Consider the following 72,089-nt stretch of genomic DNA (forward strand, 5'->3'; position numbering starts at 1 on the left):
ATAACATTTAACTCACATTAACTTATACCATGATTTTTCTTTGAAAATAATTAATTTTTTTAATGTTGGATGATTCCAGAAATCATGGAATCATCCAACAGCGTTACTTTGTAACACATTGACCCAAAGAATGTTTTCCTCAAGTTCCCCCCAGTAGTTGGTGACAGAATTGGAGTTCGGCTCTCTCAACTGTTATGGACTCCTTTACTCATTATTTTTCAGTTAAGATGGTTTTTTAGTATTAAGTCTGCTTCTATGTATTATCTACTTACTATGTTAGTTAACCAATTTGAATACCTACTGGAACTTTTGGTGTGTACCTTGTGTGCATTAACTAATTTACTGTTTTGATAAATATCTACAGTGTATCATGTCGAGAATCCAAAGATGAAACAGTCTCCAGCCCTCAGGGAGTTTCCGATGTGATGCAAGGAAATAGCCTTGTCAGAAAGTAAATACATAAATAAAGTGTCATAGATATGTGATTTGAAGGGAAGTTTGAGTACTGTATTCATTTTCTATTGTTGCTGTAACAACTTGCTATAAACTTAGTGGATTAATGCAGTACAAACTGATTATCTTACAGTTTTGTAGGCCAGACTCTGAAGTGGATCTTATGGGCTAAAATCAGAGTGTCAGCAAAGCTCTGTTCCTTTGGGTTCGGAGGGTTGGGGAGAATCAATCCCTTGCCTTTTCCAGATTCTACAGACCATTCCAGACCACTCCATGACTTGTGACCCCTCCTGTATCTTCAAAGCCCAACATGCCAACTGCTAGTCCATTGTCTCCCATCTCTCCCCTCTTATAAGGACTGTGGGGACCACAATGGGCTCACCCAAGTAACCCTGGATAATCACCCCATTTCAAGATCCTTAATTTAATCACATCTGCAAAATCCCTCTTGCCAGGTAAGGTGACATGTCCACAGGTTCCAGGGATTGAGATGTGTGGGGGCGTTAGTCTGCCCATGGCAGGCGCAGTGAGCCACGAGGGTGGTGGAGGGAAGGATGTCCAGGGAAAGAGGGGTGGAGGCGAGGCATGGAGGCATGGAAGAAGCTGGACCTCGAGATTGGAAGTGAGGCCGCAGTGTGGTGGCGGGCACGGTGTGGGCCCTGGCCGGCCTGGGGGTGACACTGGGTGTGTGCACAGTGTTCTCCGGGCCATTTGGAGCCAGGGCAGCAGCTGTGTGAGGCTGGGGAGTGGCGTGATCCGGGTTGATGTGGGAATGATGACTTTGTCAGCTTGGGGAGATTTCTTGAGTGTGGGTGGGGTTGAGATGATAACAGCAGATTCTAGGAGGAAAGTGACAAGAGCCTGTGTTGTGGCAGCAGCAGAGGAGATGGAGCGATGGTTAGGAACCGGCCACCCATCTGCTGGGGTGGTGGGGGGAGTGTGAGCAGAAGGGAGCTGGTGTGATGCCAGAGCTAGGACGGGGACATCGGGAAAAGTGATATGCATTTCATGGGACAGAGGTACTGGAGGAGGTGGGGGGTGTGGGCAAAATGAGGCCAGTCTTGGAAACACTGAGCTCGTGGTTTCTGAGAGACATTTGGGGAGAGCTCTGCAGGAAGTCATTTCCCAGATTCTCCCGCCCTTCCTTCCTCCACTCCTCCCTCCCTCCGTCTTCCTCTCTCTTTCCTCCCTTCCTTCTTTTTCTTCCATCTTTCCTCCCTTCCTTCTTCCAACAAAGATTTATAAGTACTTAACATACTAAACACACGCTAATCTTCAAGGGTATCATGATACAAAAGCGAGATGTGGTCTCTACTTAGTATTCAATGCTGGATCTCAAGAGAAAAGCACAGGTCAGAAATACAAACTTGGAGGCCCTCAGTGTGTGTGTGCGTGTGTGCATGTACAGGCATGGATACACCCACATGCACACTCGCCACACATGCATATATGTAACACACCCCCACGTATAGAATGGAAACCGTGGAGCTCTGCACGATTCTCCAGGCTATCACACCATGAGACGACAGGAAAAGGGTGGCAGGGATACATTCCTGAGGACCAGCTACTTTGAGAGGAAGAGGAGCTCATGCAGAAGGGGGAAGGAGAGGTCAGACGACCAGAACCCCATGAGGGAGGAACCCAGCGAGCCGCAGGCTGAGTCCTCTGTGCCGTGCTTGGTGGCTCGCTGGTGAGCTTTGCTGTGTCACCCGCGGCGAGCACTGATGGGCAGTGAGGAGGTGCAGGCAGGGAACACGGCTGCTTCTTTCAAGGAACTCAGCAGTGGGGAGGACAAGGCAGTGGCAGAGGAAGATGCGAAGATGACCGACTTGTCCTGGTGTCAACAGCAAAGCTGGTGTTACAAGAAATGTGGTGACACAGGCCAGGCTGGGGGCACCTCATCTGGCACAGAAGTTCCACCCTTAAGGCACAGGCTGGCTCTCCAGGAAGGCACATCTTGCCCGTGCCCCAAGGCCATGGATTTAGTTACTTACCTGTCACAGTGTCACACTCACACTCTGCTCTCCTTCCTGGCCTCTCCATACCTCTGTTCACAGAAGCTGCGTCTCAGTCTGCTCTCCTGAACAGCCACCCTTCACCTGGACATGTGTCCCCCAACCTGCACCTCTCCTCTGTCCCCTCCTTCCCACACTGTCATCTTTTCCCCATGCTCGGGCGTATCTACCTCACCGTCCACGGCACCTGCTCCTGGCTCAGCCGGCTTTCACCTGACTGTTCCCGTGAGTCTCACTATTGCCAGCTCATGAGAGATGTCAGGGGCAAAAGAGGACAATTCCATCCAGTGGCAGAGAATCAGCAGCGTACTTTTATTTATTCATAATGAATTAAATTTTGTCTCGGTAAAGATTGTTTTATGTTTTGCAGAGTGCTTCTGATGTTTCCTGTATATCAGCAAGACAGGTTTAACAGCAGCAATTATTTCTATTTTAAAGCTTGTAAAACCAAGACTTGCAAAATTAGTGGGCTAGCAGCCAGTAGGATCTGGGGTTTCTAGTTCCCAGGCCAGGGCTCTTTCCTTTGTGGGGACAGGCGCGTGTTCAGCAGAGAGAAGGCAGGGAGGGGAAGCCATGGTCCCGGTGGGAAAGGCCAGGTGCAGGTGAGGCTGCTCAGGTTGGATACCTTTCATTTTTCCAAAGAAGATCCAACCTCCCGTGGTAGCTTTGGACATGTGACGAGAGTGGAAGGATTTATCTCGGAGAGATAAAGAAAGAGATGCCAAGGGTGATTTTGACATTTTAGAATATGTGCTAGGAAGGCTTTGACATCTGTGACCTCAATAATTGGAAGGTTTCGCCGTGCTGTGAAGGGGTGGCGGCCAGCAGGCAGCGCCTGTCAGATGCCACGTCAGGATTGATGAATGCGTTACTTGGTGCTCTGTCAAGATGCTCATGTTAGCTGGGCGTGATCTCTCTCGCGCACGGAACATGGTCGCACCATCTGCTCATTTTGGAAGCATAATCTTGAGCCCATATCCCCTGCCCAAGCCAGGCCTGAGACTTGCCCTAACGGGGAGGGGACTCGCGTGTGCACAGAGATGCCAGGCTCTGATCCTTGTGGGCACAAAGCCTTGAGCTCGTCGGGACTCTGGAGAATTGCTCGTGTGCAGCTCTGGTCCTGGGTTCTGATAAATCACCTCTGCCATCCCCGCCACCCATTCCGGGGTTGCCTCAGCCTTAGCTGAGTGCTAATGTTTTTATAATGTGCCTTCTTTGAGACAGATTGGGATCAGAAAGCAGGCTGTTAAATGCCCTTTGTTTCTTTTCAAACAAGGTTCTTTTAAAAATCATCACTCTCATCAAACCAGGGCGGGTGTCTCTGCTTGGCAGAGCCGACTGTGACCGCCACCAGCGTGGGTATTCTATCAACTCTCGCACACTGGCCGTCAGCCGCAGGGGTCCCACGCTCCGTGTCAGGAGGAGGCTGGGACGAGGCTCTTGATTAATGGTTAAGTCCTTCAAGTACTCTGTCTTTGTGTCGAAGAAGCACCCGGGCATTTCAGGGATGATGAGGTGGAATCCTTGGCTGTGATGAGTTGGGGAGCGGGTTTTGACCCACGGCAGAGGGCCACCGGCCTGGAATGGCCCCAGGGCTCCTCTGGAAGCTCACAGACCAGGCTCCCAGGGCCGGCTGTGCCATGTACTTCTGGGCAACTCTGGGAACACTACCAAACTCCAAGCCTCAATTTTTCCCTCAAGAAAAAGGATTGTTTTCGATTTGTGCAACAATGAAAACATTATGAAATTACCTTTCCTGATGGTTGGCTCCTAAATAAATGCTGGTTTCCCCTAAGTTTAGATTTCTTAATATCAGAACATTTCTAGAGTAATAGCAATTATAAATTAAGTTAGGAGGATAAAGTATTCTACTGTGTGACGTAAATTTATCACATGCATATAATTGATGGGGTGACCATTTTCTTTTGAGCCACAAATCTTAAACAGTTGGAAGGAAGGTCGTTGTAGGGATCATGGCAAAAAGTGCTCGGGAAACAGCACGGCTGGCAGGACTGAGGGCCTGGCATCCTCTGCTTAGCTGGGGGCCGGTGTGCTGATACGGGGACCCTGCTTTTACTGTCCTTGATTGATGGCCCCCAGACTTGAAGACTTTGATGCCAGGCAGCTGACTGTCTCATGATATGGCTGAAAACATCTGTGAGTCAACACTCTGATGGCTTATGGCAGGTGCTGGCAAACTTTTTCTATAAAGGCCAAATAGCAAATATGTTCGGCTTTTCGTTCTATCTAGAATCTGTCACAACGGCTCAGCTCTGCTGCTACCCTGTGGAAGCACCACAGAGGATGCATAGACCCGTGGGCGTGGCTGTGCTCCAGGAAAACTTTATCAGTTGGATGGGAGGCTGGTTTGCACAAGGCTGTGTTGGTCCCAGCTGATTGTGTTCCATATATAAGGTAGGTACAGCGTATTCATCCTAGCTACAATTCTGAGTGTAAGAAAAAATGAGGCCATCATTGTCTTCTCAAGCTCCCCAACAACTTTGCTGTTCCCTTCAGGTGCAGTGAGAATCTAAGGTACGCTGTCTTGCTGTCTTCTTTCAGGTCCAGGATCTGCAGCATATACATGTTTTTCAGGTGATGAGATTCAGAATTTTCTTTAAACCAAAGATGATTATTATGATTATCCATTTTTAAACCAAACATAGAAATTCACTTAAAATATTTCAAAAGACATGTTGTCCGTGGCTTGGGCATGAGAAGTGCTGTGTTCTTATGCCAGTGGGCGGAGGATGTCCAGTGGGGTGTTTGTCTTTTCAAGACTAACAAAAGATATTTAGATTTGTTGAATGTTTAAGAGATTTTGTAGAACACCCTTGAGGTCAGTAACTCGTAGGCTGTCTTCTGAGTGAAAGAGGGAGATTGTATCTGCTCCATAACATGGGCTGGTGTCAGGTCAGATCTCTGGTCCCACTCACAGCTGATGTTGTCCTTGATGTGGTTTGATTCAAGAAAAGTTGACTGCGGTGGCCATGCTGAATAGGAAGTGGGTGGGCTCCGGGCCAGGGCTCTGGCTTGATCCTGGGTCTCTGCACATTATTGCACTGCAGAGATTGCCCCAAACACCCAGTGGCGATGGGAAGGGCCTAACAGGAGTCACGGGATAGTCCTCCTTTCATCCCGAGGAAGGCCTGGCACTCTGCTGTCTGTCCCCATAGGCTGCTTATGTCATTGGTCCTCTCTTTTCCTCTGTAGCCTCCCGAAGACGGGCAAGGAGTCAGGGATGGGCAAGCAGTGTCCTCCTCTTCTCCCTCTAGCCCGGGCTGACGTCTTAGCCTGTCTTTGTTGGGACTCGGAGCAGCAGCTTTGAGCTGCATTTTGCTCCCTTTGGGCACCTGACCAGCTGCTGCCCCCCTAGAAGATGTGCTCCCCCGGGAGAGCTGAGCAAAGGGCTCTCTACAGTGTTAATTCTCTTACAAGGGGTCCCGCGGTGCAATTTTCTGACATCCGAAGGGTAGTGGCTCAGATTTTTTGGCTTCACACAATCAGTCTTTCTCCCCTCTCAGTACACAGTATTTTTGGACCAAGCCTGGCTGGTCAGTCTTGGTGCTTGCTCAGGAGAGAACCTTTCCCAAGCAGGTCCCGGCCCCTCGTTGCAAGTCAGTTTGCTCAGCCCCGTCCCTGCTGTCCGCTCTCAACCCTCCCGACGGCGTGTGCACCCCACGCGCACACTCTGCTTTGTCTTTCCCGTCCCAGCACGCGGTGCCTCGTAAGCGCAAGGACGCAGACAGACGTGGGAAGAGGTGGCAGCCGCCTCACAGGCCCAGGCTTGAAACCATCAGCCTTTAACGGTTGGAAGGACACAGACCCCAACGTGCTCAGAAGCTAATTCATGCCAGCATTTAATAAAGAAGCTATTTTTTTTTCCATAATGCAATCTTACATCACTGCTAAGATTCTCTGGAAAGAGAAAGGGTGAAAGGGCACTTATGTGTCTCAGGGAAATGGAGAATGAGATTGCGTGACCTCGTCTGCAGTCGGTGTTTCTACGGCAGAGCCAGAGGAGGGAAGCACGCAGCTCGTCGGGCAGGTAGTGCTGAGAGCCGCACAGCCTGACGCGGGAAGCGCAGAGCCCACCGCTGTGCATTGCGGCTCCGAACCCCTTGTGCTTCTGGTGAAACCACACACGGAGCCGCTCAGGAGGCAGCTTGCTCGAGGGGCAGTGACACTGGACCAGGAGTGGGGTCCGGTGCGTTGGCCTTTCCTCTGTCTTTCCCTGGCGTTGTTTGCTTGAACAGGTCAACCACTCTGACTCAGTTTCTCCATCTGTGCAAGGCAAATGTGTGGACTGTGAGTACTATTCATTCTCTCCCTCGCAGTACCCCCCTTAGGAGCAAGCGTGAGGCTACTTCACAGTGTGGGAGGAGCCTTAGTGCAAGACGTTCTTGTTACGGTGACAGAGAAGGTTGGTTCTCAGGGGTGACAAGCATTTCTCAATATTTAGCCCCACGGGACACAGGGTAGTGATGCAGAAGCACAGATCCTGTTCCCAGTCAGTGCAGGGCCTGGCGTGGGTGTGGACACGGGACACTCATGAACAGCCAAGTATAACACCTGCAATCCGTTGTCATAGAGGCTTCCACTCAGCACCGTTGGAGTGAAGAAAGGCAAAGGGTATCCTGAAAGAGAACTGGTGTCGGAAGCCGGATGTGTAAGTCCAAATGCAGGTTTTTCCACTCAGAAGTGAGGCGGCTTTGAACAATTCCTCCAGCCTTTATAAGGCCCATTTTTCTCCAATGTAGGATGAGTGGCAAGGGCAATTTAAATGTGTTGCAGCACCTTTGTTATGGAGAAAAGTGAAGAGCCCAGTAGCTTCTGAGAGTACAGGGAGGAGGATTTCTCCTGCCCACCGTGGGGCGGGGAGGGGTGAAGAGAAAAGCCCTACACAGAGGGAGCACACGTGAGCTGGGCTTTGAAGTATGCTTATGAGTTCACTGAGTGCAACAGAAAACACGAGCCCTCCAAGTGGTAGCTAAGAATGTGCCTGGCAGAGGTCGGACTCACAGCAGGTGAGCAGGCGTGTGCAGCACTGTGAGGAGAAGGGGGCAGAGAAGCTGCCAGAGGCCGAGCCATGAGCCCCTGAAGATCAAGTTAAAGACTTTGACTTGACTCTCAGGAAGCCATACCTCTTGTTGGAGACATCTCATAGTCTGGGGATGTTTTCCCAACACTGCTATATCACGTGCATATTTTAATACCCCCTTTCTGCTCTCCTAGCTTCTTGCCTGGAAGAATGTTGTCTGGGGCACAGACATGAGGAGCACACATTTTCTAGCTGTGACAGGTCCTTAATACACCTGAGGAAAAACTGGCCTGCATGGAAACTGCAACTGGAGACGAGCCCAGGAGTGTGTGCTTCAGAGTGTGTATGTGGTGTGAGTGTGGGCGCATGTGCGAGTGTGCATTGAGTGTGCATGTATGTGCATGGGTATGAATGCACCCATGTGTGTGTGAGGGAGGGTGTTTGCATGTGTGTGCACCATGCATGCGTCAGTGTGTACATGCATGTGTGAGGAGGGCAGAGGTGGCAGGTCCCAGCCTGACCTGCCTGGAGATTGATGCCTGGGGTTCTCAGCTTGGGGTCACCAAGCAGCCATGCAGGAGCAGCTGTTGGCACTCGGCTCCTTGGGAAGCATCTTGTGTCGCCCTTGCAGGGGCGAGCCAGGTGGCTGCTGGGCTACAGGGTGGCTGTGCAGGATCTCATCTGCTTCTGCTTTGCAAGGGCACTCCCACTGTGACGCTTGAGGGACAGAGCCATTAGTGCCGATGAACTCTCCAGAACAATGTGGGAAAAATGAGACCTTCAGTATTTGGAGCAGGGTGGTTAAAAATAACAAACACGCACAGCCCTGTTCCCCCAGATCGAGCTCTGGAGCGGCAGTGCTGAGGGCTGGGGAGTCATCAGCAACCACGCAGGTGCGGGCTTGGGGAAGTGCCAGGCCAGCCCAAGCGCCACAGGCTTTGTGCGAGTGTTTGGGAGGCTGGAGAAAGTTCTTCACAGAGCAGCCGCACAAAGACTTGAGTGTTTGTCGCTTCATAATTAAATCCAAAGGGGTGAGTAAAAATTGCCAGCATTTTTCTTCACCTGGGAAGAAATCAGCATTATTCAGATGAAATGTGAAATAGCTTCAATAAGGCTACTTGCACTGGGTGGCAACATGTGCCACAAGCTTTGCTTCCTAGCGCCAGTGTGAACATGAGTCAGCGGCTACTTATCCAGTACTTGGGAGAGTTCTGTAGAGAACAGCAAGGGAAGTGCTGAGGATTGAGCCTGGACACTGGTGCTGAGAATACCTTTGCTGTCAGCTTCCGTGTTCTAGACTCTGGCCGGGGCTATTTATTTATGGCCAGATTCTTACCAGGCCAAACCCTATAACGTAGGTATTTTCTCTATTTCTCAGAGAAGAAAATAAAAGCTCAAAGAGGTGTGGAAACCTGTTTAAGGTGGACGATTCTGGCTGACTTCAAGTCTTACACTTTTCTCAATGTGCAATATTGTCTCATTGAAAAGTCATATTCAGAGGAAACACAATTTTGGAGGGCAGATGTTGCATACACCACTGCTACTCATATGTCCTCCCATGGATGCACCCGGAAAATGGAAGAGTAAGACCTCATTCGTTTGTTGAGATGCTGAGATGTCCTCCGTGAGCAATTTTCCAGATAGCTAACGCTTTACTTTTTAAAGATCTAAACTTAAAATAAAAAGACTATTCTAATATCTCTGTTTTGGAAATAGATTATATCCATCCACTCACTTGTCCATCTGTTTATTTATTACATGCACATTACAAATGCTCTGTTCATCTCAGAGTATGAGTTTGTTGATTACTTTGTCACTCAGTTGAACTGAGTGTGGGACTTTTTGTTGCTATGGTAACCATACCATCATAATGCACTGTAGGATTCAAATTCTTTGAGCATTAACTTGTGTTTAAGGTGATAATTGGCTTGTCAGAAATTTTGAATGTCTGGTCCGTCTTGATTTGGTTTCTCTTCTTGCTGTGCTCCAGAGATCTTCTTTCTCTAATCTCCTATAACCCTCCCGGAGGTATTCTACTGTCACTTGTTACACCTTGGTTGACAGCTGGTGATTGCCAGCACCTGTCTCAGGTAAGCAAGTGCTGGTGTTCCACTGTTTCTTAAACGTGCCAGTCTTCTCTTATATTTCAGGTTGTCTCCTCTAAGACCTTAGCTCTCTTATGGGTTCATTAAAAGTTGTGACTTTGCAGATTATCTTTTTCTTGTTGATATAAAGATAGGAATAATAGTCTTTTAAGATTCCTACATCTTGGAAAGAACTAACATAATTATAAAGAAAACTTTGTGTTTCCAAAGTTTTGTTGAAGCTGCTAAATTTAGAGAACATTTTTGTTTTCCCCAAACAGGCCCGGAGGAAAAGTTGGAAGGGGTCAGAGGAAGGATATGTGGCCTACATTAGTGGAAAGTTGACGTGGAGAGTGCTGGGTGTGTCTCAGGAACCCACAGCTGTGCTCCGTGGGAAGGGCCAGTATTTGAGAGTCACCTATACAGAAGGTGCCCACGATGAAAGGCAATGGTAGAAGTCAAGACTGCAATGTATTTCATTTATAATTCCACATAATTATATATATATATATATATATATATATATATATATATATATATATCTCATGTAAGATCGTGCTTTAGAATTAAAGAAGTACATTGTGTGGACGTATTCATTTTATTGAAATTCTGTTGCATTTTATAATTCATTAATTTATAATTCGTTTCAACAAAAATGGTAACATCATGTTTAACCACTTCTTTCTCTTTTGGAACGTGCGGAGATCAGTAACTAAAAGCTGACTGGGAGAGGAGCTGGAGGGAGCAGCCTTGCGTCTCTCCCACTGCTCATCCTCAGAAACACAAGTCTGGCCTGCACTGGGAGCAGAGAGAAAAAAGAAAACTTTATATTGGATTAAAGACTGAAATTTTGATATTAGGATTGACTAATTTCCCTAAAAATGTGAAATGAGGGTGTTTGTTAATATCTAAGTGATCAGATAAATGATGGGACAGTGTTTGATTGGTGAGTGTGATGGTTAATTTTACATGTCAAACTGATTGGCCTAAGGGATGCCCAGATAGCTGGTGAAATATTACTTATGGTTGTGCCTGTGGGGAAGTTTCTGGAAGAGACTCGCATTTGAGTCAGTAGACCGAGTAAGGAAGATCTGGCCTCACTAGGGTGAGTGGCATCATCCAGTTTGTTGAGGCCCAAATAGAGTGAAAAGGCAGAGGAAGGGCACATTCATCCTCTGTTTGACCAGGATCAATCCTCTCCTGCCCGTGCATATTGGTGCTCCTGGTTCTCAGGCCTTTGAACTTGGACTGAATTACACCACTGGATTTCCTGGTGCTCCAGCTTGCTGACTGCAGGTTGTGTGACTTCTCAGCCTCCACAATCATATGAGCCAGTTATGATTATCTATCTGTCTATCTATCATCATCTATCTATCATCTCTCTGTTTCTCCTATTGGTTCTGTTTCTCTGGAGAACCCTAACCAGTACAGTGAGAAAGAGAGAAAATATAGAGCAGGTCTGAAAGGCAGTAGCAGAAAAGAATTCAGTTATAAATTGCTTTTAACCTAATATGGTCTTTGTGGTATGTTTAATAAATAAGTTACAAAATGAATGATTCAATGATCTGGAGTTTGGGGGGTGGCCAACAAAGACATTTCCTATATCAAATTCCTCCGTAAAATAAACAACACTGAAATCCATTTATTTTAAAACATGGCGTGTGCTTCATGAGGAGGAAATGCCACTGGATTTTATCTCCTGACCCACAGCTGGTTTACACACGAGATTCCCAGCAAACACCTGTTGTTAGAGAGTGATGATGAAGGAGGCAATGGAAACCCACTGCAAGGACGGAGGTCAGGGGCACGGCTGCTGAGGGAACTCTGCTCATGCCAAGCTCTGTGCCAGGGAAGCCCTGCATCCTCCCTGTCTGGAGGAACCTTCCCCAGATTCCATGTGTATTTCAAAGCTTACATCTTCTAAGACTGTTTTTTCAAGAGCCTGGCCCATGGAGAACTGTCCCTTGAAACCTCACAGCATCTGCAACGAGATTCACCCGGAGCTCAGCAGCACACGACAGAGCACGTGTTGGCTTCTTTAGCAACTTTGCATTGGCTGAAGAAGAAAGATATCTGACCTTTGCAATTCTGATACTTATGTCTTTTACAATAACAGTTAATCTGGCCCTAATTTATGAATTAGTAAAGAGAAAAAAAAAAGCTTTACTCAGTACCTGCTATGTTTCCAACAAGTACAGGGTGTTTTTATTTGTTTGTTTGTTTGTTTTTTATCTTTCTCTCTTGTTAATGCTTTAGGTATGTATCATCTCTCCTACTTTCCCTGTGATAAAGCTAAGGCACCCAGAAAGGTAACTTACATATGATTACAAAGATAAAGAATAAAGCTATTACTTAAAAAATATCATGCTTTGCATTACATGTTGCAAATTACAAGTCTAAATGGGCCCCCAGCACAAAGCCTAGCACATGGTAAGCAATTAGAAGATGACTTAGAAGATGTTTATCAAATGAATGAATAAATAAAACAGACTAAACTTTTGTGAATTGAGTTATACTCTCCAATGGCTTATTGGAATAAATTGTGAGATATCATCATTCACTTTTTTCTGTATTAGTCAAAAGCAAAAGAAACCTCAAATACTTTAGCTGGAATCGGGGGAGATTTGAGAATCCAGTGAGAAAGCAAGTATGAAACCGCTATAGAAATAGAAACTATTTTTATAATTCGTCTTCTGATTCTTGCTTGGTGTGTCAGATAATTAATGGTCTCTAAGCTGCCATCCAGCAGGCCCCGTAAGCACACTATTTAAGGGGACCACGCGGTGAATTCTTTTGTGAAAGGAAGAAGGAAATACCACTCCCTCCTTCCCTCCTTGTGTTTCTCTCTCTCCTTCTCTGTCTCTCTCTGAGCCTCTCCTCCTCTCTCCTTTATTCCGCGTGTTTTGTGTACCCACGGGCAATGTGCAGGCTCAGGATGCTGAGCTGAGAAAGTCAAGTTCTCCACCCCCCAGAAGCTTATACAGCTAGAGCAAAGAAATCAGAAACACATATTTCAGATTTTTGCATTCTGGCATTTCTGAAGTCAGAGCAGGGAAACGTGCTGCTTTGTGCTGGTGACACTCTCCCTTTCTGGCTCGCTCGTTCTTTGTTTTTGGCTCCCAGTGAACGCGCATCTCTGTGTGTTTTAAAGCGCAGTCAACTGCACAGTGAAGTTCTTTTTCTCTGCAGATTTTGTAGGTGTGACATCTCAGCCCACACAGCCCACCTGCTCCAATCACCGTTGGTTGCATCCTTAACAACTGGTGTTTTTAACAATGGTGCTGACTCTGGATTCCTTGCGGAAGCGTGAAGCAACCAGGTAGGTCTCAGTTATCTGGCCTGTTGAGGGGTACTTAGATCCAGCTGTCCCAGTGACGGTGGCCAGACCCCTGCCCGTCAGAAGAAAGAAAGGCCTGGACCCTATCCTCCTGGGGAGAGAAGTAAACACAGGAAACGATGGAAATGTAGGTGTGCTTTGAAAAAAAAGGTACAGAGGTGAAAACCTTCTCAGTATGCAGGTGTGTGCTTAACATTTCAGTTCTACTTTTCCATGTTTTCATAGGAAATTTCAACTTTTTTTCCTAAGAGAAGTGATATGGGGCAATGACATGTTCCCTGGTATCTGTGTGACCCCCTGGGGGACACTCTGGGTGGCTCAGAGGCCCTAGAAGGGCTGTCCCAAGGGTGAGAGGTGATAACACTATTCAATAACTTAGAGCCAGGTGTGGTGGGCACATGCCTGCACTTCCAGCTACTTGGAAAGCTGAGGTGGGGGCATCACTTGAGCCCAGGAGTTCGAGATCAGCCTGGACAACATAGCAAGACCCCATCTCTAAACAAACAAGGACTCACCAATTTAGGATTTTACCCAGATGGAAATCTGTGAGAATCCCAATTAATGGCTGCTGTGCTATAGACTTTGGAAGCCTGAATGGATGGCTTCCAGTTGTGGCTGCTGCCCTCCCGCTTCTCAGCCCCTTCTCAGTCCCCGTCCTTCCTCCTGCTTCTCCACTCATATAGCTAAGCCCTCACCTTGTCTTTCCTGGACTCCTGTACCAGCCTCTTAGGACAGCTGCCCGGTGTCTGTGGTAGCACTGGTGTTGTTTAGAAGGACTCTGTTTCTTGTTCTCTCTATGGGCTTATGATACATTTGCATTCCCCATGCCATCAAAACTTAGTATTAAAAAGTTAGATTTTCACAATTATTGAGTCTAAAGTGAGAGCCAAGTTTATTTTGGAATACTGATGTTTAATGTCATTCCTGTTCTAATATTCTCAGTCCTCCCTGAAACTTTGTATTAATATATACCTGATTTAAAAAGATGAGGGCTGGGACATGGCCATCTAAAAGCAGACAGACTGGTGGCACTAACAGATCCATACACAGATGGCTCTAGTGTCAAAAGGGATCCCTGATGATATAGGTGTGCCCATGGCATCCTGCAACTGAGGAAGAGAAGTCTCTGCCCCTGCCCTGTCCTGACTTCATTTATGACTTTATTACACCCCATTTGCACACCTGTATTTCCTTGGACTCCCCCCAGTTGCAGTGATTTTCCCAAATTACTATTGCGTTGAAAGAAAAAGAGTTATGAAGCGCTGCTCGTTTGCAAAGTGCTGTGCTTGGTGCGGAGATGGAGGATGAATCAGACCTCAGCATGGGACACAGAGACACACAGGGAAAGACAGGATGTAACGGAAAGGCTTTACCAGTTCAGGATTCACTTCCCAGTGAGTGGGACAGACCACTCGTTTTGGGAGAACAGCCAGCTGAGAGCGGAGCTTTCTGGACATCCCTGTGGAGGGAAACCTGCTATCTCAAAATCCTCCCCTGATTCTGCTGAGGGCGTGGAAGCACTCACGGCGGGAAGCCTGGCTCCTGCAGTGCACGAGCCTGCCCTGCCTCTCCATCTGCTCGCCAGCCTGCCTTCCTGCCACCGGGGAGCCATCCCGTCTGGGCTTCAGGGCCCAGAGGAGTCACGGTTTGCTTTCGGAGTTGTCCCCACTCGCACAAGTCCTCTTTCCCCTACCTGAACATTGCTCATGCTGACTTCCCTGCACGGGCTCTTCCTCGCTCAGCATCAGCAGCCTCAGCCAGGGATTCTCCTCTGCCCACCGGCCGTAGCCGCGGCCCAGCGTTCCCAGGGGGGAGCGTGCTGAAGCCAGGTTGGGGCATTGGCCTGGCGGGAAGGACACCGACTGACGAATCAGCAAGTCACTGTGCTGACTTTGCTTTCCTTGTCCTGTCAGATCGGAAACCTCAGCACCAGGCTGAGCTCTCTGCTTCCGCAGATGCCCAGGAGATCAGGCACTCTCTAGGGCGATGTTCCTTGTCTGTTAGGAGCCCCTCGAGTCATCAGACGTGGACTGTGCTTACCGAGGGGGCTCCCAGAAATCCCTTTCTCTCAACACCTCCATTTTCTTTTTCTCTGATGCAGCCTGGGCCCGCGTTGGAAGAGACTGGAACATCTAAAACATCCCATTTTACAGGTAGAAAAGCCCTAGGTAAGGACAGTGGAAATGACTTGTCCCGGACAGAAAGCCAATACCGGCGTAAACTCAGCTGCATGTTGTACTCACTTGAGGAACATTAAAAATACTGCTGGAGGGTCCCAAGCCCATAGATTCTGTTCCAATTGGTTTGGGGTGCCACGCGGCGCTGAGAGTTTTTAAAGCTTCCCAGGGGCTTCCCGTGTGCAGACAGCGCTGAGAGCCCTGAGCCAGCTGGTGTTCAGCCAGGACGTTAAACACAGGTGAGCTGTCCCAAGGCCTAGCGTGGACATTTATTTTTTAAGAGGAGGGACCTGGAGTTTTTACATGTCCCAGTGTCATGAAAATGGACAGGGGACTCACGAGGTCATAGGCCCACCCCTCAGCGACTCAGTACTTTGGCTGCGGTTTTACCATCGTCTTCAACCTCTTTCCACTGCTCACAGCAGCTTTTCAGCTGTCAAAGCGGGGGAGTCATCCTCTTTCAACAGCCGATAGGGACATCGCAGAAGGTTTGTTTGTTTGTTTGTTTTTCATAGGCAGGAAACTTAAGTCTTCATTAACAAAATAAAAAGAAAAGATATACTTTCTGTTGCTAAACAGAAAATGTTCACAGACTTTTAGGGTCATTTGGGTAAAACTTTTATTTTAAAATTCATCACCTTGTAGTCGGCATGGGGGAAGAAGCTGCAATAACACGAGGGGACCAGACTAGTTAGCGTCACCCAGGGACACACACCTGTCCGCCGGCGCCATAAGCTGTTAGACTTCAACAGGACACAAAAATAAGCCCTTGGGAGTGCGGCCGGAGCCAGGAGTATGCTCAGGCTTCAGAAGAGGCTTGCCTCTAGTGTCCTCCGCTGTGGCAAAAAGAAGGTCTGGTTGGACCCCAATGAGACTGATGAAAGCCCCAACGCCAACTCTTGTCAGCAGATCCGGAAGCTGATCAAAGATGGGCTGATCATTCGCAAGCCCGTGACTCTCCGTTCTCGAGCTAGATGCCGAAAAAACACCTTGGCCCGCCGGAAGGGCAGGCATATGGGCATAGGTAAGCGAAAGGGTACAGCCAATGCCCGAATGCCCGAGAAGGCAACCTGGATGAGGAGGATGAGGATTCTGCGGTGGCTACTGAGAAGATACCGTGAGTCTAAGAAGATTGACCGCCACATGTATCACAGCCTGTACCTGAAGGTGAAGGGGATTCTCATGGAACACATCCACAAGCTGAAGGCAGACAAGGCAGGAAGAAGCTCCTGGCTCACCAGGCTGAGGCCCGCAGATCTAAGACCAAGGAAGCACGCAAGCGCCGTGAAGAGCGCCTGCAGGCCAAGAAGGAGGAGATCATCAAGACTCTGTCCAAAGAGGAAGAGACCAACAAGTAAAACTCCTCCCTCTTGTCTGTACATAGTGGCCTGGGTCATAACATGTGAATCATTTGAATAAAACGAGCTTTGTCTGCTAAAAAAAAAAATAATAAGCCCTTGGAAACCTGCAGCCTTGTATAATTTAAGCTGCTGCTAAATTTTCCTAGCAGAAACTCAGTATGTTAGACAACAAGGTAGAGATATGGTCAAAATAAAAACAAGTAATTGGTGAAGATGGAGGTACAGCTCATAAAGTCTGATTGAAGGTTCCAGAAGGACTTGATCCTTCCCATTTAGGCCAGGAAGGAGAACTACAGTCAGGATTCCTGGTATTCATCAGATGAACACCATTGCAATCTGGCTACTTTCCGGGATTTCCTGCAGTATTCTCATCCTCCTCATTGGTTTTAAAAATACATGTTTGTCTACTGGGCAACATTAAGGTGTTTCTAAAACATCAACAGTAGCAATAACTTCATTTTATCCCATTATTTTCTTTTGAAAGAAGTACATATACAGTAGGCTTTTTCCATTGAAATTTTTCATTGAGATGTACACATTTAGTCATGCCACAATTGCTACCACACTTCTCTAGACAAGCATGTAAATTATTACAATAATGTTTTGAATGATAGACTATTTCCTCACCAAAAGATTACTGTGTCTTTTCCTTATCATATGTCCCAAACTCTCCTAAAGGTATCAAAGTTAATCTCTTTATTTTCTGCATTGTGGTAGCTCTTGGTATTCATCCAGATTTGAGCATCTACTACTGTGCACTGTTGTCATTTACATCTGACGCTTAATGTTGGCCTGTTAGCTTGGAAGTCCCGTGAAGGCAGATTTCATGGCTTTCAAAACACTTAACCCAGGTTATCTAGATGCAGATAATCAGGAAAGGCTTGCTGAATTGCACCAGGTCACTGAACTCATACCACCCCTCCCAAATAACAAATTGTCACCTGTCACACTCTGCTTGGGACCATCTGAGGGTGCTTCCTCCTCAACAGGTTAAATGTCCCACTCTGTGATGCGGTGCCCAGAGCTGCCTGTTACCTGGTGTACTGGCGTCTTGCAATTGCCATGACAACATGCCCCAGACTGAGTGGCTCAAACAGTGGAAATTTGTTGTTTTACAGTTCTGGAGGCTGGAAGTTCAAGATCAAGGTGTCAAAAGGCTTGGTGCCTTTGAGCCCGTGAGCAGAATCTGTTCCAGGTTTTCTCGTTGGTTTGTATAATAGATGACTGTCTTCATGTTCACGTAGTGTCCTCTCAGTGCGCCTGTCTGTCTCCAAATTTCCCCTTTTCAAAGGACTCCAGTTATATTGGACATACTGGATTAAGCCCAGCCGATGACCTCATTGAACTTGATTGCCTCTGTAAAGATCCTGTCTCCAAGGAGGGTCACATTTTGAGGTCTGAAGGTTAGGACTTCAACACATGAATTGCGGGGACATTGTGCAACCCATAACACCTGGCTTCTGTCCTCCTGGTGAGAACGTTCCCGGTTCATAACTACAAGACACAAGCTGGTTTCCGTGCCTTCTTGCCTCTTCTCATGTGCTGTTTGTGTGACCTGGGACACCTGGTTTCTGTCAGGGTGTGGCCAAGACCCCATTCTCCATCTCCTCCGTGAGGCCCTCCAGGCCCTCTCTTGCCCTGCAGGCAGAGACGGTCAACTCTGTCCTGTAGACACCTGACTTCCAAGCTGTGGACAGGCATTGGCATTTCTTTAGCCCAGTGGCCTGTGAACTTCCTGAGGGTGGAAACCTGTCTAACTCCCACAACTCCAAACCAAGCCCAGTTCCAGCTAATGTTTATTAGATGAATACGTGAGTGCATGAAACCATTCTTTCTAGACATTGTGTGCTGCTAGGACAGTCAAGGAAAACCTCCTCATGGGACACTCATTAGCTCTTTCAGACTGTGTGACAAGGAAAGGAAACTGGACGAGGGGTGTAAATCCCAACTGAAGCCATGGCCCTGGCGTCCCTAACGCCCGTGCTTGCAGGGTGGGTGGCTCCTCTGCTTGGCAGACCCAGTTCCCTCTGTTTGTCATTGCTGTGTGACACCAAAGCAGCAAGAAGCAAAACATTCAGCATTCAAACATTGTGAGCTGAGGTGTTCTAAATTCAGAAATATTTAAAGGTACTGAATGTGAGTGAATTTATTTGTATAGTCTCTCAAAATAATGTAAGGAATTATTCTGAGAAATAAGTGATACAAGTTAATTTTAAATAATGAGCAAATATAGGATTAGGAGGAAGAAGCATTCACATCTGATCCCATGTATCAGTCAGAAATTTAGGGATGTTTCCTAAGAACTTGGAATTTTTCTTCAAACATGGTATGATTTGCTTTATGTATTTATAGTCATATTATGTATTTATTCTTCCACATCTCACTTTTTGCAGCTACTCCTATAATTAATATTTACTTAATATTCTGGCATACACATGGTTTAACTATTTTCAAATACTTTGTAAATAAACATTTATTTATAAAAGTTTGTAAATGTATATACATTTTATTATAAAACTGGACTCTTGGCATCTACCCGAGGATGCAGAGAGCCGGAAGGAGCCTCCCTCCCGCCTTCCAACAAACGAGAGCCAGAGTGATGCCCCCTTCTGGGAAGGGATCAGTAAAAACTTGAAGATAGGTCAGTAGAAATTACCCTAGAGGGAGCACACAGAGAAAAAGAGTAAAAAGGCAAAACAGAGCATCCAAAAAGCTGTGGAAAAATATCCAAGGTTCTACCATCTGCAAAATTAGAAGAAGATATTTGAAAAAATAATGACCAAAGATTTTTCAAAGTAATGACAGACACCAAACCACAGATGTAAGAAACACATTGAACACCGGTCAGGATAAATATAAAAAATAAACAAATAAAACAAATAAGAAGACCCCCAGTTGCACACCCCAGACAGTTCATATTTAAACTAATGAAAATGTAGCCACTGCATGATATTCCATTTATACCACAATTTATTTAAGGTTCTCCAACTATAGGACAGTTGGTTGCCCACAATTTTTCATTAGTGTAGATAATAATTTTATAAACACCTCTGTTGTATAAATGTTGCTTTGCATATAAATATTTAAATATTACATTTAAATGTATACATACTGTTTTCTTATGATGGACCAAGATTAGAGTAGTAGATTCTGAAATACTCTTTGGAGTGATTCTTACACCTTCGTGTTTTATCAGAGCTCTAGCAAGGGATTGAACCTCCTTAGTGGAATAAATTATGTAAAATTTGCTATGAGGAAAAGTAAATATACATTTTTTTAAAAAAATCAAGAAAACATAAATACATAACAGATAGAAGGCAGCCTGGCTGTGACTTCATTGTGCCTCAGTTTCCTTATTGAAAAAATGGGGGTAATTATAGTATCTGCTTGACAAGGTTGTTATGAGGATTAAATGAGTTAATATTCTAAAGCTCTTAAGAGATTGGCTGGTGACATAGTTACATGATGTGTGAAATAAAATTTATGATCATAGGGTGGGTCTCGTTAGTTACCAATGGTCCTCCTTAGGGCGTTGGGAGTGCTGGGCTATAGGACAGTGACTTCACATCCTTTTCCGTCATCCTGCTTCTGTGTCTCATGCCTGTATCACGTGCTTCTCTGTAGCAGGCTGACCAGGTTGCTTACAGCTGATACATGTTAATAAAGTGTTGTCAGTCTCTATCTGCAGTTGATCAACGTTCAGTCTTTAAGATATAGAAATATTCTACTTTAACTGACAGAGGACTGAAATGGTATGTGTCTTGTCTAGGCTTTTTGCTAATTTTGTTTTCTTTGCAAAATCCATGGAATGAAGGAACTTAGATGGCACTACATCTGTGAATGACTTCTGCAAAAGCACTCCCTTGGTGGAACTTTCCACAGGAAAGATTTTTACAGACTTCATTTTTTTTAGGTATGGAAAAGTCGATCTCTGGGGAACACACTATATTACCCAGACACGGTTTTCTTCTGTGGTTGCTTCCAGTCTTTTCACTCCAAATGTCCCTGCTACAGCATCTAACGGTAGCTGCCTACGAACCTGTCTCCAAGGGGAGCAGAGTGGGATGTTACAGAGATTCATCGCGTTTTGCACAAAGGCTTGGTGGAAGAGAGAGAGAAAAAATAGAGACAGGAATTGTAAATAGATTTCATCTCCCTTGTTGATTCCAGAGGGCTGACGGTAGAAGGGGGTGTTGAGAAGACTTGAGCATCTCTGGGCCCACGTGGAAACAACGCCGTGGTCGATTAGCCACGTCTCCCACCTGCAGGTAGAGCCGGGCAGGCAGGGCCTTCCTGTCATGTGTTTGCCACCCCATTCCTAAGGGGTATAGGGAGTATAATTTTATCCTGAAATATTAGAAAGAAGAAAATAAATTCCTGGGTTTTCAACCAGAAAGTAAAGAAATCCTAAAAATGCAGTTATAAGTTAATAAAAGGCTTTGAATAAATAAGAGGAAAGCTTACAAAGTTCCCTAGTGAGAAGGGCCCCGGATGGGGATTGGGCAGTCTGTGTGAGCCAGGAATGGGTGTGAGGACATGGTCAGCTTGTTGGGAAAAAACGTGGAGACAAGGTACCATGAGGACTCAAGGAAGTCCCAGCTACCTCATTCAGTGATACAGAAGCTAACTCCAAGTTTTAATTGGTAGACTACCAACCAGCCAGTGTATGTTTCTACTAAGCAGGAAAAATATCAGATATTACTATCCTCAAATACTTCAGTAGTTTATTAAATCTTCTCAGTATATAAGCTTCTGTAAGATGAGCAGCAAAATGATATCCCAAAGAGGAAATTACAAGTAATAAAATATAGCCAATAATTCAGCGTCCATCTATAAATATGTATGATCAGTGTGTTCATCTGTATGTAATGAATATTAGTTTTTAAAAGATGAAGAACTACATTGGTGTACATATTGTGTGCTTTGGAGTGGAGATGTATGAGTTTTAGATGAGATTCCAAGAATCAGATAAGCTTGTGTTAGTCAGTATTTTAAATAAGTTGCCACGTAAACACCTTTGCACATAAAGTTGTACCATATTTGTTTTATACCTGAAAAAAATAACTGGGGCAATGCAATACCACATCTCACTGTGAATCAACAAAGACCAATTGAAGAGCTAATGCTTCATATACATACAAAAGTCCTGGTTTAGGTGAAATCACACCTAATGGGTACAACGTGCACTATCTGGGTGATGGGCACACTTATATTAACTTTGACTCGAACAGTACAAAAGCAATCCACGTAACCAAAACATTTGCACCCCCATAATATTCTGAAATTAAAAAAACATAGAAATGACTCTACTCCCTATATTTAAAAAAATTAATAAAAATAATTTAAAACATTTTTATTGGGTAGGAGTTTCCAGTGGGTACCCACAGTTTTCAGTGGGGTGAATATCAAGGAGTTTTTCTTGCTGAAATTTCATAATAGAGTTTTACTGTCTAGTATCTCTTTGAAGGGAAACAATCTAAAGTGCAGGGCACACCATGCAGGAGAGTAGCTTTGTGCGGGTGGACCCTCCAAGAGGACACGGACACAGGGCCTGTATTTTGATCAGGTGGCCTCACCCTTCCAGACACAGCTGATTGTCGATGTGTACACCCTGCTCAGAGTTTTCTCTGTCAAGCTAAGTGACAAACAAGAATGGATCAGATGAGGATGAGCCCTGGAGTTTTAAGATACAGCAGAGTCACTGCCATGGGAACTCCAAGACACGTAGGACCAGTTACTAAGGACAGCAAGAACAAAGAGCCCTGAGGAGACACCAGGAGCCAGAGAGAGAAAATAAAGATGATGTGGAACATCTGTGAAGTATTTTGTCATCCCAGAGAAAGACAGTTACACAGAGGACTGAGTTCCATGGGATTCTTCCGATTCTACACACTGGCTCCCTTTCCTTCACTCTTCATTCACACTAACCTGAGTTTGTACCTATTTCTTTTGATAAATATCCCTGCCTGAGATAAATATAAATAATAGCCAAAATTAAAAGAATGAAAATCTTGCTTGCTAGAATCTCTACAAGAAAGAAAATAAGTGTGGAATTCTATCAGAGGAAGCAGCTGTGAAGATTGGAAAACATTCCATTAATTTCAGCTGTGGCATCAGACACTTACCTATATAACGTGGGAATGTTAGAGATGGGGTTAGAGCTTAACATGCTGAGTTAAGTGCTTCATCCTCCAGATGAACGTAAAGCAAGACAACATAGACAAATGCAGGAGATCTGTTTGGTATGAAAGTCAAAGCCTTCTTACTACATTCCAGATTCGTACTGTCTTTCTGAAGGGAAAACTAGGAAGGGATACATCTAAACACAGAAAAACACTGCATCTGGCAAAAAAAAAAAAAAAATTCAAAACAAAATCTCGAGTATTCCTTTGGTGAAAGTAGAAGAACCGACTGTCCCCAAAAAGAACAAATTCTGTAGAGAAGGATACTGAAGGACCATTTTGTCTCTCAGCTAGGTCAGAGGGTTGGAGAAGCTAAGACCTGGTCTTGCTTCCATTCCTCCCAACCACTGCGTGTTTCTACAAGTCCTACTCATGGAGAGAGGTGTTATGCTGCATAGTAAGTTAGTTGTCCAACACGATAGTCGCTGCTTTACCTAACACCTGTAATAGCTATTCAGTCATGTGCTCATTTAACGCACTGTCTGGGGAACGGACATGCTTGAAGTTCTGACTCGGGGGGATGGTCAGGACATGGGCAATATATATAACCTGAACTTTTGTGCCCCTATAATAAGCTGAAAAAAATTATTATTATTCATATACTATGTACCAACTAATTGTCCAGGTGCTGGAAAAACTGTGGGGAATAGAGCCAGGTTCTTGCCCTTAGGAAGCTGAGAGGAGGGAGTGAAATGCAAAGGAGAATACATGATTTGCCGACAGCAAGTCCAACCTGCGGTCAGGACTGGAGGAGGAAACTCACCCGGCTCAGGCTCAGGACTCGGGAAGGGTTCCGGGAGAAAATAACTCTTAAGCAAAATCCTAAAGGAAATACAGTTTCCATGCATGGAAGTTGAGTAGAAGGAAAATAAAAATAATAAAAAGAAACTTTTATTGATGCCTTATTATATCCCAGACTCTTGGAAGCATCATCTTACTTTATCGTCACTGTGGTCCTAGGAGGTACAGACTACACCAGTGGATGGAAAATGAGAAGAGAAAAATAGGAAGAGAGTCCTAAGTAGACTTATTCAACAACAAAATGCTCTTGAATAGTGAGTTCCCACATTTTGGAAATATTCAAGCAGTGGCTCAATATACTCAGAACCAAAACAGATTGGCACACTGGGTGGGGGATTGTTCTTTATTAGATATTTCTAAGGGTCCTTGCAACTCTGAAATGCTCTGACACTGAAAATGCAGCCTAGAAGACTACATTTATTATGATAATGTACTTGGATAATGACTAATATTGTTACAATGTGCCAAAATTTGATTAATCTGAGTAATAATGACATATTTCAGCAACAATATAAGAATGTAGAATTTCTAAACATTTGTTATATCACCGAGAAATTTCTGTCTCCTGAGGACAGAAGATTGCAGTGACTTTGACCCATGGAGCCCATATGGTTATAATGAGTTCATATTCATTATGTATGAATTCAGAAAGATATGTTTATTGATTGATGGCACAATCATTTGGATTTCAATAGTAGCTGTAATAACAGCAGTGATGTCCTACATTCAATTTTCCAAACTTGTCACAATAGTAAGATTCATGTTCTTCTTTCTTTTTATCATACACTAAAAAGTAAACTGAATTTAAGAGTCAAGTCTAAATTTTTTCATATTAAAAAGCAAAGAAATTAACATACATATAAAATTATTAAGGAATTTGAATTTATTTATCATAAGAATTTTAAATCTATTCCATGGTGGGTTGTTATGGAAAACCAAATAAAATATTTAAATATAAAGTACTAAATTATGGACTGTATTTAAAAGAACAGGCCTAGATCTGCTATGTAAAACTGTATATTTCTTGCTTTTACCAGAGGAGGAGCGTATGACCAGGTGAGCATAAAATCCCTACATTCAGGGATTAAGGGAGATTTCTAGAAAGCTTTGGGAATTGAAGTGCATGAATAGAGAATATAAGAACATTGAATATGTAGTCATAACCCAAACCAAGCCAGCAAACCAAATTGAATAAATAAAAATTAAAAACTTCAAAAGAAATCATAGATCCACAATAAAATTGATTATCAATATTCCATAATGAAAAATATGTAATTGAAATAAAAATCTCAGTAGACAGGATAAACTTCAGATTATCCTGAGACATAACTTTCTAATACCAGAATGAAAAATATGATCATTAAAACAATAATAAGTATACTGTAGTGAACAGGATAAAGTTGACATTAGATGCCATTGAAGAGAGAAAGAGAGAATACATCTGAGAAATTGTCTAGAGATGAAAAGAAGGAAATTATAAAAGAAAGAATAATTGGTATATAGAATAAAATATAAAAGTCCAACATATGTCTATTTAGAGTATCTGAAGGAGAAACTACAGAGGAGAAAGAGGAAATATTTTAAGAGACAATGGCTGAGTTTGTTCCAGAAATAATAAAACTCATGAATCCTCAGATGCAATGAATTCTTAGCAGAAAACATAAGAAATCTACATCTAGACAAAACAGAATGAAGCTGTAAAACATTAAAGACAAAGAGATCTCAGATCAGTGAGAAAGAATAGACAGATTATCCATAAAGAAATTACACTAGAAGCCAAATTCTTAAACAATGAAATACAGAAGAAAGTGGAGTAATAGCTTATAAGCTAAGAGGAAATATCTATTAATCTAGAATTTCATACCCAGCCAAATTATCATTCAGAATTGAGTGCCAAATAAAGATGTTTTTCTCATTAAAGACCAAGTTCTACACAAAGACTGAGAGAATTCACCACTAATAAGTCATCATTAAAACAATAAATAAAGGAAGAGAAGAATCAATTTGATCCCAGGGGAAGGAAATACAAAAAGCATGTCATGAGAGCAGGGGACCATGAGCTAAGGGTGGTAAGCAGGGAGCTTCACACCAGAGTGTGAGGAAAACTTGTCACAGGGTGTGTGCACACTGCTGGCACTCTTCTTGTTGTAAAAATAAGAAAACAAAGAATGAAAACACAATGGAATCAGAAAGAAAAGCCCCTCACCCCCTGCAGTGGACCTCTGGTGCCCTCCCCTCACATTGTCTACCATTATGCTGTGTCAGCTGGTAAAGGAGAAATATATATTTATAGGACCCAGCTCCAGGATCACAAATGAGGCAATAAAGCTGAGATACGGAGGTGAGAAGCAAGTGGATTTAAACCACTGCAAATTTCTCCATGTAACCTCAAACTGTACTAATCCAAAAAAGATGTATGAATCATCAATAAACAAATAAATAACTGTTAGGACATTAAAATTAAAACAACAAAGAGATACAGCTATGCACCCACTCAAATGGCTGAAATGTCAATAAGACTGACAGTGCCAAGTGTTATCAAAGGTGCAGACCAATGGAAGTCTCACGCACTCTTGATGAAAATATAAAATTATTACAATCACTTTGGAAACAAACTTAGCAATTTCTTGTAAAGTCAATCAGAAACTTACCACATGACCCAACAATTCCATTTCTAGTTATTCATGCAAGAGGAATGAAAAAATACATATCCACATAAAGACATGCACACAAATGTTCACAATGTCTTTATTCACTATAGCCTATAATTGGAAACAAATGTCCATCAACATGTCAATGGATAATAAGATGCAATATATGCATACAACAGAATGTTATTCAGCCATAAAAAGAAATGAAATACTGTTAAGTGAACATGAATGAATCTCAGAAATATGATGCCGAACAAAAGAAGCCAGACAAAAAAGCACATACCATATGATTCCATTTATACAGAATCTAGGAAAAACTAATCCTATTGCAGTTCTAGAAAACAGGTTAGAGGTCTCCTGGGGCAAGGGGGAGGGATCTGGGGAGAGAATTGACTGGGAAGGATACAAGGGAAGCTGTTGGGGTGACGGGAGGGAGTCTTGTCTATCGTGATTGTGCTTGTAATTTCATGGGTGCACACAAATTTGTCAAAACTTACTGAATTGAATACTTAAAATGTTTTGTTCATTATAAATGAAGCCTCATATAGATGATTAAACTCATTAAAAAAAAACTTCTTGGTCCACACTTCTCACATCCTCACTAATAAGAATAATTTATTCTACCTTTAAGGCTGCCCTGGGAGGGGTGTGTGTATTCTATTTAGCAGTTACGCAATTTTACACTTCCTGAATTGGCTGGCTTTATTTATGTGTCTTCATGTAGATGATAAACCTCTGGACACTTAGAGCTGCTTTATTTGTTGTTCACTCTTCCTTGCCCGTCACTGGCACATGGTAGGTCCTCCATGAATACATGTTGGATTGGATGGAGGAAAATCAGCATTTGTGGAGTTGTTAAAATGGGATAGCTCTATCTCTGCTAGGCAGCCTAGGAGAAAAGGTGGCTAGCCACACAGTCTAGAGTGCATCCATCAGCTCCTTCCATTTGGCTGGTAGAACCTCTCCGACCAGCAGCAGGAAGATGGCAGGGAGCACCCCATGGGAAGCTAGAGGACCAGTCTGGTGGGATCTACAGTGCATCAGTGTGGTGACCGGGTAAGGCTGTGGCGTGAAAGTTTGAAGTGGAAAAGACCAGAGAGCTGACCTCAAGCCAGAGGTTAGAACAGGGGATGAAATGACTGGCTCCTTGCTATAAGCCAAGTATGTCCTCAGTGCTTTATGGCCACATCTCATGGACTTGCACACCATCTCTGCAAACGTGCATGCAAGCAGGAGCTCTGACAAGTCCCGTAAAGAGGGATACGGGTTGAGGAGCAGTTGAGAGCTGCAAGCAGATTGTCTGTGGCCTGAGCTGAGTCCAAGTGAACAACAATGTCAAAACCAGAGCCATTTGGCTGTCTAGGAGCAGTGCAGAAGGTTGCACTCAGGGGCCTACTTATACTACTAATGTTTCCCTGGCCAACCCGTGGGTCCTTACCAGAGCTAATGAGCAAGAAGAACACTAGGCATCAGTGATTGTCAAGATCGCTGTAAATCTGTTCCACCTTCTTAACCTCGGTGGCACAGAGAGCTGTTGTTTATGACACTGATCCTGCTTTCTGTTCCCCTCTCAGGAGAGCCATGGTATGATAATGATACACATGTCAACTGGCATGTGTGAAACTGGCAATCAGAGGATTAAACTTGGGAGTGTCTTCGGGAAATTCTCAAAATACTACCATGGGTTGTCTGAGCTCTGCCAATTCTACCTCCTAAAGCCTCATCTTCCATCTGTCCCTTCTCTCCCAACCTCTGGGCCAGTGCCCTGAAACAAGTCTTCAATCCTGTCTGCAGGTGTCTCATGACCAACCTCCTTGGATCTCCCCAGTGGCCATTTCATCCATTTTCATTTCATTCAAAATAATTTGTTGGAAACACAAAATTGACTGAGAGAATATCCTAGTTAATAATCTCAGATGGTTTTCTAGTGCCTATGGGAAAAAATTCTAACTCTTAGGTTGTGGGAACATTTTGAAACAGGGCTCCAATCCATTCCCCCAAGCACCTGATACTGTCACCGCATGGACACTACCCACGGTATCCCTCCAAGTTGGAGTTAATCTCTCTCTCTCTCTGTCGTTTTAGTCATTTTTAAGTGTACAGTTCAGTGGCATTGATTATATTCACATTGTTGTGCAACCATTACCACCATCCATCTCTGGAACCTTTAGCATCTTCCCCAAAAGAAACTGTATACACATTAAAAAATGACACCCTCTCCCCCCACCCCCGGCTGCTGGTGACCATGATTCTACTTCCTGTCTCAATGAACGTGACTCCTCTATGTACATCATATAAGTGGGATCACACACACTTTGTCCGTTTGTGTCTGCTTATTTCATTTAGCACAATATTTTAAGGTGGATCTGTGCTATAGTGTATGTCGAAATATCACTGAAGGTCAATTAAAAAGACAACAGGAAATTAGTAGAACCATTTATAATGGTTCTGAAACTGGGCTAGTGTTTCGAAGCACATCGATTACTTGCCTGCTGTGCCGTTGCCTATGCTGTTCCCTTTGCCCCTGGGTCCGACCTTCCCACCGTCTGGGTTCCAGCCCTCCTTCACGCCCTGTTGTCCCTCCAGATGGTCATACCCACCCTTCCTCTGTAATGACCCCTCACAATTTGCACCAGTCAGGATTCTGGTGCAAATGATAGGTATCTGAGTAGGCACCTGAAGCAGAAATAGACACCTGTAGCAGAAAAGGAACTTAGTGGAAGGAGTCAGTGTCACTCAAAGAATCAACAGACCATGTAGGAAGAGAACCAGGCTAGGAATGGGTGTGGAGACGGGTCAGAATTGGCAACCCAAACGCAGCCAAAAATGCAGTCGGGTTCACACCACTCTGCCACTTCCCACAGAGCAGAGATGCTCTAAGACACCCTGATCACTAACTATTATGTCCACGGATGGGGATATGTGCTCTTTCTAAATCTCGTTTTCCTCATTCACAAAATGGACTGATCCCCACCTTGCCAGGGGTTTTGTGAGAATAAGACAACACTGAACAATATGGCATCTGCGATAAGGCCCAGCTCCACACCTGGTGTGTTACAGATGCTTAAATCTTGGCCCCTTCCCTCCAAAGGTCCTCCGTGCAAGAATGTCTCTCACAGCGGGTAACAGGTATTTGTCACACGAGGGTGGCTCAGTACGGGAAAGGCAGCACAGATATCGATTCTCCTGCACCTGTTGTCTACTGCACTGGGGAGTGATCCTACCTTTGAGGGTTCCCACTGGAAATGGACGTGGAAAGAAAAGAAACAATGTCCCTGGGCAGAGCACTCCCTTCTCGGCAATTCACTGACCGTCGGTGGTGACACTAGTGCAATGGAGCCACCATGGGTTAGTGATGGAAATAGAGGGTTGTTTCTTTACTCGAGGGACACCTCCCTCGCGTGCCTGCCCTATTTTCAGGAAGCAAGAGATCCTTTCCACGGAAGCTTTTCTGCTGAGGATTTCTAGCTCAGAAACCTATAGAGACTGTGCTGTATCAGCCATGAACCTTTGGGCAAGGACTCTGTAATAACTCAGTGGCATTTTGCTGACCTTGCCTTGATTTTGACCAGTAGAGTGGCTTTTAAACTAGTTCTGTCCTAGCACTTTGGGTAGGCACTTTTTTTTCTTTTTCTTTTTCCTTTGCCTTTTCTTTTTTTCTTTCCTTCTCTCTTCCTTCCTTTCTCTCTCTCCCCCTCCCTTCCCCTCTTCCCTCTTTCTTTCTTTTCTTTCTTTCCTTCCTTCCTTCCTTTTTCTTTCTTTCTTCTCCGTTTTGAAACACATGCATTATCAGTATTGCTGTTGATTAGCAGTCACTAAACATACCATTGTTCTTGTCAGAGCCTGGCATTTCACTATAGAAATTTTCAAAAATAAATTCCCGAAAATTTAACAATGATGAAGAAATAAGCCTCAGCTTCTGCCAGTGATACTCACCAATTTTGTTTCCATTTTTTGCTCGTTGTTTTTAATCTGATGCCAGCACAATTTTCATCTCCTTCTGAGTACTCCCTATTGAAAAGCAAGTGTCTCAAATAGACTGGGCAAGATTCAGTGTGCTGCTCTGTGTCCCAGCCAGCTAAGGACATACCATCTGACCGCTAGCAACCCACTGGGCCCCAGAAGGACTGTTTTGCCACCTCTGAATGTCATTTCAGCCAGTAACAATTATTTACTTCTGGAAAAAAACTTGCTAAGGGACTTGCAGCCAACTGATGCTTTTGGTTTCAAGGCCTGCTTGGTTATTCCTAAATTTCAGCTTGGGAAAGACGTTTGCAATTACCTCTCGAGAACATGCTATTTCACAGGCATCACAACGGCGTTTCACTGTGAGCAGAGACTGTGTTTTATTGTAAGATATGCCACCAGGTTCCTCATCAAGGAAATGGATTTTCTCAGACTCAATTTACCATGCACGGTGCAAAATTCACTAAGTTTTTGAATCTCTGTCTTTATATCATGTATAAGTTATGCTAAATCTATGGCTCCTTTATCTGCACATAAGAAATTTTTAAAAAGAATACAAATTCCCAGCCCTCCATAATGTCCAGAATTCTTCCTGGTAAAACAAGGTTCCTTTTCCTCTGAAGCCTCAATCACTCTCTCTGTACCTCTGTTGAAGTGATTTTCTTGTCTGCACGGCGTCATAGGCATCATATTTATTTGGATTCCTACTGTCTACAGGATTCCTTAGGGGCTGGAAATATGGCCCCCCTACCTTGTCATGTACAATGCCTTCCATCTAATAGATATACTTGCATCTTATATTTAATTATATATAATTAATGGTAATATTATTGAATAAATTAATAAAAACGTGTTTGTGAATTATGTATGTATGCATATATAGTACATGTATAAATATGTGCACATATATATTTTATTAACTCCTACTGGCGTTCTTCAATTCATCCTGTTGACCTCAGGTACAAACGGAGGCAATAGACATTTTAGAAGTCATTAAAATGGACTGACTCCTCCCTTTCCCCATCTCACCTTTTTGCTTATTTTTCTGTGATTTGGCACCTATAACAATTGCCATTTTATATAAAACCCAGGAGTTCAAGTTTTCTAAAAAAATTGTTTTGTTTTGGTAGAGGAAACTGGAGGCTGAATAAGTAGAATATATTTGTAAGCCTCAAAGAAGAAATTAAAAAATAATTTAATGTAACTGTTGGCTATGCTAGCCTTATAGAAATGTAGAGTATTTTATTCTATATAGGAAAGACAGAAATACTGACCTTTCAACAAGTTCTGCAGTAAGACCTGTTAGATAATCACCTTGAAATAATCGCTACTTGTGCTCAAAACAGTCCGAGTCAGCTCAGCTCACTCTCCCATAGGTCTCTGTGGTGCTGTCAGCCGACCGAGGCAGTATTAGAAAGCCAAGCCTTACGTGGGAGCGCGGCTCTATCTGCAAACTGCAGACTTCCTTTTCTTCCTACCAAGTCCATCCCTTGCTCTCATATGAATGCGTCTTCAAATGATACAATCATCAGTTCTTGGTATGAATCAGTCCTAATAAAGGTGTATCTGAGTATATTTGTAAGTGTACGTGTGTGTATTTCCTGCTTTTTTTCTGCACAATAAATTACTATTTACATGAGGTAGTGGTTATTGTAAGCATATTTTATACAAATTTAAGGCTACTTATTTAATATGAGCAGGTCAAACACTAACAAGACCCAGCTGATTTCAAATATCATGTGCAGTTCTTCCTGGACACTGGTCTTAGATCTGTCGCATTACCGTTACTGTTACATATCCCCCGTGAGCACATCAGTCAGAGCCTTGTAGCTCACAATCCTCACGAGCAATGTCAGAATAGCGATGTTATGATAACGTAACATGAAATAGGGTGAGAGAGCTTTGAAAATTCAAAAGCAGCGATGCTCTAAGATATTGTTGTGAATATACCGTTGTGAGGGCCTAGGGGTATTCTTTTTCCCTACGGTTGTGGCTTGGTTGTCACAGAACAGGATTATCATAGGAAAGAAAGCGGTATGTATAAGGACAGCAGAAAAAGCAGCAGTAACTGAAAAAACTGTAGACAAATTCAGTTACCCAGTGATAGAGCGGAGGTGACACCAAAAATGGGTAGGCACAGGGAAATGTCACTTGAAGGGCTCACAAGTTTCTACCAGAAACAGATATTAATATTCAAGCAGCTTGGAGTCCTGGGTATAGGCATAGGAGTTTATCATACAGCCGTATGTACTATTTCTTACATTGTCTCTGTATAGACCCACTTAACTTATAGTATCAAGATGAAGGGTTTTTTTTTTTAAATTATAAATATTACTGCATGAAAAGCTGGTCTGTTTTCATGCAGGCATATGGTTAGCATGGATCCATTCAACTTTTCAGTAAGCAGCCTCTCAGCTTCCCGAGTCCACTGCTTTATTTCAACAGATCTCTGAGAGTGAGCCAAATGCTAGGTTTAGTGCATCAGCCCCTTTGCTGAGTTCTGAGATGCAAGGTGAATAGAGAACACTCCTGATACCAGCTTCATTTAGAAAAAGGCCCAGCACCAGCCCCTCTGATATGACCGGGTGTTCCTTCCTAAGGATGCCCTATCCAAATATGTCTGCCACTGTGATCTTACGGGCACAGTCCCTCTCATTAACTCTGCCTTGAATATTGCATTATAGCTTGGACATAAACCTAGGCACGTGATCTCAGAGTAATGCCCCCTCTCTTCCTTACTTCTCTTCTATGTCACTAGCAAGGTTTGCCAACCTCAGTCTCCCATGGCACTGGTATTCTCCTCTGTGGCTTCCACTTTGCAAAACTTTTATCCTGGTTGGCAGATCTGCTGTAGCAATCGAATGTGTCTGTGTCTCATTGTGTCTTTCTGAGCCAAATATGTTTTCTTTGAACTTACATGACCAGATAGAAAAGTATATTTTCAAATATTTCAAGTGTGAATTGCCAAGCCATAGTAAGATCTTTGCAGTTTTTATAATTTACAAAAATAAACCCATAAGGATTGGAGTGAATTGAAATTATTTTTGATGGCTGTATCTCTGTAATGACATTCAAAATTCTCATTCTAACCCCCAAACATGCATCATGTTTATAAATATATTTGCTTTGTATTTCTCTTCCTCCACCCCATTTCCAGAAAAGAATAATGGTCCCAAAGTGATTCATCTGTCAATAATGGACGACGAACTAGAACACAATGCATGTTGCTGCAGTTGCTGGATTTGTGGCCATGATGCGGTGCTCAATTAGCAGAAATTGAGAAATTGTAATTTCCCCATGTTATTATTGATATGGGAAAGGCTGAACCTTGGCAGATAGGTGGGCTGAGCTCAAAATGATCATGTGGTCTCCACCTAAGGTGTAGCTCAGTTCAAACACAGGCTATTAGTAATGCAGAAGTAATGCAAACTGTCTCTCCTTTCCAAAGCTTTTCAAAGAGCAGTGACAAGGATTTTCTAACAGAAGTGATTCAGAAACCTTGAACTAACAGTACAGAGAAATAATAATGACTAAATGAAATAAAGAAAACTAGGGAGTAAATAATGAATCCAAAAGATAGAATGGGTACAACTCACTAAAATAAACATTTCTTTAGGAAAATGATAAAAAGACCATAAATCAAGATAGTGGAACAGGAAGATGCTTTTCCAAAAATAGTTTTGCCAAGAAGCAGATAAGAGGATATGTATATATCTTGCTGAGGTCCAAGTTGGGGGCCCAGTGGACCTTAATGGCATGATTCTGCGTTTCTCTTTCACGTGTGGCTGGTGATGGATCACTATTCTGATCACCTGACATTGGCTGTTTTTTTTTAATTATTAAGCTTTTTTTTTTAAAGATATACTCCCGTCCTCATACACATACACACACACACACACACACACACACACACACACATGCCCTACCATAGGCATCACCTACCGCAGTGGCACATTTATTGTGATCGATGAGTACACATTGACACATCTGTATCACACAAGTCCATAGTTTTTACATGAGAGTTCATCACTCTTGGTGATGAACATTCTGTGGGTTGCAACAAATGTATAATGACATGTATCACATTACAGTATCAGATAAAATAGTTCCATTGTCCTAAAAATCACCCACACTCTACCTATTTGTCCTGCTACCTCCCCACCCCCAACCTCTGGCAACCACCAATCTTCTACTGTCTCCATAGCTCTGTCTTGTCCAGAGTGTGATATAGTTGGAATCATACTATGTAGCCGTTTTAGACTGGCTTCTTTCACTTAGTAATATGCATTTTTAAGTTTCCTCCATGTCTTTTTATGGCTCTTAACTCATTTCTGTTTAACACTAAATAATATTCCATTATCTCGTTAAATCACAATATATATATCCATTCACCTACCAAAGATATCTTGTTTTCCTCCAAGTTTTGGCAATTATGAATAAAGATGCTATAAACATCCTTGTGCAGGTTTTTGTGTGGGCATATCTGTTCAACTCTTCTGGGTAAATACCAAGGAGTGTGATTGCTGGATTCTATGGTAAGTGTATGTTCAGTTTTATGAGAAACTGTGAAACTGTCTTCCAAAGTGGAAGAATGAGAGTTCCTGTTGCTCCACTTCCTCGTCAGCATGTGGTGTTGTCAGTGCTCTGGATTTTGGCATTCGAACATGTGTGCTGTGGTGTCTTATTGTTGTTTACATTGCTGTAAAGGATGTCCCTCAGGAGTGACCTGACATTCTCTTGCCACCCATGCTGGTGTCATGGTCTTTTTTTTTTTTTCCCTTAGAAAAGGATCCATCTGTTCCGTTCTGAGTGCAATATGTAGTATTTTACTTTTTGGGAAAAGATATTTGTGACTCTCCAGTAGTCTTTTTTTTTTTTTTTTTTTAAGAAAAAGTCAAATATAAGTAAAAAAAGACAAAAAATCTCAAGTGAAATAAAGTGGATTTGACTATTTGACTCTGGGTTCAACATGACACTCAAACAATTTTTTCAGTCAATTTTTTTGTTAGATCAAGGTGCAATATTTGACCTAATGTTATTTTTACATTACAATACAGCCAGACCCATGATCTCTTCTTTTGTAAAAAGGATTAATGGTGGTTAAGGGTGTCTTTTGGTGTTTACATCCAGAAACCAAGAAGTGCAAGCTGAAGACGCTATTGCTGTTATTGCTATTTTGGAAAGTTCTCACGTAAGCTTTGTCAGGTTCTCCTAATTAACTTCTTCCAACTCCAGTTTCTCATTATTAAAATGGGGATATTTCCAACTACATGGGGTTGCTGTAGAAATTCAATTAAATGATCTAAGTCAAAGCATGCATCCCATTGTTTGAAAATATGAGACACATTTTTGAATGTATCCAAAGATTTTTTTGAATACCGCTGCCATAAATGATTACCTTCAAAAATTAAGATGTATAAATGCCTCGCATGTTTTCAAAATGAAAGTAAAGACAAATTAAGAAGAATCATCAATTTTCTCTCTGGTTCAAGCATAACAACTCTTGCATAATTTTAGTTTTCTGTGTTTCAGAAAGGGAGTTGCTCAGGGTATGTTTCCCATAAGACTGGAATTGTTTAGATGCAATCTCTTCTACTACTCCCATATGTGGGTGGAACTTAGCATAGTATTTCACATTGACTGGGGAAGGAAGAAAAAGAAATATAGCCGATAATAATTGCGTAAGTGAGGTTGATTTGGGCTGTAGGTAAAAGCACACTCTATTAAAGATGCATGGGATAATATATATATTTATTATCTCACCTGTCAAGAGGTTTGGAGGTAGGGCAGGAACACAGGTGCTTAGTTCAGTGATTCCAAAATGCCATCAGGGTATCAAAACTTTCCAAATTTCTTCTATGCTCTTAGCATGTTGGCTCTTGCCTGTAAATTTATCTAGTCATAGATCCAAAAAAGTTGTCAATCATATCATACAGCTGGATGTGGGGTAATTTCTTCTCAAATACCTCTTTACCTCAGTAAAGAAAAGGTTACTCAACAAGTCCTTGGACATGTCTGCCCAGTTCCCTGGGACAGTGTTGGGTGACGTGCCTGTGGATGACTGCAGGACAGGCTGGGCGGTGGGGCAATCCGACATCGTTCACGCTGACTCGGGGAGGAGGGAGCTCTGTCAGCAAGTTAGAGGGAAGGTGGATGTGGCTGTTGAGCAGGTAACTGATTTTGCTAAAACACTGTCTAGTCATCTACCTGTCATCTATGACCTATCCATCTCTCTATCTCAAATGCACTCACTGTCTTCATTAGTCTGCACTGAGGCAAAGAGAGAGAGAAAGATCCTAAATCTGACTCCAAAATTCAAAGAAGAGGCCCTTCTTTTTTTCTCTTACTGAAACAGGATATAAGATTTTAGGGGATTAGAGGGTGTCATTTACCTCATTGATTTCTTTACTCTTAAAACTTGTTTTTTTCAGCTTCTTAAGTTGCACATTTAACTTATCTCTTTTTGTTTTTTCCCTGTTTTAATAATATACATTGAAGCCTTCGCATTTACACTAAAATGGTACTTTAGTTACATGCTGTGAGTTTGATTAGTAATAACTCCCTTTATCTTTCATTTCTAAACATTTAATCATTTCTGTTTCTTTTCTTTTTAACACAAGCAATTCAAAATCATGTTTTCATATTTTAATTTGTTAATTGCAATGGCCAATTTTATGTGTCAACTTGACTGAGCTAAGGGATGCCCAGATGCCTTGTAACACATTATTTCTGGGTGTGATTTTGAGGGTGTCTCTGCAAGACATGAGCACTTGAACTGGTGGAATGAATAAGGAAATGTTTGTGGGCATCATGTAATCCACCAAAGGCCCATTTGGCTTTATACTGTAACGGATTTCAGAGGACTGGGGGCAGAGATCACAAACTGGTGAGTTAGAGGCTGCATTTGACCCACAGATAACGTGTGTACTATTGATTCCTATAGTGTTTATTTTCAAAAAATTAGTCACCATGTATAAAATATAGGTGAGTTCACATAAAAGTCCACATGGTCAGCAACCCTTGGAATTAGACCCTGGCAGCAGGGTCTGCACTGCTCCAGGGAGCCCCTGGTGGGAGAGCTCCACTGCAGGCATCGGTGTGCCGCCCATCTGCCCAGGGCCCACCTTCTGTTCCCCATCCCAGGGCAGATCCGCTCCCCTCACCCGCGTCTACTCTGCCCAGGTAGATCTTCATGTTGGAGAACTGGCTCCGGAGGAAAAATGGAACCACTTGCTCTTCAAGCCAGCCCATGAATGTTGCTCCTCCCCGCCCAGCTTTGTGGACGTTTTGAATGGTGTTGAGTTCAGATCATTCCTGTCATAGGCCTGCCACACACCACAGCCAGATACAAAGCTCACTTCTTTGCTGTTCAGTTGCACTAAAGTGAGAACCTAGTCCTTGACATGGGCCATGTTGAATAGAGCTAACACAGCCACTGTCGTCTGGTTCCACGCTCCAAACACACTTGACAGAAATGACCCATTCTCATCCACAACAGTAAGTGAACCAGGCCCTGATTTCTAACAAGAGTGGGAGGCCGGATTGTGGGCAGGCACTGCTCCTTTGGAGATGTGTGTTAGGATTTTCTTTCAGGGGTTGGGGTGAGTGTGGCTTGGTGGCAGTGATATATTTTGAAAAGTCCCTAAATTATGATTTATTCTCAATCCCTCAGCCCAGAAATTGTGCTGCCCCTTAAGAATCACTGTGTTAGTGTGTAATTTATCAAGTTTTGAGATTAAAAAAGTTAATTTAAAAGGTATCTATAAGCAATTATGTATTTAATCTCATCTTATTAAGACCATGGGTTAGCTGAAAGTTCCCTCGGAAAAACAGTACTTTCAAACTGAATGATAAAGACACAAAGTCCAAGAATTTTCAATGTTGATTCAATCTAGTTAATTCTTTGCACCATTTAAGTTTCAGATCTCACAGAAGTAAGTGTTGCCTATTTTTTCTCTAATTAGTAAATTACCATATGTCAATATTCTATACATTCTTTAGAACAGATTTCTGTTAAGTTTTATATCAGTTTAAAATAATCCACTTCAAATCATTCAAGAATCGTGAATATGAATTGACTATATTGGATCCGATCTCATTTTTCTTCAAAAGATACTTTTTTTTAAGCACTTCCTGATCCATTGTGACTAAGCTCCAGACACAGTGAAGACCTTTCAAAATAAACCACGAAGCCCTTCACACTACGCCTCCCACCTTTTTCCATTAGCAGCACACAAAGCGGGATGGAAGAAGTATCTCGGAATCTTTATAATTCAACACTCTCAGATAATGTGTTTGTGCCATATTTTTTCAAGTGTGTTTTTGTCCTTAAAATTCATTCATTTTATCTTCTCATTAGCCCCCCGGAAGCCATTATCTTTCCATTAGCGAACTCTCAGCACACCTCCTCCTCTGGCCTTTGATCTGTCACGTGCCTTTATAGATCCTTCTTGGTGGTGTGCTGGGTCCTACACAACCCCTTTCCCCATCTGTCCCACACTCAAGACTCATAAGGACGTTCTTGGTGGCCCGCTGGATGCGCAAGGGTGCATTTATTGATGGAAGATGGAGCAAGAGTTCACACCGTCTCGGTGCTCTTTGCTGCCATAACAACTCTCCGTTTTATTCTGTTTTATGTAAATTGGGTCACAGATGTTTTATTGCTGCAAAATGCTTTGAAACTTTTTCATATGTTCAGTGGGAAAAGAAGCCTCTCAAAATTCATGCTGAAATAATTAAGCTTTTTAATTTCACTGTCAATTTGTCAGAACAAGTGATAAATCTCTCTTTATACCGCCTGCTTTTACACGTGGCTTTTCAGCCCATTTCCTCCCTCGCATGGTCTGACATCGCCTTCCTGACCTCGCTCAGCAGGACACGCGGAAACACGGGCACTTTACCCACGTCTCGGACAGGCCCAGTCACCCGGGAAACGCCAGCTCCAGCTCCCTGACAGCTGCAGGAGGTTCGCACCCAGGCGGAAAGACTCAGTGAACCAGCTCTGACTCAGTTCCCTTTGTGCCCAGAATCTCTAGAAAGGTCAGCTCACCCCAGGGGCAGATTTACTGTCCTTGTGGACGTGGCTGGTTCATTTTCACCGTCTATATAGCATGGCAGGGACGCAAGTAGCGGCTTTGGCTGGATCCAGATCCTACCCTGTCCCAGCTCTGCTCCTGACTCCAAGAGCTCAGACATCCCTCAAGGCTGGTGTCCCACATTATTTCCTCCCGACAAAAGTGAGGGGGTCACGCCCACCTCAAAGAGTTCTCCACAGGGCTATGCGTCTGTATAGATTCTGAGTGCCTGACACCTGCTCAACGTCCAGACAATATCTAATCCTTTCTCTTTTATGGATTTCACAAAACGGTTTTCAATCTTGTTCACTCAGAATTTGTTGAGCCATCCCATGCTGCTGAGTTATTAAAAAGGATCCAGATTTGCTTACAAGTTTAATACTTACATGTTCTGCCATTTTATTCTTCAGTTGACTTATAATTTCTATGATAGACACTAGCTTCTTGGGGTTTAAGATGGAAGAGGCTGATCTTAGGGACTCAGAGGACGTTGCTTTCGATGTAACTTGGAGTTACGGTGTTCCTGGGAGAAGGCTGGCCTGCAGCCCGACACTGGTCTTTGGGTCAGAAAAACAACTGCTCATTTTCCCTCAAAAGCAGTTTGCCTGACAATCCATACTCTGATTCTCTCCTTTTCTCTCCTTCTTCCTTTTCCAAACGCTGAGTTCCTTCCACATGCTAGACCAGGAGTCAGGAAGCATTATCTGACAAGGGGCAGAGAGTACATATTTTTGTCCTTAGGAGGCAAACAGTCTCTGTTATAACTGCCCAACTCTGCTGTAGTTGTGCAAAAACAGACGCCAGTGAAAGCAGTGACCATGGTCGTGTTTCAGTGAAAACAGGATTCTCAGCAGGGAGTGATTTTGCCTTCAGGGCACGTTTGGCAACACAGGAAGACAGTTGTGATCATCAGGAATGGAGAAGAGCTGCTGTCGGCACCAGGTGGGCGGAAGCCAAGGATGGGGCTAAACGCCCTTCAGTGCAGAGGATGATCCAACCCAAAAAGTCAATGATGCTAAGTTGAAAAATAAAACTTTGCTTGTGGACACGAAAATTTGAATTTTATATAATTTCAAATATATGGAATATCAATCTTCTTTTGACTTTTCTTAATGATTTAAAAATGTAAGAACCATTCTTAGCTCACGGTCCACACACAGACTGGCAATGGGCATAGTTTGTCTCTCCCCGTGCAAGAAGCTGGGCAAACAAAGAGAGATAGGGTGGAGTAACTGTCCTTGAGACCCCCATTCTCAGAGCTCTAAAAGCAAGACATTAGAATCTCATCTCATGCACTTTCCTAAGGGACTTTGTGTACTTTAATGGTAAATCCCCAGAAGAATTACAGAGCATTGCCTTGGTGAAACCCAGCGATTACAGAGTGAGGGTCCTTGGGTTAAGCCTTCCTTTTCCTGTATTTTCTGATCTCTATATGGACACGGTGCTGTTTGCTCCCTGCCTTCCATCGCAGTAGCTTCCTCGGTTTCCTTCTGGGAGCATCCATCATGTTGCTGTCTGTCTGGTTATGCACACAGCTGGCCCAGACTGAACGCCCTGCATCCTGATGTGTGTCTCCAGCCCATGGAAAATCACCCCACATAACAGGTGGGTAGTAGCTGCCTTGAGAACTGAACAGGATTTATCAAGCTCACCTGCGACACTGTGCTTTAGTGCTGCTTGGTGATCTCAGCGGCCATACGCACACTTGATTCCACCCTAGAGAGAGTAAAGATCTGAATACACTTCCTGGTCCTTGAAGCCATAACTTTTCTAACTCACTCTGAAAAGTCCTAAAATCCTCAAGGTTTATTAGTTTTTACTGGGGCAAGTGACAAAGGCTTTACTCCTTGAAAGGATTATGAATAGCCACGTACATAATTCTGATCTTTAGAGCTTCTCAGGTGTCTCACGGTTCTTCCACGTGGCTCCTGCTGTGTTGACAACTTGCCAATCCGTCACCTGCCCAGCTCTGCTCGGCACAGAGGGCCTCCAGGGAGTGTTTTCTTCCTCTGCCTTCAGGAATCACAAGCACAGGAATTGTATGAGCCTCTTCAGCTGCAATGACCTAGTTATTACCAGCTCCAAACCCCTGGTTTTGCTGGTTTTATGTATAAAGATCTGATGAAAAAAACTCACATAATTATACAAACACACACTAAGGGCAGACACTTCTCAAACAGGACATAGTAAAAATATCATCCGTAAGTCAGCTGTTTGAGATGTGGAAACTTTCTCTGCAGGGTGATGTTGTACATGGTTGGTAGATTCTTGGATTGTCTCCTGGAAGGCCAGCCGGTCTAGAGGGTGAGTGTGGTCTTCTGGCAGCCACCACCACCTACAGCAATATTTTTGTGAAGAATATCTATGCCTAGACATAGTGGATGGTCAGGTTGCTGTGGGGATCCTTTCTTATCTCCCCTGCCTTCAGGTTGGAAGAAATCTCAGCTTCCGTGAGTGGCCTGGGCCTGACCATTCCTGCCTCCAGCGTCGTCCGTTCCATGACCCTCCTGCAACATCCAAGCAACCTCCCAAGGAGATAGACTGTCTAGGTTCGCATCTCAGCCACGTGATCCGATACGTTCTTTAATTTCTCTGTGTTTTTGTCTCTTCATATGTAAAATGTGATGACAATTGTGTCTGTCTCTTAGGGATACCGTAAAGATTGAATTTATACATATAATATATTTGGTACACTGGCCCAACAGTAAGTGCTCAATAAATAGCAGATATTTCTATTTTGTAATAAATGATTACTTGAATCTAACAATCAACACTACCAAATTCTTTTGCCTACCTGCATTTTATCATTGCAATTTTGCTGGAGAATAATGTGAGGTACAGAGAGGTTAAGTGACTTGCACAAGATCATAAAGTTAGCAACAGATGACATTTTAATTTAAATCCATGTCTTTCTCCAAGAGTAGAAATGCTCTTTCTACTGTATCCCACTGCATTCCCTTTCCTACTTCTTTTCAGTGGGAATCTGAGACACAGATCATGCAAACACACATCGTATTGGTTTTCTGTTGATGCACAACAAATGCCCACAAGGCCAGCGGCTTAACACAGCACATGCTCACCTGGGGCCCCTGCCGAGGGTCTCAGGAAGCTGCAGTTCAGCCAGGGCTGGGCTGTCTCCTGGAGCTGCAGCTGGGGAAGGGCCTTCATGACTCATGTGGCTGTTTACAGCCTTGATTTCCTTGCTGTTGCAGGGCAAAGAGCTTCCGTCTCATTTTAGTTATTGCTATATGTTGGTCAGAGGCCGCTGTCAGCATCCAGAGGCTGCCTGAATTTCCTAGAAACTTTTCACAGTTCTTTTCCATGTGAGATCCCAAAACATGGCTATTGCATCATCACTTCAGCTGGGAATGTCCAGAGTGAGCCTCCAGGCAAGACAGAGTCTTACCTATGTGACGAGGTCGTATCTAATGTATGATCACAAAGTGTCACCACCACGTTGCTGCTCGTATTGGTGATAGCACAACTTTAAGCACAAGACTGGGGGAGTAGTGGGGGCAAGTAGATACTCGTGCCTCGCTGATGATTCCTATAGTTTTACACGCACAGATGTGTTGTAGAAGTAATATTCCATGCATTTTATTATCCCACTCAAGCTTATAAAATTCTCCTTTTGTCTCCCATGGGGACTCTCTGAATTAGCTACTCTAGGAAATAAATTCTCTGTCCATGGATCCAGGTTGGCACCTGAGAAGAGTCTATTCCTGAGTTAATTTTTAGGACGTAGAACTCTGGGAAGCATTTCAGAAAGGCCAGGGAAACCTATCCTGTCTCCTCTGGGCAGACGTCTCCAGCATTTGTTGTCAGCACCTCTTTCTGTGCCTTCCCATGCCCCCAGCTCCATCTCTGTGCCTGTCCACGCACAACTCAGCTCTTCCTTCTGCATCTTTCATCCCCCGACCCATTGCCCTCAGACCCTGGCAAGACAGGCCTCCGCCCCACAGCCTTTGCAGATGGGCTCACGCACATGGCAGCACGTTCGCTCTTACCTGCAGCTCCTCAGCCTCTACTGCCAACCCAAGGCTGCCACAACCATCATGGGACCACCGGTGATTCTGCCCAGGCATAAATATTCATATTAATAGGGCTTTCCGGAGATGAGTCTAACCTCAGAGAATGCCCCACACGTCAGGGCTCCCTAGCAGACTGGTGGAAGAAACAATCCCGAGTAGTTTGGCCTTTTGGCATCTTCAGCCATGGGACGGGGTTGAGACCAGCCACCCCACACGCTTCATATTCCTTCCTGTCCACCAGCTGAACAAAACAGGTGCTGACAAAGCCTTAGACACCAGGGTGTGACAACCTCAGCTTCTTTCAGTTACAGATGCCGTGGCAGAATATCTGGCTCTGGACAAGAGGTTGATGCTAGACTGGAAATAAGGTTATGCCTAATTCCTCTTTTCTAAACCCTGATGCCTCAGACAATCCCCGTGAGATTTCAGACAGATTATGCTACCACATTCATGTGCTCATTTACTCTTTCCTTTATCCAACGAAGATGATTGAGTCCTCATGCTGTACAAGACACCATAGTGAGAAATAAGACATAAGAGAATGTTCCTCCTCTAAGGAAGCATGTATTTTAGTGAATTATATAAAACATTCATAGCCTACTAATAAAATGTATGTGGTCCTTCCAATAGAAATATAAGGGAAATTAGGGTGTTTGTATATAGTATTATATATGTAACTGTATATGTACAGGGGAGATTGTCATGAGAACATAGACCAGAGCGCCACTAGCACTGGCCTGCGGTGGCACAGGCTTCAGAGAAGAGAAGGCACAGAGATTGGGCCTTCTCAAATAAAGAGGGCCTTGGCGCGGTGCTAGACACTTGCCTCTAACTTCTCCCGAGACAGGGGAGGTTACAGAAGTATTCACTGAAAGGCAAAACATCCTGGATGTAGAATGAAAGACACAGATTCCTGTTCGGTTCTGGCTGTGCGACTGGGGGAAAGAATATTTCTGAGTCTCTGTTTCTTCCCCTATAATGTGGTTGTTAAAAATATCATGTTTCAATCTGAGTTCTTAGTCTAACAACAGTAATGGATTCTCAGTCAAAAGAGAATTTGTTGAAAAGATATTGGAGGGATCACAGATTCAGGGTGCGGCTAGAAGACCAGGCTTAGAAGAAAGACAAGAGCCAAGGGAGCTTTTAAAGGCTAGAGCAGAAACGAGGCCATGGTTTGTTGGCCTCTTCACTGCCAGATCCAGGAAGCTGACTCCAAAGTTTCCATTCCATCTGTTTGTCCCTTTCTCAACATCGAGATTTCTGGGAGCTAGTGACTGGCTGAACTTTGAGTTTCTGAGCTTCCACAGGAGGAGATAAGGTGTCAAAGCTATTCTCCTGCCAAGAGTGGTTGGGACGCTACTAGAACGGGAAATGCTAATAGGACAGGGGATGCTAGATGGCCCTGAGTGACAGAGCCAGTTACCTTAGAGGGTCTAATGCTGTCCCAGTGAGATCGTGAATTTGAAAGCATCCTATAAAGTGGGATCTACTGTACAATGTGGGGCCGTCATATAACCAAGGTGTCTTGGTTCCTGTTGGCATTGCCTGAAAATGGATGTAACTAATCTGATTGGGCAGATGAGGTCAGGAGAAGGTCTTTGTTGCAATCAGCTCCATTCAGCAATTGCAGGAAGCCTCACTTTCTCTCGGGTTGACCAGGTACATGCTGACCTGCCGAGCTAAGATGCCACGTACACCTCCAAGCTTCATGTTAAGAAACTGAACTTTCTATTCATTCTCTACCAGGAATTTTGAATGCCCAACAGCTGTTGGGAAACAACATTTTGATGAGAGGTGTAAATGTTGTAGAAACATATGGATACATATTTCTTTAAAATAAACACAGGCGTTAAATCAAAGGGGAAAATTGGATTGACAGAATTTATTCTGTCCAAAAAAGACTGAAATTTGTGTGTACTAAAGTAGAAACACACTTGCTTCTCTTCTGTTGAATGCAGGGGAGGCTGATGTCCATCAGCACAGCCCTCTCCACCCTTTCCATACGGCGGACTCACAGCCTGTGTGGAAGTGCTATCTCGGCTGCATTTCACAGGCTGCCGTGGAGCTGCACTGCCAGTGACTCAGTTCCCTCCCAGTCAGCAGGAGCAGGAGTGATGTGTGTCATTTCCAGGTCTGGCACTAAAGTGAGTGCCTTTTCTGTGCTCTCTTAGCCTTCCCACGAACCAGGCTCAGATACGGTGGTGATTCAGCTTCACCATGCAGTCCCTGCCACTGCCCTAGGGCAGAGGTCAGCAAACTCTCTGTAAAGAGCCAGATAATGAATGTTTTAGACTCTGTGGGTGTTATGGTTTCTGTGTTAGTGCTCAGTTCTGCCACTGGAACACAAAAACAGTCATAGACAATATGTAATGAATAGCTATGTTCCAATAAAACTTTATTTATAGACAGCGACTGGGGGGCCTGGCGTTCTGCCCCTTGCCTATGGTAACAGTAGGGCAGACAATGGACAGCAAAGTTTTGAGATGAATCTGGTTCTGTGAAGGGCTAGAAGAAACAAAGCTTCCCTAAAACTTAGTTCTGTTAACATCAGCACTGCTACATATGGGAAAAGTAATCTTTTCTGCTCTTCAAGCTACAGGTTTATGGGAGTCTTTGCTACAGAAACCTATCCTTATCCTTATGCTAGCTATGTATCAAAGACACAGAAAACCAGAAAGTAAATAAAAAGAAAAATAGGCTCTTAGGAAAGCTTCATGATCAACCAGATCAATTAATACTATTTCTGCATTAGAATCTCTAGACAGATTCGCGTCTAGACCTGTTAGCATCCCTGTTGCTAGGGTTTGAATGTGTCTCCTGAAGTTCATGTGTTGCAAACTGAATCCCAATGCAACAATGTTCAGAGAGGGGACTTTTGAGAGGTGATTAGGTCTTGAGGACTCTGCCCCTCATGAATGGATTAATGCTGTTATCATGGGAGCAGGTTAGTTATTGCAGGAGTGGGTTCCTGATAAAAAGATGATTTTGGACGCCCCCCCCACCCGTCTGTCTGTCTGTCTCTCTCTCCCCCTCTCTTGTCCTTCTTCCTCCTGCTACAAGATGACCCAGCACAAAGGCCCTGAGCAGACGCAGGCTCCATATCCACGAACTTCCCAGACTCCAGCACGATTAGCCACATGGCTTTCCATTCACTATAAATTACCCAGTCTGCGGTATTCCGCTACAACAACACAAAACGGACTAAGACACCTCCGATGCCCAGAATGATCCATGCACATAGTAAAGGTTTAAATCATGTTTTATTCCTAGTTTATTACTTTATATTATCTCCAAAACTATTATTAGAATATGTGAGGCTTCAAACTATATTCCTCAAACTGAGCTTAGAGAAAAATAATAGCTTGGACCATGTTTGTGTAATAGATAATAACTTAGTCATCCCTGTTATGGAAAATGTGTACAAACTATAGTGTACCTGGAATGGTAGATTACAGCTATGCCAAATGAAGTGTGGTGGCGTTGAGAATGTAGTCTGGTGAAGAATAATGTACCATCTCTGTCTTGGTCAGTATGAGCTGCTATAAAAAATTACCATAGACTGATGGCTTAAAAAAACAATTATTCCTCACAATTCTGGAAGCTAGGAGCTCAGGATTGAGCCACCAGTAGATGCCGTGTCTGATGAGGGCCCAGCGCCTGGATTGTACATGGGCACCGTCTCGCTGTGTCCTCACATGGAGCAGAATGGGGAGAGGAAAGCAAGCCCCCACTTGGTGCAGGCATCCCCTGTGTCCAAGGTGCTGAGCACATGACGGGGATCTGGCCCTGGTGCCATTTTCCAGCCATACTGACCAGTTTTAACATCCACATCTCCATCCACTATGTGCTCACCAGTCCCCAGGGAGCACTGTTAGGGTTAGGGTGGGGAGAGGGTTAGGGTTAGAGAATTAGGATCCTGTGTCCTTGCTGCTTCCCATGGAGAGGCTCTCCAGGACAGCTCCTATGTCTGGGGAAGGCTGATCTTTGTCAGGGACTATATTATAGGACTCAAGCTTCTCTTAGATTTCTTTTTCCTTCACCTTCATCCTGGAAGTGGGCTGGAAGGGGTAATATACAAAACTGTGCAAGCATTCTCCCAGTTTTTCTCCTTCTCATGTCATATCCTTGTGTTTTGAAAGTTAATGTCGTGTGTTATTTCTTCCTCCTCTCTGAGTTCTGCTGACTCTTACTTTCCTGTTTAGAAAATGCCTGGCAAGCCCTAGCGGCTTTCTGAATGGGGTAGTTCACTGTAGACAGGGAATCTATTTAATATTTCAAAATGCCCTGCTTCGGGGAGGACTATCCTATTGCCAGAGCTGCAAAGTTGGGGTGGACTGCCTTGCGAGCTGGTGAGTCAGTCGTCATTAGAAATGATCAGTCAAAATGTTACCAGCCATTTGTCTGATAGGTTGTTGAGGTGGCTCAGTAGGAAGTGTGATCAAGCCAGTGGTTTCTCAACCTTACTGCATATAATAAACTCTGCTTTTTGTTAAAGCATTCACTGATTTTCTTATCCTACTCTGAGATATACATACTGCATTAAAATCTTAGAGAGATGATTGGTATTTTAAATAATATCCCCAACTGATTTATATCCGGCCATCTTATTTTAAAAACACTGGCATTCCACTTGATCCAGAGATATTTGGGGGAAAAAAAGTGCTGTTCTAATTGATACCTGCAAAGGCTTACCAAATTGGGAACATTACATTGTTCCTAAAAGCAGAGTAACATAGAAACAGTGAAGACTCCTTTTGTTTATGTTGTGAATAACAGATGTTGCAAAGAGACATAACACATGCTTGGTTAATATTATCAAAACAATTATTCATTTATTCATCTCAGCTCAGTGTACTGGTGCAAGCTGGCTCTATAGATCTTGCAGACGTGGCCTTTATGAGTGCATAAACAGAAATCTTGTCACATGTAATAAATCATCTCCAAACCCCATCACCCTGCCTCCGGATGCAGTAAGTACTGATGGGGAGACAGGGGAAGCCTAACTTTTGACATACTCTGCAGGAAACCACGATTCTAATAATCAAAAGGCAGTGATATTGAAGCATGATCCTATTACTCACATTTCCCAGAATAATCAGAGTGGAGGCAGTGTCTTGCCTTTTGTTGAATGGCAGTGTAACAAGTACCAACATGGCAATGTGCAGAAACTGCAAAGACGAAAGTGAGACGCTTTGATTAGTATTGAAAGTGAGATGTTTCAATTGAAATTGTTTTCATTCAATTAAGCAGTGAAATTAACATATATAAAACACGACGTGATGTTCAAATCTAATATTATTAATATTTATTTTCTAGGGCTTGATGAAGAAATAAAAATGTTATAAGAAATGGCCTTGGTTCTGTATGTAATTTTTAAAGAGTTTTGTGAAAAATAAAATAATTTAATGATGACATAACATCACCATAAAGATATAGATCAACTTCAGAATAACGGTTACTTTTGGAGGATGAAGGAGTGGGGAGGGAGTGGGTGGAAGAGAGATTCAGCATTATCTTATTTTCTTTATTTAAAAAAAAAACTCAAGGAGACATGGTAAAATGTTAAGATGTGTAAAATCTGGGTAGTTGGTATGTGAGTGTTTTAATTTTCTACATATTTGAAGTTGTTTATAATGACATGTTTTAAAGAAATAAAAATATTATTGCCACAGTTAAAGAGACGAGAGAGAGAGAGAGAGAGAGAGAGACTATTCAATTGCATTAAAAGCCTGCATTCCACAGTCAGTCTCTTAATGTCCACTCAGTTGAGTGGCTCTAGGAGGGTTACTTAAACTTTCTGTGCCTCAGTTTTCCTACTGGTAGGGTGAGGATGGCAATAGTGCCTACCTACCTCATAGGGTTGTTGAAAGATTAAATACGTTAATATGTAATGCCTTTAAGGAATTCTCTGGTACATAATAAACTCTATATTATAACTTTTCTTTCAACAAACATTTATTAAGTGATTGTCATGTGTCAGGTAAGATAAAACTAACAATAAATAAATTACATCCCTTCCTTCCTTTCAAGGGAAGAGAATTAGTGATAAGGTAGACTCACGTATGTGTTAATCAAAAGTTGAAGATGCTGAAGTGTAGCTACCCTTGAATTCTGCCAGGAGTGAGAGGAGACACAGGTCATAGGAACAAAAGGGAATGAGCGTTGGTTCAGCATCTCATATGCCCACATGGTGCACTGCAGAAGTTCCACCTCGCGCATTCTCAAGGCTTTGTAGGAGGTGTTATCCACTTTTATGAGAGAAAGAAACATAGAAAAGATGAAGGAAGGAAGGAAGCAAAGAAGGAAGGAAGGAAGAAAGGAAAGAAGGGAGGGAGGGAGGGACGAAGGAAGGAAGGAAAGAAAACTCAGGGAAGTTAGGGAACATTTTATATGTTACCTGATTATTAAGTAGAAAAGGTAGACTATGACTGCAGTACACTGTAGTTTTAAAACTTATATTTTTGACTTTTTTCCTTAGATATTTCAGGATAAATAAACTTTCTGTGGCTGACTAGCCTATATGATTTGTCAACCTATCAATGAACTATAAGATCGCTTTGTGCCATGGATTTAATTCTACTTTCCTTGGGAAAGACTGATTTCAGCATTAATTTTATTAGATAAACCAAACTTCTATGTTCAGGGGCATTTAAAGACTTAGAACTAATTAAAGAAACCGAGGAATAGAGGTGGGTAGAAGCCGGGTTCCTTCCATTTAACCCTTGCTTCTAAGACGGCTTCCCTGACCCACCGACAGTCCATTCCACAAACAGAGCTGCCTGGGCACCTCCTCTGCACTGAGACTCGAGGACGTAAAAATGAATTAGAAATCCTCTGTGACCTCAATAAATTCATGGCAAGATTATGTCAAAAAGGCTTTTAAAAATGCTGGGCATTCAGTATTTGAGGTGGTCTTCCATAGCTTAGTTTAAAAGACAGGGCAGGATTGAGCAGCATGAGCAAAGGAATGTGTTGGGGGCAAAGCAAACACGAAAGCAAACAGACATGGAAGTTGGTGACAGTGGCAGGAACGTTAGGCAGTTCTGGACGGACGGGAGATGAGTCTGAGAAGCAGACAACAGCCTTATAGATCCTGGATGTATTTTTATAAGTCAAGAAAGGGAACTTGTACTTTGTTTTCTAGATGACAGAAAGCCGTCTAAGAGTTTTGAGCCAGAGGGTAACCTGGTGTGATGGTAGTTTGCTGGAACTTTCTGAAAACAGTGTGCAGCAGGTGTTTGAGGAAGCCCACCCCAGAGAAATAAGGCTCTTGCAATAGTTCAAGGGAGAGATGGCACAATGCAAAGGAAGAGAGGGGTATTGGGAATGGGGAGAGGAGGATCATTGGAGAAATATTTAAGAGGTAAACTTCCCTGATCACAGGGAATGAGGAATATGGGTGAAGACAAGTCACAGGTAAATTCTGGTTTTCTAGCCCAGGTGACTGGGGTGAGGGTGGGGTCCACTGAAATGGAAAATATCAGAGGAGTGGTCTGGGAAGGTTATTTAGATAGAAATAATTAAAATAATTAAAATAAATTTTATCATTACATATTAAAAACTAAAACAAATCAAACACAGGAAGATAAAAAAATATAAAAGCACTCCCCCTCTCTCCAAATAAATATATAGTTCATTCTGAATACATACATATATATATGCATATATACATGATAGATATAGATATGGTATAAATGTCATATGTGTATATGTATTTTTGTATCTATAGAGAGAAAACATGGGCATACTATACATGATATTTTTAATCAAATACATTAAAATTTTTTTACTTGAAACAAAAAGACAAAGTAAAGAAAAATGAAGAAATGTAACTATTTCAAATAAACATTTCTTTACAAATGATAGATTTCTATAATAACTTTACAATGTTAAGAAAAAATTAATACATTAGCAAGATGAAGTTATTAATGTTTATTTTAAATTGCATGCTTCATTATTTTCCTACATCTATCGACTTTCTGCTATGACAAGTTTGAAAAATTAACACACTTCCTCTCCTCTTCCCCTCTGATCGTAAGACTTTGGGTTCATTTCTGGACAAACTGAGTTTGAACTGGCTGTGAAATTTTTTAAAGAAGATGGAGTACGGACTGTGGAATAATTATGAAATATGAGTTTGGGAAGAGAAACTTATGGAAAGGAAGAAATATTCACAGAAAAAGAAGAATATCTTGAAGAATTAGAGTTTATAAAACTTGGTGGTTCCTTTTAAAGATCCAAATAATGTTGTCAACAAATCCAGAAGAAAGCACACCCATCAGATTTGCCCGTGGGCAGGTACCAGTGAAGAGCTGTGTAGGTCAGTGTTGCTGGGGCAGGAAGCATTGGGTGGGTTGAAGATCAGAGGGGAGGGAGAGGACATCAGCAGTGTAGACCCGTCCTTTAAGAAGTGGGTTACTTGTGGTGGAATAATATGAACCTGTAAGAAAGGGTGATTCCAAATGAGTATTTAGTAGTATGTAAAATGTTTACAATAAATTGCTAAATTAAAAAAAAATCAAACTATAAACTCTGTGTAGCAAATAAAATATAATACTCACACTGATCACTAGCCATAAAACTTATGCTCTTTTATTGGTATTTAATTGTCTTTTTATAAAATACTATTTTCTCTATAAAAAATTTTTAAAAACTCTTAACACAAGGAAGCCCTGTGTGGACTCCGGGTGTCTGTGGTGTCTTTAAGGAGTGACTGCAGAAGAAGCTCAGCAAGGAGACCCGTTATGGGTCACTGTTAAAACATGCGTTTTCTATAACAAAGACTAGACCTACGAAAAGGCAGAACAGGTAGTCACTCAACCAGTGACACTGAATGGGACAACATCATGATTTATTATCCAAATAAGCTCAGTTGGAAGAGAGAAAAGGGGCCCCCCTGGCTGGGCGCGGTGGCTCACGCTTGTAATCCTAGCACTCTGGGAGGCCCAGGCAGGAGGATTGCTCGAGGTCAGGAGTTCCAGACCAGCCTGAGCAACAGCGAGACCCCGTCTCTACTAAAAATAGAAAGAAATTAGCTGAACGACTAAAAATATATAGAAAAAATTAGCCGGGCATGGTGGTGCATGCCTGTAGTCCCAGCTACTCGGGAGGCTGAGGCAGGAGGATCGCTTGCGCCCAGGAGTTTGAGGTTGCTGTGAGCTAGGCTGATGCCATGGCACTCACTTTAGCCCGGGCAACAGAGCAAGACTCTGTCTCAAAAAAAAAAGAAAGAAAGAAAAGGGGCCCCCCTCACTGGGACTCTGAACAAGTACAAACCAAGAGACCTGTGTGAGCCTGCCAGGATGTCTGGTCACCCCGGTACGAAGGGCACAGAACGGAAACCCTAATCCTGCACCTCTTCAGTGTTCTGAGGGCTTGAGATAACCGTAGATGATGACTATTTTGGTCCAAAGGTTTGATTTTTTTTTAAAGGAAAGTATGACATAGGCATCTCTGAAAAAGATTAATTAAAATAGTTTTATCAGATTAGCCAAATTCTCTGGAGGTCTTTGAGGAATGAGACATTGTGTTAGTTAGGGTAGACTAGACTCTCCTAATGAATATAACTAAGCTAGTCATGCATGAATACCAGAGAACTTTATCTCTCACTCATTACATTAGTTTCTTTGGGCTGTCCTAACAAATTACCGCAAAGTGAGTGGCTTTAAACAATGGAAATTTACTTTCTCACATTCTGGAGGACGGAGACCCCAAATCAGCGTCTCTACAGGGCCATGCCCTTCTCCTGGGCCCTCGGGGGCATCCATGCCCTGCTTTTCCCTCAGCTTCTGGTGTGACCAGCAGTTCTTGGTGTTCCTTGAGGACATATCACTCAGGCTCTGCCTCCATCATTGCATGGCCTCTTCCCTGTCTCTCCTCTTCTTCCTGTGAAGACAACAGTCACACTGAATTAGTGCCACCCAAATGACCTCCATTGTAACTTCATTACATCTGCCGAGACCTTATTTCCAGATGAGGTCACATTCATAGGTAGCAGAGGTTGAGATGTCAACACACCTTTTTTGAGGACACAATTCAACCCACAACAGAGATTCAGGTCAAAAGGGTCAGGTAAGCCTGAGAGGTCAAGTAGAAGGGCCCCAAAGCTGCAGCAATGGGAGTTTAAAAGTGAAAAGCAGATGAGAAAAATAGACTGTGTGTGAGACTGAGGCCTCGAGAAGTTTGTCTCTTAAAGGAAGGTATCTGGAAGGAGGTGAGGGATTGAAGATGCGAGCTTTATGTTTTCTTAAAAGAGGAGATTTTAAATATACATGGAAGCCGATGGGGAGAATCCAGTTGAAAGGATAAGGTTTAACATAAAAGGAAAAATGATAGTATAAACAACAAATTAGGCAGGCAGAAAGGAATACGAACCACTGGCACAGGGATCAACTCTGAGGACAAGGGACAACCTTTCTATCACAAGAAGAATAACAGAGTAGGAGCAGGTACCAATAGATTTCTATTGCAACCTAGAAATAAAATAGGAATGTGAGGCAGTTCCTGATAGCTTTAATGGTCTCTATTGCACAGGCGAGTGGCTGGCTGGGGTGGGGTGGGGAGGGTGAGAGGTAGGGGAGGAGGACGGTTGCAGTGAACTCTGAGTGGCTGGGCAGGCAGATGGGGCTGCCGTGGGTGCTGAGAGCCAGCTGGAAGTGCTTGGTGGGTCTAGAACTCAAAACTCACGTGGGAAGGAGTCTTGCAAATGGCACACCTGGAAGCTGAATGCTTGAAAAGAAAAAATAAATTCACTAACTTGAAAAGAAAAGGCAAATGGGCAAACAAGTAATGCCCAGGCTTGTGAGTGCAGGGCTGGGACTGTGGCTGGGTGTGAAGTGGGAGAGTCGGCTGGTTCACTGGTGGTCCCTCACTCACAGCAGTCAGGACTCCGGCCGCTGGTGCTCACCCAACCCTGCTGCTCGACAAGTTGCTCATTCCTGTCTCCACAATGTGTTCTATCTCCCCACGGTAACTACACCGCCACAAACATAAGAATCATGACTTTCAATTCTTTTGGCAGCACTGAGGATGATATTGTATGTTATCTATACAAGGATCTTTCCACACATATTGCTAGATGAATTTTTGGACTCTATTTACATATGTGTAAATATATATGGAGATTATATAAAATATAAAAATATGTTATTTTAAATTGGTGAAAGTGTATCTTAATTAATTATTTTAACTTTGTACCAGAGTGATATATGTGAATTCTAGACAAGAGACATAATAATTTCTTGTGACAATTTTGCCTTTGCATTTTTTAACATATGATATTTTCTGATGACTTTGATAAATGGATACACCAAAATTAATTGAATAACTTTTTCTTATAAGGAGCAATGTTTTAGTTTTGGTGGTATTTTGGTGGTCAATTTCAATTTTTCTCTGCTCAGAGAGGAGTCTTCATTTCTGAATGTATAGTAAAGGTTCTTAATGAACAGGCATTAAATGTGGAAGTGATAATAACGGCTGGATTCTTGAAATCATCTCTATAAATTGTCTCCATGAAAATTATAATAAGCAACAGCATTTCATTATTTGAAATAAACTTACAGTGAATGTTCATGTTAAATACAGCACATACACATACAAATCCTTTAGTAATATGAATAATCATTTTTTAACTTGCAATCTTCTTGTTCAAATTCCAGTATGAAGAATTTCCCTATAGAAAGTTTCACTTATGGGGCAAAGATGGACTATTAATCTGTGTATCTCCTACAAGCTTAATGCCTGAGGCACAATGGGCACCATTATTCAATTATGTTTAGTTCCGACAGGGCTGAGCTAAGCTTACCTTTGCATTAAAAACAAAAGATAATTTGCTATTAATAATGTCAGGCAGGGAACTGCTCAGTGTAGCATGTGGAATAGAATGTTCTCAACAGCCACTGGGTGGGCTGTTCCTACAGGCTGGCCCCAGAGGCCTCCCAGAGCACAGAGAAGGGACCTGCCCTCCATGAGGACAATAAGGTGGCCCAGGCAGGCAACTACTGTCCAGGCAAGTTGACGGAAAAGAAGGGAGGTAGCAGGTCAGAGTCACAGGGCAAATCAGCTGTCAGAAACGGGGTACAGAGGAGGGACAGGGCAGTTGCTCCCTTTGCCCCCAAAAGGGAAGGGGTCCTGCCTGAAAGTGCTAACAGAACTGCAGAAGAGGGACCTGAGACCACTGCCAGGGTTTCCCCACCTTCCTCGTAAAGGACACTCAGTACCTCAAGACTGAGTTCACTCAGGGATGGCTGAGTAGATGCCCATTGCAACCAACATTTCTATTTTGTCTCATGTTTTGTTCAAAAACTTCATGTGAAATTTCCATTATATTCTATATCAAGTCCATATTTGTTTCAATATGAAAACATGTCCTAGGACTATTGATGCTCCAGGAAGATTCTTTTATTCATTCCAGTAAGTATTTACTGAAAACCTCTATGCTTTGGGTCAATGATCTCCACATATGCATTTGTAAGTTCTGTAAATTTTCTAGTAGCCTCATTAAAAAGGTAAGAAGAAATTAATTTTACATTTTAACTAAACATATCTGAAATATTATGTCAATATGTAATCAATATTGCAATTAATAATGCCATGTTTTTCTTTTCTTTGACGCTAATTCTTCACGTTTCAGTGTGTACTTTTACTTACACTGCATCTCAACTCAGTCTAGCTACATTTCAAGCACCAAATAGGCAAATGTGTCTAGTGGCTACATATTGGACACTACTCTAGATACTATGTACATACTCAAAAAAAGTGAATATATAGTGTTATGTTGCCATATATGTTATGAAGGAAAAAACATATTTTTTCAGGAAAGACCTTTTTTAAGGATGTAACATTAAGACTGTCATCTGAAGAAGTGAGAGGAGCCAACCTGCAAAGAGAACAGGAAGAACATTACAGGCGGAGCAGATGTTGTCTGTGAAGATTCTAATATTGGAAAGAGCCTGGTGCCTTCCGGAAATTGAAAGAGGCGAGTGTGTCCCAAGCTGGGGGTGTAGGAGGGAATGATACAAAGTGAGGTTGGAGAGATGGGAAGGGGCTTACTTATGCAGGGCCTTTATAAAAAGTTTGGGTTTAATTTTAAATGCATTGGGACACGGGATGACACAATCTGATTTTTATTTTTAAAACAGTATTCTGTGTATGCTAATGGGATTGGAGACAGGGGTCGTGCTGGGAGAGAGTGGTGTCTTGCACAAAGGCGCTGGAAGTGGTAATGGAGGAAAGACTGGGACCAAGAGGAAAGGATGTGGAAGGTGGGGGGAAGGTGCGTAGCTGACTTTCCTGTCTTAGTCTTAAGCAACTGGATGGATGGATAAATGGATGAGAGGATGGCGGAGGAATTCACTGTGACAGAAAAACCTGAGAAAGTTTGGGGAATATTGAACTGATATTATTTGCACAGCCCTTTCTAAACCCTCCATATAGATTAATTTGTTGAATTTCCATAGCCATCCTGTGAGCTGGTCTGCTATGATTGTCACCTGGATACTACAGATGAGGAAACTGCCAGAGTTTATAGATAGTAAGTGGTAGAGTCCAGGGTTTATACAGGTCAGTCTGATCGAGTCTGGGCTCTTCCACTGCTAATTCAATTTAAGTGGCCTGTGAGCTACTGTGTATAAGTGGGGACTATATGTAGGTCACTGGAGGTCACATGGCTGAGTTTGGAGTTCAGAGCAGAGATCTGGACAGTTAAATTTGGATGCCCTCTGCATTCTAGATGAGACAACATCCTTCTGCTGTGTTGTTCTTGATGTAGTCCCAGGTACACTGTTGGACGTGTGCCCAGGGTGAGCAGTGGGCATCTCCCATTCCTCTCCTATACACATGAGGACGCTAAGGCCAGAATTTTTAGAGCCTTTCCCAATGTCTCCCAGCAACAGGCAAGTCCAGATGAGCTCCTAGTTTTCCTTGCATTGCTCCCACATTCTCTTGGATGCATCTAGGGACCTTCGTGTACAGCAGGTTGGAAAAAGTGTGAAAAAGATTTTGAAGATTTTCCTAGACAGTCTCGACTTGGCAATTACATTTTCTTGGGCTGATCACACCTAGTGATACAAAGGAGGATTCAGTAACTAAAAAAGGATGTCGCTTAAGCACGTTTTGTTCTTTTTTTTTTTTTTCTCTTTTTTTTCTTTTTTCTTTTTGAGAAAACTTGTGCAATTGAGTTTATACTCCTATTTATTTAAGGAGAAGCATTCAGCCCAACACTTGTTGGCTGGAAAGTGTATAAAAGACTCCAGCATTCAGCCCTCCGCAACAGAACCCTGGAAACAGGCTTGGCTTGCCTAGTGGCAAAGGCCCAGTCGTAGAGCTATGCACCAGCTACCAGTCTCAGAGGAGATGGGCCAGGACCAGCCAGCCCAGGTGACAGCCCTTGCTTCTGTGCCTACCAACTCTGCCACCTTAGAAGATCATTTAGTCATGTTGAGCCACAGTTTCATCATCTGTAGAAAGGGGACATCCTTGCACTGCCTTCCTAGTGCACTTGTCACAAGGCTCAGAGGAAATGAGGGTCATGGCAGAACTCTGTGAGCCACAGATTGTGACGGAGATAGAGGGCGCCCTGTGCTTGTGATGATGGAGGGAGTCTGGGATCATCACCGCTGGCATCAGCATCCCTGTGACAGCAGCCACGACTTCCTGAATAATAACTCAACACACTGCCTCGTTCCGTTCTCAGGACCTCTCAGGCTGGGGATTAATGCCTCCTTCTCCGGTGTGGGAGCTGCACTCAGGGAGTGTAATCTCTCACCTCGGGTCCTCACCTGGGAAGCTGCAGACGCAGGCCTGGCCCCGGGCCTGCCTCTGGGAGCCGCACTCTCACGCTGCCCAGGCTGGCTCCTTCTCCCGGAGTTACTGTCCCCGGAAGCAAATGCTCCTGCGGAAACCCTTCCCATCTGGCCTTCCCTGGTCCTCGTGGGCTCAGATTTCAGCCAATCTGTGGGAGCCGGGCCAGGCTGAGGGAAGACCATTCCATTCCAGCTGCCCCACTGTCCCCGAGGAGTGCCCTACGTCAGTCCCCGCATCAGTGCCCTCCGTGGAGGCTGCAGTGATTCTCACCTGCAGACCCTCCTGCCAGGCTTCAGAGAAGAGGCTCTCCCAGGCCCGGTGACTGTCTCCTCTCTGCCTTGAAAGTGTGTCCCCCTGAGCTGGAAGCCACCCAGACCGCAGCGGGAGAGTGATTCCTCTGAGAGCAGCGTGAGAGCCGGGGTCTGCCTGGCTGTCACAGCAATGGCTCGCCTGTCTCCCGTTTCCTCCTGACCCCTACGCAAGGCAGCGCAGGTGGCATGGACTGGGGTCCCCCAGTGCTTACCCCAGGCCTGTCCCCGCTCTCCCAGCTCTCTTCCTCCAGGACGTGGTTAGGGCACAGGACATTTCACGGACCTCTAGGAAGTGCATTCATGTCCTTCCACTCCACAAACATCTTTGGAGGAGCTAAGAGGGAGAGCTGAGTCCATTTTCCACAAAAGCAGAAAATCATTGTCTGCTGAGTGAGGGCTTTGGGATCAGACTGACCGGCAATACCCCGGGTTATTAGTTAACCAGCTTTGTCATTTGGGCCAGTTACTTAGGCTCTCTGAGCTTCAGTTTCTCCTCTTGCTGGGAGTGTAGTGGGGGCTCCACAAAATGCAGCCCTGTTCGTCCTCCTCTGACTCCACTCTGAGCCTCTCCTTAGAGCCCTGTGGCACCTCCACTGCCCTTAGGACTCTGTGCAAACCCTCCGGCGTGACCGTCAGTTCTGCTGAGACTTGCTTCTGCTGACCACCCACCCTGGTCTTCCCTCAGGCTCTTCCTTGACCTTGTGTGATGGCCCAGCCTCAAGAGAGCCACTTGTGGTCGCCAGATGTCTCACAATCACCTACAGTCTACAGAGTAAATGACAGTCTGCTTAGCACTACGGAAGTTCAGGGCAAAACCTCTTTGAACCACTCACCTTTGTGTTATATCTGAATAAACGCAACAGGGCATCTGCTCTTCCACTTTCTGAATCCAGACTTTTCATATAAAGTCTGGAGGGGCCAGTTTGTGTATTAACTGAGAACAATAGGTGAGTAAAACTTGGTGGCACCAACACGCGAATTGGTTTCAGAGTGGGGACTCTTCTCATCTCGTCTCTCGGACACAACCAGCGCTGTGTGGGTCAGTGGATTTGCAGCTCTCAGGACCCCAAAGCCTAAGGCACCACGTCAGCTGCACAGTCACGGGGCACCGGGTGAGAGCTCACTCTCCGCCCAGGGTGAACTGCCTGCGGGGGCTGCACGCAGCAGAGATGCCAGGGAACTGGCAGTCATGCACCGAACTCGTGCAGCTTCTGAGCCTGCAGAGACCCTGTGTTGATTATCAAGGACTGTTTGAACTGGAGTCAGAATTGTGTAGCAATAGGGACAATATTATTTAGATTTATTGATTCATTTATTTTTTAACCAGATAGGTTTCTAAGCCTTATTTTCCTCATTTTGGAAATGTGGGCATTAATACTTAATTAATGCAATTGTTGTAAAGAATAAATTGGATCAAGAGCATGTACGACAGCCCAGAAAATGGCATAGCTTATAGTAGATGCTCAACACATACACAAAGTATGCATATATAACCAAATTTTCTGTTTGGGGAAGTCTCCCCAAACCTCTAACTTTATGGAGTCACACTTCCTTTTTTTATTGAGATAAAATCATATCATAAAATAACCATTTCAGTGGTTTTTAGCATAGCCCCAAAGTTGTGCAACTATCACCACTATTAAACTCCAGATTATTTTATCATTGTCAGAGAAATCCTGTATCCTTCAGCAATTTCTATCTCTTCAAGCTTCCATCCCACAGCCCCTGGAAAACACTATTCTTACTTTCTATCATGATGCATTTGCCTGTTTGGGATATTTCAAATAAATGGAATCATATGTGATGTGACTCTGTTTCTGGCTTTCTTCACTTAATAGAATGTTTTCCAGGTTCATCCATAGTCTAGCATGTGTCAGCCCTTCACTCCTGCTTACAGCCAAGTGATGTTCCCTTCTATGGTTAGACCATATTTGTTTTCCCATTTATCAGTTGATGGACATTTGGGTTGTTTCCACTTTTTGACTTTTATGAATAATGCTGCTAAGAACATTTGTGTACTAGTGTTTTGTATTTTCAATTCTTTTACTGGGTCATATGGTAATTCTATGTTTCATTTTTGAGGAACTGTCAAATTATTTTTACGAAATGAATGCACCATGTTTTTGAAATCTCCATCAGCAATGGGTAAGGATTCTGATTTCTCCATATTTTCACCAACACTTGTTATTTTTTGCATGTTTGATTATAGCCATCCTGGTGGATACTAAGTGGTACCTCTGTTAAGTGGTTTTGATTTTCATTTTCCTGATGATTAATAATGTTGAGTATTTTTTTGTGCTTGTAGCTATTTGTACAAAATCTGTTACTAAATTTTAGATTGGGTTATTTGTCTTTTTATTGTTGAGTTATAAGTGTTTTATATATCTAGACACAAGTCTCTTATCACATATATGATCTGTGAATATTTTCTTCCTTTCTGTGGATTATCTTTTCACCTTCTTAATAGTGTCCTGTGAAGTCCAAACGTTTATACTTTTGATGAAGTCTTCTTTGTCTAATTTTCGTTTTGTTGCTTGTGCTTTTGGTGTCATATCTGAGAAGCCATTGTCTCATCCAAGGTCATGAATATTTATGCTTGTATTTTTTTCTAAGAGTTTTGTAATTTAGTTTTTCATAAATTTGGTTCTTATAGTTATAAGTTTTGAGTTAACTGTTGTATGGTGTGAGATATGGGTCCAACTTCATCCTTCTGCATGTAGAGATCCAGTTGACACAGCACCATTGGTCTAAAAATAGTTCTTTTGCCAATGAATTGTCTTAGTACTTGTATAGGAAATCAATTGGCCATAGCATTTTCTTTAACATTTAAAAATTGAGAAATATTTTCATCCCATAAATGGTGAGAAACTCAGCTCAAATCTGCAACTCCATATTGTCGTGTATGCTCACAGAGTTTGCTTCTCCTAGCACCTTTGTCTCTGATTTGCTGCTTCCACATACTTTTCAATCACCTCATGTCTCAGTTTTTGGCTAGTCACAGGTGGACCATAGTGTCCTCTCATCTTTTTCTTAAATCCCTATGAAGTGCTAACAAAAAAACCTCACCCAAGGCACATTTTTATTTAATATTGGTGACAATGACCTGGGTCATGATATGGACAGTAGGATGGGTAAGGAGTATTATGTCACTCACAGCATAGCCTTGAAAATAACTTACATTTTAATATTATATGATATTGTTCTTCAGAGCCCTTTCCCCTTTGGTGCTTCACACACAGCCCCTTGCTGTGGCCCAGCGAGGCACCAAACTGTAGCTCTGGGTACCAGGAGCTTGCTGCTGATGACATGCACAGTGATTGCAGCATCCTCCAATTACTTATCAATGGAAACTAAGCCATTCTCCTAGGAGGTGACACCAGTCCTCATGTCCTCAGGGGACCCTCTCTGCCATGATGTGTGCTGGGCTGGGGCTTCCTCCTCTGCTCCTGGCACCTGTCATACCGTATGGTACCTGTTGGTTTCCTCGTCAGTCTCACCTCTGCCCCCACTCCCGTCACCTTCCCCACCCCGTTTCCTCTATAATTACCACCAGTCCTTGGCACTCAGAGAAGGCTCAGGGAATTGACCAAAGATTGTTAACAATTTGCTGTAGCACATGTTGAAATCTTGTCTTCTAGCCTCATGGAGATAAAAATCACTGCCTGAAGAACACCAGTCCTTGAATGAATTTTGTGAGAACACTTAAGGAGCTTGTGCTGGGACAAAATGAATCAAAGTACAAGGTCAGGTCAAGTGTGTGATTTAAACAGCCCTTGAATTCTTCCTTCACTTGTTGGTTGATGAAGTTGCTGGTCAGAATCTCACAAAAATCCTTCCCAGTTCTGCTCCCTCCACTGTGACACTGAGGTATTTTGATCTCTCCTGGAGCCCGTGCCAAAGGTGGAAGATTTAGAATGTCACACCGTTCTTACATTTGGTTAAAACAAATGCTAGACTTTGATTCAAACATGCTTTGGATTTTAATAAGAGCCACACAGGTGAGCAAAAATATGATTTTAAATTTTCTTGTGGTCATATTAAAAACAGAAATGTGAAATTAATTGTAATAATGTATGTTATTTAACCAAATGTATCCAAAATTGTGTCATTTCAACATGTATCCAAGATAAAAATTATTAGTGATCTTTTATATATGTTTTGTTCTAATTAGTTCTTCAAAACCTGGTTTCTATTTTATATGTACAGCACTTTTCAATTTAAACTAGTCACATCTCAATGCTCAACAGCCCCACGTGTCTAGTGGCCAACACACCTGGACAACACGGAATGGAATCTCTGTCATATGGAATCACTGTGGGAAACAGTGTTACAAAACCAGTGGAAGTCGTTGTACTATTCCCATGGCACTAGAAAGTTAGAACAAAGTGTACCTCTATCCAACATGATAGCACTCTACCCAGGTTTGTGTGAGGAGGTCACTTTACCTGTCTCGAAGAAGTTCTTTTGGTAGGGTAGTAACTCAATTCTGTATTCAAGTTAGAGGTAACTTTCAGGAATTTATATCAAAGTGCAAAACATTGCTAAAACAAGGTTCCTTTACATATTTGCAGAATTTCCAGATAACTATTCTGTTTTCTTATGAAGAGATTTTTTAGAGCTTCTGGCAGTTTTTATTTTTTTTCTTCCAGCTCTTGTTGGGATTTTTTTATAGACCCTAAGTTGTTCATAATAAGCCACCCACTTTCAAATAGGTTCTCTCTGGTGCATCTGTTCCTAGCTGGTAGCAGTGAGCAAATTCGAGTTTAGAAACACTGTGAGAAATGTTAAACACTAGCATTTGGTGGAAGCAGGTGCCACGAGACCGACGTGAATGTCAGTGGTTGCAATTGATCGGGGATTCTGGGGAAACATTCATTTGGCCTCTGCTTAAAATTCTGGGAAGGGTGGCATAATATCCTTGTGGTTTCCCTTCAAGTTTCAGTGTTGGAAATATATCCCAAAAGCTGTGTGAATCTCTGATGAAGGCCAAGACCATATTGGCTGTTTTTTCTTTTCTTTTTTTTTTTTAAGTCTTCGCCACTCTTTTCTCTCTTTTCTCCATGTACAGCATTTATAATTCCATTGTGCAAAATCTTACTTATTCTCTGAGATTAATTCCACTTGACTCTAGCGCTGACTACTGAATTAAGGACATAGAGGGGGAAGCAGCTGTGTCTTTCCTTACCTATCACTTGGAAAAGAGGAGTGACCCAAACCATGGATCTGCCAGAGCCAAATGCTAAGCTGTCTGTCTCCATCATGCACAGTTGGCCACTCAAGCTTCTCAGCATGACACATGATTAGGGTAGCCAGATAAAATACAGACACCAAGTTAAATTTGAATTTCAGACAGGGAATGAATACTTTCTAATATAAATATGACCCGAATATTGCATGGGAAGTCTTATACTAAATGTGCATATATATGTTTGCAGTTTATCTGGAGCTCAAATTTAATTGGGCATCTTTATTTTTATTTGCTAAATCTGGCAACCCTACATAAAAGGCCAACCTATTTTTTAAGCCTTGGTTCCCAACTCTTGATTCCAAACACTGTACATGCCCACCACGCTGAACAAGTGGCTGCCTTTTATACACAATGTTGTTTGCAACTCGGGTCTCTCTGTGTATCTGTTCAGCCAATACACATGTGTCGAGTATCTGCTAAGGCTACTGGTGATACTAACATGAGTATGTCTTGGTTGCTATTATTAAGAGACTTAAAGAGAGTCAGATATAGAAATAAATCGGAGGAAACAAAGTGTTGTGTGGGCTACAAATAATTGTCTACACAACCTATAATGGGGGCCAGAGAGGGAGTGATTGGTTCCATTCGGGGATACCCAGAAAGATGCAATAGGAGAGATGACCTTGAGTGGAATCTCAAGAAAATGAGGAACTATTCCTTACAGAGCTCAGATGGCAGGACTTTGTCTGTGGAAGCAGCACCCCAAGCAAAGGGCAAGGCATGGGACATCTTACAGTGTCTGACAAACTGCAAGCTGTAGGGCGGGATCTGAAGTGTGAGGATGAGTAGCAAGAATAACAGTGGGCTGAAGGCAGAGGCCAAACCACTGAGAGTCTCTTAAGTCTTATTAAGGAATTTAGATTTTTTTTTGTAATTAGTGGAAATATTTTTAGGGTTTCCACTTGGAATTCCATCAATCTTTTCCCTTACTGGAAATTCCTCCTTATTTGTCAGAAAACAGCACAAAGTCACATTCCTGTGAATCTTCCCAGTGCACCCAAACTGGCCAATCTTCCTTCTAGTGACCACACTATGGTCTCAGCACTCTGCCCTCACCTTAACCCTAACCCTCACCTGTAATTACCTGCTCACAGCCTCTGCTCTAGACTGTGGTCCTCCTTAAAGGCAGGGAGAGACTATTTCTGTCTCTGTCCTCCCAGAACCCAGCAGAAAACTCAGCAAATGTTAGGCACTTATGGAATGAAGAAATTTGAACAGCAAATTTCAAAGGAATTAAAGCACTGTCTGCTTCTCTAAAGTTCCATAATTTAATATAACAGAGATGTATTAAGCATGGCAATTAGTGTATTAGTTTGTTAGGCTGCCGTAACAAAATACCACAGACTAAGGGTCTTAAACAACAGAAATTTATTTTCTTATAGTTCTACAGGCAGGAAGTCCAAGATCAAGGTGTTGGCTGGTTTGGTTTCTCCTGAAGCCTTGCTCCTCGGCTTGGATAATGTCCACCTTCTTGATGTAATCTCACATTGTCCCTCTGCATGTGTCTGTGTCCTAATTTCCTCTTCTTATAAGGACATTAGTCATATTGAAATAGGATCCCACATGTATTGCCTCATTTTATCGTAATTACCTATGTAAAGGTCTTTTCTCCAGATACAATCATACTCTAAGGTACTGGGAATCACATCTCAATATATTAATTTGGGGGGACTGGCACAATTCAGCCCATAACAGAGAGATAACATGGAAAAGAAAAATATTAATATTATAAGACACATCCCTTGTCTTCAAGTTACTTAAAATCTATTATAGTTTTGCAACAAATGCACAACCCACTTATGCTTTAGAAGTTTTTCTGGCATTCCACAAATATTTGTAGAGGGAATTATTGTTAAGGACTCTGCTTCCTCATTTATAAACAGGATAATAGCATCCACTCCACAAGATTCATTAAAAAATTAAATGAGAATGAACATATCAGCTTTGCAAACTGCCATGTATTATAAAATACTAACATAATTTTGAAATATTAATTGATGTTTGTCTTTGTTTATTTCCCCCCTGTTATTTATTTCCCACTTTTCCCTGCAGGCTGCAGGGAGGCAGAAGCTAGTCTGATCTCCGCTAGTTGCCTCAAGGATGGAATCACAGCAAAGAGCAGAGGGGCCAGCGTTTCATTCTAGTTCTCCGGTTTCAAACATGAGGCTTTTAGTGGTGTGGAAAGATCATGGCCGAGAGACTTAGATAAGAGCGTGCCAGGTATGTGGGTTCCCTACACCCAGTCTCAGGAGACCCCTAAAAGCAAAGTCGAGAGGAATAAGAATCACAGGGAAGTACAAAGGCAATATAGAGATGCTCTGTGGGGAAAATAAAAGCTCAGTTTTCTGTTTTCTGGATGGAGACCAAAGAAGCCGCAAATCCCAGCCTCCTCTCCCGGCCCTGGGGGCAGGGGTGCCTCGCGCTTTCTGGTCTGAGCCTGCAAGGTGGGAGACCCCAGGGAGGGCTGGCTCCTGTGGTGCAGGTGGGACGCAGGGTCCCCACGCGTGCAGGGGTGCCCGGGCGCGTGGTGTGGCTCAGGATCAGCAGAGAGAGGCTGGCTCCGAGCAGGGCCCGCAGATGGGGCTGCGAATGTCATGTCAGTGGTCCCAGTGGGCTGAGTCTCAGGAACCCGCGGTGCCGCTTGCTGAGGGAGCAGATGGCAGTGGGCAGGCCCTCCCTGGTGCCCCCTCGACGCCCTCGGTGCTGCAGAAATCACGAGCTCCTAGGACTTAAACACAGCCTGGGAGCACTGGGCAGGGAAATTCTGAATTAAATGAGATGTGCTCCTACCCGCACTTTCCCCAGGGATCGGGAAGTAAGACGCTGAGTTCTGGAAGAATTAAACAGACACTTCATCCATGCTGGGTCTGTGGAAAGAGACTCAGACACCCCACAATATGTTGATATTATAATAATGTCCTAATGAAGCCAATGTAATTCATAGGAAACCCTCCAAATTAGTTCCTATCACTCTGATCAGATCTGCTTTAATTTTGCTACATTCAGCCCAATTGTGGCTCCAATAGTTGAACGCAGTCCCCTAAGTGTGGCAGAGCCCACAGTTGGTGGGAAGGTCTGTGGGCTCCCAGAAGCAGCCCCTGCGGGAGGGCAGGAAGATTCTAGACAGCGCCTACCTGAGAATGGCGAAGGTGTTTCAAGAACACAGGACAGGAGCATCTGACAAAACCTCGCGTGCAGAGCTCGGCATCGCCCCTTAACTTTGGCCCCGGGGGGATCTCTTCCAAACTGGGCATGTGGCCCTGCGTGTGGAGGTGGCTGTCCCTGCTCCTGAGGATTAGCTGCCTCGGGGCCGTGGACCCCAGCTCCACCGGCCCGGGTCTGTGGACTGCAGCAGTCCTTTCACAGAATGTGAGGGGACTCCCTCTGCCGAAGGACGTCGTGTCCTCTGTGTGGCCTGGAGAGTGTCTTTGGACGACACACGCAGGTTTCAGTCTCCGGTTTGGGGTGGCTGGAGAGCAGGCGGCGAGCAGGCTCCAGGCAGGCGGCGCCGGCCTTTTGTCACCGACCTTGCCCACCACCAGGTGGACTGAGCTCCCTGCCAGGTGGCCTCCCTGTGTGTTTTCAGCAGGTGACACTGGAGCCGGGGAAGAAAGGAGTTCTGTTTATGACCCTCAAGGAGGCCATGCTGACAGGGCCGGCGCTGTCAGGGCCTTTGTTTTCCCTGCTCCCAGCTTCTGGGTAGCTGATGATTAACTGAACACCTGACCTGCTGACTTGTGCTCAGAGCAGGCTGGCTGGAGCACACGGGAAGCAGGTGTTCCCCCAGGTGACACCAGCAGGGAGTGTCATGGGGCCACAGAAACAGCCACAGACAGTCATGATGGGCCCGGGCTAGAGTCCAGCGTCTTCCCAGACCCCCTTGCTCCTGTGCGCGAGTAAACCACGGAGCACAATGGCTCAAAAACACATCCCTTGCCACCCTGCCCGCGCCCAGCTGCAGCCAGGAGGGCTCCTGCGACACCACCCACAGGCACCTCCTCCTGGGTGCTTCTGGGGACTGTGACCACTGTGCTTAGGAGGCCGCCTCCTCCCCGGGCCTGTGAGCACCTGGGAGCACTGCTGGGTGCACACCAGTCTCTGCCATCACAGCCTTGACCCCACCTCTGGCCTCTGCAGGTTGGCCTCTGCTTCGTGGAGAGGCAGGGACACTCCACAGCCTTCTCCCTGTAGCCCTTCCCCCCTCTCTAGAAGGCATTATTGGCCCTTTTCTCTTCTTGAACAGCGCGGGACCTCACGTCATTTGTATCAGTCCCTCCTGGGCATTCAGCCTTCACAGTCCCCTCTCTTGCCTTGAGGTTTCCCCTGGAAGCTGCCTCTACTTTTGGTGAGATTCCTGGAGTTCTATTGCCAGGTTCTGCCTAGTTCAATTCTGCAGGACTTTTTTTTTTTTTTTATTGGTTTGTTTCTTACTATCTCTATTGTGATATAATTAGCATAGCATATAAATCACCCATTTGAAGTTTACAATTCTATTTTGTAATATATTCCCAAACTTAAGCAACTGTTACCACTACCCAATTCCCAAACATTGTCATCACCCAAAAGAAACTCGGTATCCCTTAGTGGTCACTGCCCACCTCCTCACCTCCAGCCCCTGAGGACTTATTCCAGACGTTTTATCTAAACAGAATCATATAATAAATAGTCTTTTGTGCCTGGCTTCTTTCACTTGGCATAATGTTTTCAAATGTTGTAACATCTATGAACACTTCATTTCTTTTTATGCCTAAATAATATCCCATTGTATGGATATACCACATTATTTTTCCATTCCTCAGTTGATAGACATGCATACAAGTTCATGTGAACACACGTTTTTGTGCCTTTGGACATATACCTAGGAGTGGAATTACCATGTCATATGGTAACTCTACATTTATTATTTTGAGGATTGTGGTTTTCAATATATAACTTAAAAAAATAATTGTACTTTCAGAAAAAAAATATTCTTTTTTCTGTATGGAGCCACAGTTGGCATTTCCTGGGAAATTTAAGGAATCTTGACATTTCTGAACCTGCCACAGTGCACAGATATATGAGCTGCGCCTCTTCTGTGTCCCCATCTGCCTGTTGACCAGAGCCGTGGACACGGTGACAGGCCTGAGACAATCATCCATTTCCTCACAAACGTTGTGGGGATTTGGATGCGTCAGGTAATTCCTGGGAAGTGTTTTCTTCTTCTGTAAAATAGAGTAGTGGTGACATCCTCCTTCACATATATTTTGTCATCCCAAAATGAAGTGATGGCATTTGCGAATGCAATGGATGCCCTTTGATGTCCCTGATCTGTGCTGAGTTACAATCCTTGTCCTTGCAGGATGGGCATGGACAGGTTCACCTGCACCCTAGTCAGGGCTGCCGTAGCGACAGGCGAGAGGAACCGGCTGTTCCACTTTCCAGTCGGCCCTGAGGCTCTTCCTTCCCCATCCCCTCCCCCACCTCGCTGGCGGTCACAGCCCTACCCTTGTTCTCTGCCCCCTCTGTATTGCTGTTGACTATGAGATACATGGAGCAAAATAAATACATGAAGACCCATGCTTTTTGCTTTACAGGACCACTGACCCTTGTTGCTCCAGGCCGTGGGAGGCAGTTGACTTGGGATGTGTAGTAGGATTCTTAAGCCACGGTAAAGGTCCCGTTGAGAGAAGAGACAGCAACTTTATAGTGGCTTTAATCTGCCTTGTTACGTGCAGCTGCTATGACTAATAGTCACCACCCAGCTTTGTGAAAACATGAGGCTCCCTCCATATTTTTAAAAACTGTACTCATTCCAAGCTCCCTTGTAGCTCAACAGCAGGAAAATTAAACTTAGTCCAATCTATTAAACTCAGTCCAGTCCAGTAATTTTCTAGTACTTTTCTTTCAAAGTAGAGACTGTATTTCACACTTTAACGTGAGGGACCTGATGCTATTTGCATCTTATACTGCTATCAGGTCACTGTAAACTCCTCACTCCCTCACCCCAAGGGCCAGGTGGCTCTCTGTCTTCCTAGTGCTAGCACAGAGCTGGGCTGAGTCATGATGGAGCCTGGGGCAGAAAAGTAGGCACTAATACTGATCCCATCTTAGCTTACAATTTGGATATTTCTTCATCTTTTATTTTTTGCTTTAATTTTGATTTCTTGTGCTACATTAAAATATCATTTGTAATGACTTAGTTTCTTGCATCTCTTTAAATGTTATATCTGAGAAGACAGAGGGACTTTGTCAACCTACCCTATGCCCTGGTCTAGCATGCAATCAGTGCTCAATAGATTTCCTTAATTAGAGAATTAAATAAGGAAACAAAGGAAGGAACTGTGCCCATGTTTTTTTGCATGCAGGCAATCTCTGTAGACACTGCACCCTTCAGGTAGTCTTCAAAGCCAGTCTATAGGATCCAGAGATATGGGGAATACAGCAGGCTCCATCCTACAAGGCATCTGAGCACCCAGGGGATCCATGGCACTGCAGTGATGGAGCACAGAGGGAGCTATTGGGAGCAGTTTAGGGACTACAGTGCTCTGAAATGCACATTTTTAGGAAAGTAGGAACTTTAACAATTCTGGTCCCATTGCCTTGGCACAGTGAAGTGGAAAGAGCACCATGCTTACAAGGAAATGGTGAGCTCTACTCACTCTATCACGGGGACCAGCATGCATCAGAGCAGAAAACAAGGCATGGAGTTTGCAACCAGAAAGAACTGGATACAAATCCTGACTCTACAACTTACTGGCTAATTCATAAGACAAGTTTCTTGACCTCCCTGGGTCTTTATTTCCTCAAAGGAACAATGAGCATAATCACACCAACCTCAGAGGAGCATGGAGATTTGCATGGCATGAGATAAGAGATTGGCACAGCGCACGGACAGTAGAAAATCTTCACTAAAGGGTATCTTACAGCACTGCTAAGGTCAGTGGTCACATAGGAACTTACTTGAATGGTGACTGACTCTTAACCCCTCAACGAGCGAGATCTGTCCTCATCCTCTTGGGGTCAGTGACTGCTAAACCTTGACAGATCAGCGTGTACATGAACAAAGACGGCAACTTGTAATTTGTGCAGTTAGTGCTCACATCTTCTGGAGACAGAGCTGAGGTTGTGCTGCGGCTGCCAAGCACTGCCATGTTCTCCCGCTGTAGCCGGAGCTGGGGCAGAATCCAATCTCATCACAAGTGCTTTCGACTCCTTGGAAGAAAGGATTCCTGTAGAATATTAATATAAACTGTTATTATAGATACCGCCAAAGTCGCCTTTTTATTTTGTATCTCATCAGAGGTTGTAAAATGAAGCCTTCCAGGAAATATGCAGTTGATTGGCTTTGATTCATTCCCACAATGATCTGCAAAATTGAGATTTCAGTGTCTTTTCGGGTGTGTTTATATACCTGACATTATAGACCAGAGAGAGTTAGGTTAGGTCAATATGCTTCCATGTGGCCCAGGGACAGCAGTGCCTTTCCGTTGGCGATGATACAGCAGGAGGAGAGGGACAGGGCTGAAATCTGACATAGCTCCAAATATGTGAGCTTGGCTGGCCAGGGGATGTCTGGGCATTTGAGGGGAAGTTTGTGCAAATGGGGGAAAGTTCTCCTTCCAACTCCCTTAATTTCCACTGCTGGGGTTAGGCTCTTTCCCCCTTTCCCACCACGTTTGCCACACGTCTTTCCGCAGCCCCGCCCCCTGTGTTCCCACCGTTGTTCTCTGGCCTGGAGACTCTCAGATCTGTCACCAGCTCCTGCTTGTTTGCTGTGTGTGTGTTTGTCTTTCTGGGATGAAGTTTGTTTTTCAAGCTCTGACAGACTGGCAAGGCAAACAAGGTTGCCATTTTTGTTTTGTTTTGTTTTTGTGAGTATGGCAATTTTTAGCCCTTTGAAAACAATCCTAAGACGGGGAGGTTGTAATTCGGGACGCCATGTGCACAGGCGCGCCGGAGCGTGCTGTGGCTGAGGAAGGCGCCGAGAAAGGAGGTGGAAGACAGATTAATGTGGATGATTTATAAATTGTAAAGGGACCAAGCTCCTGACAGAATTAAAAGCTGAAACAGCAGAAAGGAGAGGGATTTTATAGAGTATTTTGAAAAGTCAATTTTGAAGAATATGTTTATGTCTGTATATACATATGTATACAGAATGCATAAATAAACATTGCATCTCGCACATACACTTACCTCCTGCTTATATATGTCAGGATTTGGCAATCTCATTCTTTTGGAATCCATGGAAGTAAAGACAAAAGGGTCTCTGAATGTAATAAATAACTGTCTCAAAGTTGTGCAGTAGACATGGGAGAAGCCATCGTGTCCATTTTACAGATTAAGAAAGCGGAGGGCCAGAGAACTTCTCACTTGGTTCACCTGAGGGAGCTATGAAACGGCAGAGCGAGGGGCAGAGCTCAGGTCTTGTTTCCAGATCCAGGTTGACTCTGGAAGCCTCAGCCTCAGAATGGACCCGACAGGTATGGACCCTGAGACCCATGAGACACAGGTGAGATCCCATCACCTGCCTCTGGATATGAGCCATCAGGCCTGTCCGAGGCAGGTCATTAATAAGG

At 43.5% G+C, this 72,089-nt stretch overlaps 1 pseudogene; it reads left to right on the top strand.

Annotated features, from left to right (window-relative positions):
* Positions 1-15,878: 15,878 nt before the first annotated feature.
* Positions 15,879-16,542, top strand: LOC123636406 (annotated as a pseudogene).
* The last annotated feature ends 55,547 nt before the right edge of the window (positions 16,543-72,089 follow it).

Source organism: Lemur catta, chromosome 4 (genome assembly GCF_020740605.2).
Source record: "Lemur catta isolate mLemCat1 chromosome 4, mLemCat1.pri, whole genome shotgun sequence".
NCBI classification, from domain to species: Eukaryota; Metazoa; Chordata; class Mammalia; order Primates; family Lemuridae; genus Lemur; species Lemur catta.